This window comes from Xenopus laevis, chromosome 1S (assembly GCF_017654675.1).
Source record: "Xenopus laevis strain J_2021 chromosome 1S, Xenopus_laevis_v10.1, whole genome shotgun sequence".
Taxonomy (NCBI): Eukaryota; Metazoa; Chordata; class Amphibia; order Anura; family Pipidae; genus Xenopus; species Xenopus laevis.
In genome coordinates this window covers 92,135,770-92,207,858 of record NC_054372.1, presented here as the reverse complement: position 1 = coordinate 92,207,858, position 72,089 = coordinate 92,135,770, and the positions used below count along the sequence as shown (strand labels likewise).

The following is a 72,089-nucleotide window of genomic DNA, read 5'->3' as shown; positions in this document are numbered from 1 at the left end:
CATGAATTTTCCCTGTGAGTAGGATTACTGACACTATAACTTTATCACTGTTTTTTTAGGGATACAAAGGCAAAATTACTAATGAAGTGGTACATGTCTACATTACGGATAAAATAAAATAGGTATCCCTACTACATTGTGTCATATGGATTATAGTTCCTATAAGGAAGGGGGGGGGCAAGTTTCTTAGTATCTTCCCTTAGAGAGAGAAGCAGAGAGTGTGCTTCAGAGCCTAGGGAGTTGAAACATCAGTGAAGTCCAAGCAGGGGACTATAAGAGAGGTATAAGAAATCTGAGCACTTGATTCTTATTCTAACCATGACCATTTTAATAAATAGCCAAAATGTGCATTTGTTCAAGGCCTTCCATCACATTTTTCATCTGGTATAACTTTTGACATAAGTATCATGCAGAGATGGCAGATCCCTTATTTTTAGTGCTCTACAGCATTGTTATTCTTCCAGGTAAGAGATATATCTGTATTTAAATTCACACAGACATAATGGAAAGTGAATCTGCTATGATTTCTAAAAAGGTGACAACATCACACCACTGGGGAAAGAGATGCAATTAATTAGATTTTTTGCACAACTGACTGCAGGCAAATTTGCTGTGATTATTATGTCTTATTTAACTATTCCAATTGCAATAGATGAAGAATTAAGCATGTTAAAATTCCATACATAAAGTGCTTATACGTACTGTACTGCCACTGGTCTATACTAGAACCATGCCTCATTTTTCAACTAATTGGGGTCAAGAAAGTATAGCCCTATTTTGGTTACATTCTCTTAAAGGGACAGTAACACCAAAAAAATTGTTTTAAAGGAATGGCAATATTATGTACTGGTGCCCTGCACTGGTAAAACTGGATAAGTTCACATTGTAAACTACAGAGCTTCTGTTATCTGCTGTTTATCCTGTGCCTTTTCTCCTTTTTCAGCTTTGAATGGCTGACCCCATGGCTACACAGCAGCTTGTTTATAGAAACTATAATAGAGTTTCTGAAGCAAACACACCAGTTTTATCAGTGCAGTGCAATCAGTACTTTCCAGTATTTTCAGTATTTTCTAACTTGAATACACTTTGGTGTTACTGTTCCTTTAACTAGTGATTAACCTTTTGCAATCCAGGGCCCTGAATTCTCTTTGCATATGAAAGATACTGGAAGAATTGCGATTTACAGCGCAGTGCCTCCACCTGAGCACCGTGAAGCACATCTCACTAGGAAAAATAAATCACACAGTTTTCATTAACAATAAAACTGTACATAAAAATGAATGTAGTAACTGTAAATACAAATCACACAATTGCATGAGTCTTTTATTGACTGGACATTTTTAATTAAAATAGCCTAAATTAAACAAAGAGCTTAGTTATTTGTGTATAGGAAAACCTTTTATAACACATTCCTCTTGTTGTGCTGTGCTCCATCTGACATTAATTTGAAATGTTACAGTGTTATTAAATGTTTCTTAATCTGCATGGAATATGTCACCCTGTGTGCTAATGTAAATAGATTCGATTTTCCAAATATCTATTTTTTATAATAAATTCTGTAAATTCTTCATGCCTCTGTTACAGTGGTGTAACTATAAAGGAAGTAGACCCCCATGGTTGCGGGGGGGGGGGGGCATAAAATAGGGGCACAGACTGAGGGATCAGCTTCTTTTGCTTCAGCTTCGGAAAGTTCACCTATCCACTGCCTTTTGGCTGAGGGGCAGGGAGGCGCCCACATTTCTTGCAGAGCGCTGGGCCCCTCTGAAGGTTTTTGGCCGGGGGGGGGGGGGCAAGTGCCAAGTTGTTACAGCATTGTTTCTGTATTAACTATAATTCACAATAATGGTAGGCCTACATGGCTGATATTAACCATATGACATTTGGGTTAGACATCTGGAAACTACTATCTCACAGTTCTGAAGCTAATAGTATTTACTTTGGATTATTTGCCTTCCTCTTTGGCCTCCACTTGTGCCTCCTCTCACAACATCCACTTTCTACCTATCTTTGTATTCAGCTCTTTCTCTTTTATAATCCAGTCCATTATTCAAACCACTGCCTGGTGGCTAGAGTGATTTGCACCCTAGCAGCCAGACAGCTGCTAAAATTCCAAACTGAAAAAGCTAGATAATTTAAGAAACAAAAACATGTAGACCAGTTGTAATTTTTTTCAAAATATTATTGTGTACATCCTATTAAAAGTTAATTTAAATGTGCACTGCCCTTTTAAAGCATCCAGATATGTAAAGGGGACACTGCCCTCATTGAAGCCATAGTATTTATAGTAATAACAAATGAGACTGTTATATTAATCTTTATAAGATATTTAAAAGTCTTTGTAGTTATGATTATGACAGTTATGTTAGGGTATAGTACAGTCTTCAAAAGAACAAAGTATGTTTTTCTAATACTATTACATGCCCTGAAATGCTTTTGCAATGATTTATGTGTTGGTACTTTGTTTGGAAATGTGAATGTAGTTTTCCTCTCAAGATTTTTTTTATAGGTCAATTATAGTAAATTACCCTGAATAAAGAAAAAAAGTGTGCTATGTAATAATCCATCACATCAGCTAATATCCATATCTTAATATCTAGGGCTTATCATGACCAGGCTCAGTTACATGTCCATGGCTATCAGGTACCCTATTTCTCTAATCCTCCAATTCAAGTTCTTTCTAACATTAGACCCATTCTCATTCTTGATGGGATCATCTACAACATTCTCATTTTTACTATATTTAGCCCAGTTAGTCTACTAATGGCTCAGGTCATATTGCTAACATGTATACATTAGTCAATGAAGATCTGTGAAACTGTAACTCCCCACTAGGGCCAAGATCCTTTGACCTATACAACTGAATTATAACAATCCAGTCACAACATCTAGATAACCTGACCTCCTCCCCAAAGGTATTTTTTCCTTAACTCAGTATTGCTTATCAGTGAAAATGATTACTTGCCTTGGTTACAAGCTAAGTTACAAATATTCTCATTTATGTCCCCTTCAGGGAACAAATGAGGCAAATGCCTGTCATGAATGTCAGGCACGTCAGCTCATATAAGTAGCTGGTTCTATTTTATTTTTTTACCATACAGATACCAGACATAATGAAGTCTCTTCCTCCTTTAGGGGTAGATTTATGTTTTTTTGGCAAAAATTCACCAAAATGACAATTCGCAACAACATCACCTACTTACTAAAGGAGAATAAGACAATTCCCTAGCAAGAAAGCGCAGTGTAAGGGAAGTTTACATGTCGTTTCACCAGGTGAATTTTCACTCCGGCGAACGATCATTAATCTGCAAATAGGAGAGGAAGCTACTGCCACTGTTGCAAATTGAAAAGGCTGCTAGACTGGGGCAAGTAATGATAATGCTGGATTTTAATTTCCCAGATATTGACTGGAGCAACAGTACTGCCAGGACAGTTAATGGGAACAAGTTTATAACAATTTTTTGTTACAGGTTTTTGAGCAGCTAACCAGATAAAATTCGGTACAGGATCCAGTGAAATACCTAGAACAAATACTGTAGCAAATATGCAAGTAGTTGAACCCCAGGTAATAGTGATTACATTGTATGTCATTTAATGTTTGTGTGTATATAGATACATAGATATATATATACACACAATACTCCAAAAGAATCCGCACTCTCAGGATTTATAGATGAATAAAATTAGTCTTTATTTACAGAACTTCAGTCTGACATTTCAGCCCTATATCTAAGGCCTTTCTCAAAGTACTGAAAATGATTATATCATCTACATCAACTCTCCATGAAAATATGTATGTATGTAGATTATATAATCCCTGTATTAATAGAAACACCACAAAATAACCCTCCAAGACCCTAGGAGCAATACGGTTCGTGAGGCATAATATAAGATGAAAAAAAAGGGGATTACTAACACTAGTGACCTTAGCAACCATGGAGTTAATGCTCTGGTTAGTTACGTTGAGGGTGTGAAGTCATAATCTTACAAGGGGTTAAACAACTGGACCAGAAATGAGGGAGGAGTAATATATATTTGCAACACATAGGTTTAGCTCTTTATTTTTATTTTTAATTATTTTGACTGGTAGCCACAGATATCAATTAAAGATTGTGTATTTCTGCTCATAAGTTAAACACAATAGCTACATTTTGAGAATTGTTTTTAACTTTTAATGTTTTTTATGGATAATAATGTTGGTAAATTATTTGGGTAACATATTTGAGAAAATAGCATTGTATCACATAGCAGGAATGTTTTTTAACTTTATGGGGGGTTAATGGTGTTTAGCATAATTATATGTCGGTATGACACTGCTGTTTCCTGCCAGAAATGCAGATTTAAGGCATACTTGTTATATTTCAGTACTTTGAGAAAGGCCTTGGATAGGGCCAAAACATCAGACTGAAGTTCTGTAAATAAAGACCAATTTTATTCATCTATGAGTGCGGATTCTTTTGGAGGTATTGTGGAAATTTTGTCGTTTCTGCACCCAGTATTATTTCTTATCAGCAGTAGGCAGCCCAATGAGTCTTGGGGGTTATTAATTAAAACCTGTTTTTTAATGGTCAGAGTTTTAAAGAAGACCCATTTTTTCGAAGGAAAAAAACCTCGAATTTATTAAAGCCCAATGCTGCTAAAAGTCAGAATAAAAATATTCCATCTTAAACCTGTCAAGGTTCTGAAGAAGTCAATGGCAGATGTCACGTTTACAATTGGAAGATTTCATGACCTGCGCTGGGTTTCCAACAATAATTCTTCTAATTTGTGGTTTTTGGCCAATAATCCTAAAAAAATCTAGTCTTTTCCAGATATTTCGAGTATATGTATTGATAAATATGGTTAAAATGTGCAAGGGAGTTTGGTCAAAGTGGTTGTAACAAAATAGTGAGAACTTTTCGTATTTTAGTAAATAACCCCATTGATGTGTAATTAACCCATACCTTCAATTATGAACACTAGCAGGTAAATCAAAATGTGAAATTAGTGCTCACCAATTTGAAGTCTTTATCAAATAGTGAACTCTAACGTTCACCCATTGATACACTTTTAAAAATTCCATAGGAATGAAAAGTATAGTTTTTCTGTGGTGAGCACTAATTTCACACTTTTATAAATCTGTCCCCATATGTCAGTATCTATAATTCTGTGCACACATGCACAGTTAGCCCTGTACATGTGCATTTCAGTCTTAAGAACTCCATAACAAACAGTTCTCAGTGCACAGAGCTGTCAACCCCCCCACCCCCATTTTTGGGAGTAACCCGGTTTTGGCTCCATCCCCTGGTCTCTTGTCATTATTAAGTATAGCCTAGATTTACAATGACAGCACAGAATCTGTGGCTTCAGGAGAGGTTGTGCACATGTAAATGATGTCACAGCCGCCGTCCCCCTCTCTAATGCAAATTAGAGAGTATTCAGAAGGTTTTTTTTGTCTTCTGATCAACTAGCAGTTAGGCAGGTTATATATAGACTTAAAATGTTGAACTCGATTAATGTGTGTAATTTTCACCTAACTTATTATGTTACTATGAGTCTTAGATATGATTGCCTACACTCTACCAGCCCAGACTCCAGAGGGTGGAGGTATAAAGTTGCATTTCTACTGTTAACCATTCATACCATTGCACACAATAAAAAAGGAGTTGCTCAACATAAGACAGCTCCTTAACGCCAAAACTCAACAGCTTATTGCTAAGAGAAAGTAGGCACTGATGTGGAACTAAAACTGCTGTCAATAGCCATGCTTCTTTAATGTAACAGGAAACAGGCAATAAGTATAACAGCTCTTTGTAACTCAAAATATGGCATGATAAAACACAATTCTGCACCTTATTAATAGAACATTTTGAGTATTGAGCAGGATTTTTCATTATTTTATTTTGTTGGTCTTTAGCCTAGCCAAGCGTTCTACCTGCCAAGTATTTCCCAGAGCAACACCTCAGCAAAGGATTACTAACACATTTGTTTCACTCTTTAACCCGTACCCATCCCTAGTCTCTCACCTCATACTAAATGAATATTAGTATAGGATAAACAGCTGGTTAAGGTTTGCATACCAATCTTTCCATTTATAAACCTATAACAAAAAAAAAATCCTGTATAACATCATCTTCCTCTTATTAATAGTTTGTGACCCAGTACAGATTTACTTTTTGAAGTATTCTGCTTCAAACTGTCTTATACTGTATATTTACACCAGCAGCATTCTTCTCCCTTTTGAGAATTGTGAGAGTACACATAATTTCATTTTGCACATTTAGAAAATTACATTTGAACTACAATGCTCATTTCCTTTCTTGTTCAGTTTGTACAAATAAATCCTGAATTTTCTTTTTCAAGCATTCATTTTTGTTTTTATGAAAGCCATTTATGCAACTTTTAATCCAGCAGTGGACCTTGGAAAACGATTCACACTGTGATTGGCGGTAAGCCCACTTGCAAATATATAAGGGCATAGTGGAAGATTTATCAAGTAAGCCTTGAACAACATCAGCGGGCAACAGTGCAGTATATGGTGTTTTTCAGATCCAGAATCTTACAATCTGAGTAGTGTCTGAGGCAATTAGACATCCAACTAATAATAACATGGGGCCAATCTAATAAATTAAGACTTTCTTTCTATCACTGTCTAATATACTTTTGTATATTTTCACCAAATGCAAAAACAAAGCTGTCTTTTGCACTTTGTCATGCATGTGTATTACCTCGGTAAAAATTAAGGCATTTAGAGGTATACTGTAACTGCAGAGGAAGCAGATCCTGCACTTGAAAGGGGGCCCAGGAGCATAGAGGGCACAGTGATATCCTAATTAATTATCAATTTTACTATATCTTGGTGGAAAATATCAACTTACCAGTATGTTGGGGCCCTAAATTGAATTTAATAAAAGTATAATAAAATATTCCTATTCCCAATCTAGTATATAATGGAAGGTAGAGAAAAAGTACTGTCCCAGAATAATTTATACAGTACAGGCACAGGGTTGTATAAATAGCATATGGGGGTTGGGGATGAAGCAAAAGGTAGAACTGCTTTTTATAAAGGATGTCATTTAGGTTAGAGTTATGAATGGGTCTCTGCAAAACATATATGAAATGAGCCTGAAAACACAGTTGAAGCTGGTAGGTGCTATGGGAAAAAGTGGGGGTGGGTGACACTTGTAATTTGCAAGAATAACACCATCCCTAACATGGTGACTCTTGTTTTTTATCTGTCTTTAAAATATCTCCACATTTCAAGTGTTGGGAGTGAAAGGTAAGTAAGAGTACAAAAAAACAACATTCCATTAGTGTGTTATAATTATCCTTTATTAATAGAGAACCAACACATGACCTAGTGTGTTACAGAGATTGTTTACTGTGCTATTGGAGCTTACAATCTAAGATCCCTATCGCATTTCCATGCTAGGATCATTAACATGAGGGTCTAGTAACCTACCATAAATACTAGAGTGTGCAAGGAAATACTGTACATGCAGGGCCCAGAGAACATGCAAATACCATGTAGATTAGATGTTACCCTAGTTGGAAGTTATTTATATTAATGTAATCATCCTTTACTTATACAGCACCAACATATTCCATAGTGTTTTACAGAGATTATACATCATTCAAATAAGCCCCTACACCAATGAAGCTTTCACTCTAAGGCCCCCATCACATTCACATACAAACTATGGACAATTTTATCAGGAGCCAATAAACCTGCAGTGGTGTAACTACAGAGGAAACAGGGGGATCAGGACCTTGGGGTCTGCTTCTTCTATAGCATTAACCCCCCCCCCCCCAGCACTCTCTTCTTATGCCACTGAACCTGCTTGTATGTTTTTGAAGTGTGGAAGAAACCCTATGAACGGGATTGTACAGATCTTTCTCTGAATGATACAAAGGGTCTCTCATATAGACAACTTTTCAAACATCTAGAATTTGTCTTATGTTACCTTTTCAACTGGAGTAAAGCTGTCAGACTGTTTCAGAATTTCAGAAAAGCAGTCAAGTAATCAGACCATTTATTTTAATGCACACAAGCCTTCAGACTATCCTTTCCAGTGCATTCCACCACTAGTGCCATCAAGTTGACCACCACATGAGTCAGTCCACTTAATTTAGTGCAATTTCACTTTTGAAATTTACCGTAACACTGAGCCAAATATGCCAAATTGCACATATTTCACCACTTGATGTACCAACTTCTGTTACCCATAGCAACAGCAAAACACATTTCCCGTGCATTCCACCAGTAGTGCCATGAAGTTGACTGCCACCTGACTCAGTTCACTTAGTTTGGTACAATTTCACTGTTGAAATGTACCATAACACTGCTTCAAATATTGCAAGTCACACTAATTTCTCCTCTTCATGTGTCCAACTTCTCTTACAAATAGCAACAGCAAAACACATTTCTTGAGAATTTCACTTCTAGTGCTGTGAAGTTCATCACCGCCTGACTCAGTCCACTTAGTTTGGTGCAAATTCACAATTTACCGTAACACTGCACCAAATATGAAAAATTGCACATATTTCTCATTCATGTGCCAAATTCTGTTACCCATAGCAACAGCAAAATGCATTTCCCATATATTCCATTACTAATGTTATTAACCCCCCCAAAAAAAATTAGTGATTTAAACTTATTCATTTAGTAGTCCTGTATTAGCAGAAAAATGGTGTATGTGAAAAATGTCGAGATGTAAGGGGGACCATTGCGTATGTGAAAAATGTTGAGACATAAGGGGGGACCATTGCGTATGTGAAAAATGTAGAAAAATGTCAAGACATAAGAGGGGACCATTATGTATGTCGCATATGACGTTTGGACATTCAGCAACGCAATAGTCCCTCCCCCTTACACCTCGTCATTCAGAGACGCAATAGTTCCCCATTACGTCTCAACATTCAGCGATGCAATGGTCCCCCCTTACACCTCGTCATTAACAGACACAATAGTCCACCCTTACAACACGATATTAAGAGATGCAATGGCCCCCCTTACAACTAGACATTCAGCAACTCAATGGGCCCCCCTTGCATCTCGATATTTTTACATTAGAAGTAAGGGGGACCATTGCGTATGTGAATGTCAAAAAATGTCGAGACGTAAGGGGGACCATTGACTATGTGAAAAATGTCGATACTAAGGGGGATCATTGCATATATGAAAAATGTCAAGGGGGACCATTACGTATGTGAAAAATGTTGAAATATTTTGAGACGTAAGAGGGGACCATTGTGTATGTTAATAATGTCAAAAAATGTCGAGACGTAAGGTGGGATCACTGCATATGTGAAAAATGTTAAGATGTAAGGTAGGAACATTGCATATGTGCAAAATGCTGAAAAATTTCAAGACGTAAGGGGGGACCATTTGTAAGGATATGTCTGCCCCTTTTCAAGATGGTGCCTCCAGTTTCGTGACCAGCACCACGTCATACGCAGGCGCCCGTTTTCGTCGCGGTTACGTCCGTCGCGGGCGCTCAGTTTCGACGCGGTCGCGGTCGCTCTGCGGGCGTCACGCCGGCGTCCTGACGCTGGCGCTTTTTCGCGCCCTTTTCGACGCCGGCGCTATAGGTTAAAAGGTCACCTTGAACTTTGTTGCATTGCGAAGTGATCATCGCTCCTGTGTTGATTCCTAAGCTATTTTCTTCAAACTTGATTCCTGTGATTCGACTCGGCCTGTTTTGACTTCTGCTGTTTGCTGCCTGCATTGACCTTGGACTCGTCTTGACCATTCTTCTGATCATCCCTGCCTGCTTTGACGTTTTGGATTTTCGGCACTCCTGCCCACTCCGCTACTGAGGTACAGTCCTGTTCCCATTTCCAGTGACTGTTACTTTCGGAGGGAGGCGTAGGTGAGGTCAGTTTTCATCAAAAACCTCTTCCATTCGGTGAGTTCTGATAGTATCACTTCGCCAAAAAGATGGAAGAGTCCGAAACTGATTCCGCCATGGATCGCCTTACTCAGCAATTGGCAGCCCTCACCCAGGTGGTTCAAGATCTCCAAGGGGGTTATCAGCAAATCCAAACCCAACTCCAGAATTTGCCTGGTCCCTCTGTTTCACCTGCTGTTGCAGCTGCTCCTCCTGAGTTTTTTGGAGCCGCGGCGGCTGTTCCTGTCATAGTTGCACCTCCTCCTGCTTCTTCGCCTGTCAAGATTAAATTGGCTACACCTGAACGATTCTCTGGAAATCGTAAGAAATTTCGGTCCTTTGTAAACAGCTGCAAATTGGAGTTCCTGTTGAACCCACATATCTATTCCGCTGAACAATCCAAGGTGGGATTCCTCATCTCCTTCCTCTCTGATGAACCTCAGACCTGGGCACACCGCCTGCTTGAGCAACATAGTCCGTTGTTGGGGAACTTCAACGACTTCGCATCAGCCATGGCCCAGCTCTATGATGATCCTAAGAGAGAGGTAACTGCAGAGGCCGGTTTGAGAGGTCTAACCCAAGGGAAAAGACCAGTGGAAGACTATATTACAGACTTTCGTAATTATGCTGCTGATACCCGTTGGGGTCCCATTGCCCTCAAACACCAGTTCCGCATTGGTCTCTCAGAGGCCATAAAAGATGAACTATCTCGTGTGGAGCCACCTGATGAATTGGAGCCCTTCATTAGACTTGTTATCCAGATTGATCGACGTATCAAGGAGAGACGTCTGGAGAGGGCTGGAGCCTTTTCCCCCAGTTGGCTTGTTCCTAAGGCCTTACCTCCCGTCAAGTCCGTACCCACATCTTTTGCAACTTCCACGGACCCAGAGCCAATGCAGATCAGTCTCATTCGTCCTCCCCTATCCACTGAGGAGAGACTCCGAAGACGGCGCCTAAACCTGTGCATGTATTGTGGAGCTGCGGGTCATCTCCTGCTTACCTGCCCACTCAAGCCTGCCAGTAAGATGGTTAAACCTGTTCTTATAAAGACTGGTGCTAATAATGGTCAATCTCTTATCTCCATTAATGTTGTTTTACAGTGGTCAAAGGGAAGTCTCCAGATTCCAGCTCTAATTGATTCCGGAGCGTGCGGATGTTTCATTGACCAAGACCTGGTTGTTCGGCATCGCATTCCTTTGTTACCTAAGACTAACCCATTGGTGGTGAGATTGGCTGATGGCTCGAACATTTCTTCTGGTCCTGTGTTGCATGAAACTGTTCTCCTGTCAATAAAAATTCAACAGCATACTGAGTCCCTGTCCTTTGATGTTGTTTCTTCCCCATTATATCCTGTGATTCTAGGATACCCGTGGCTTCGAGTTCACAACCCAATTATTGATTGGCACACTAAGCAAGTCAAGTTTTCTTCCAATTTCTGTTCTCAGCATCTTCCGTGTAAAACTTCCTTACATATGGTATCTCAGGATGCTAGATCGTCACTGGTTCCTGAACCTTATCATGAATTCCTTGACGTGTTTGATGCAAAGGCAGCGGATATTCTTCCGCCCCATCGGATCTACGACTGCCCAATTGACTTATTACCTGGAGCAGCTATTCCTTTCGGTAGAATCTACCCCCTATCTGAGCCTGAGCTCAAAGTTCTTAAAGATTACATTGATGAGAACTTAAAGAAGGGATTCATTCGTTCTTCCACGTCGCCTGCTGGGGCTGGCATATTCTTTGTGGAAAAGAAGGATCGTTCTTTGCGACCTTGTATTGATTACAGGGACTTGAATAAAGTTACAATCAAAAATCGATATCCTCTGCCCCTAATTCCAGAACTCTTTCAAAGGCTTCGTTCAGCATGTATTTTTACCAAATTAGACCTTCGGGGAGCCTACAATTTGGTACGTATTCGACAAGGTGATGAATGGAAGACAGCCTTCCGGACACGCTATGGGCATTTTGAATATCTCGTTATGCCTTTCGGTCTGTGCAACGCCCCTGCAACTTTTCAGCACTTTGTCAATGACATTTTCAGAGACTTTCTTGATTTATTTGTTATTGTTTATCTAGATGACATTCTCATTTTTTCTTCATCTTTGGAAGAACATAGAACTCATGTTAAAAAGGTTTTTTCACGGTTACGAACTCACAGACTTTATGCCAAACTAGAAAAGTGCGAGTTCAAGAAGACCACTATTGAGTTCCTCGGTTTTATAATCTCCGCTAATGGGACAGCAATGGATACCCGTAAGATCTCTGCTGTGTTGAACTGGCCTACTCCTTCCAGCCGAAAAGAGGTGCAAAGATTTGTTGGGTTTGCCAATTTTTATCGCAAATTTATTAAAGATTTTTTCTAAAATTATTGCTCCCATCACCTCTCTTACCAGTACCCTTAAGAAATTTCATTGGTCAAAGGAAGCACAGTCATCTTTTGAAGAGTTGAAGAGTCATTTTACTTCTGCACCCATCTTAGTACATCCGGACCCAGCTTTGCCCTTTATTCTCGAGGTTGATGCCTCCGAGTCAGCTATAGGTGCTGTTCTTTCTCAAAGAGCCAACATTCAGGAGCAACTCCACCCCATTGCTTTCTTTTCTAAGAAACTGTCTAGATCTGAACAAAACTATGATGTCGGGGATCGAGAATTACTCGCCATCAAAGCTGCTTTTCAGGAATGGAGACATCTATTAGAGGGAGCTAATCATCCTACACTGGTTTTTTCTGATCATAAGAATCTGGAGTACCTGCGTTCTGCCAAAAGACTCCGTCCACGACAAGCGAGATGGGCCCTTTTTTTTTCTAGGTTCAACTTCCATGTTACTTTCAGACCTGGGTCCAAGAACGGGAAAGCTGATGCCCTATCTCGTTTATATTCGATGGATGAACAAGATACTTCAGTCGAAAATATATTGTCTCCAGCTAATTTTTTTCTTCTCCAAGCGGAGTTAATAACCAAGATTCGGGAAACCGCCAACTCGAAAGACTGCTGCCCTAAAGATGCTGTTGTCCAAGATGGTCTTGTCTTAGTCAACAATAAGGTGTTCGTTCCCAAAGATCTCCGTCTGGAGACTCTTCAGTTTGTTCACGATCATCCTTTATCCGGTCATCTTGGTGTTAGGAAGACACAGCAGTTGGCTCAAAGGAAATTTTATTGGCCTGGGATGTCTAAGGACTGTAAACTTTATGTCCTGTCCTGTGAAGTATGTGCTCGATTTAAAGAACCACGTTCCCGACCCATGGGACTACTACATCCACTCCCTGTTCCTAAGAGACCTTGGGATAGTATTTCTATGGACTTCATTGTGGAATTGCCTGTATCTGAAGGGTTCAATACCATCTTTGTTGTAGTAGACAGGTTGACAAAAATGGCACATTTTATACCTTTAAGAGGTCTTCCGTCTGCAGCTACTACAGCTAGCGTCTTTGTGAAGGAAATTTTTCGTCTACATGGGTTACCAAATGAAATAATTTCTGACCGAGGGTCACAATTTACTTCCAAATTCTGGAAATCTCTTTGCCAAGGTCTTCATATCCAGCTTTCTTTATCTTCTGCTTTTCATCCCCAAACCAATGGGCAGACTGAAAGAACCAATCAAACCTTAGAACAGTATATTCGGTGTTTTACTTCTTTCTCACAGGATGATTGGGCTTCATTATTACCGTTAGCAGAATTCTCATATAACAATGCAGTTCATGATTCAACTAAACAGTCTCCATACTTTGCAAACTTTGGGTTTCATCCTACGTCCCTTCCAGGTATTACTGAAGTTCCGGTTCCAGCTTCTCAAGAGAGACTTTTGTTTCTGAAACACAATTTTGAAATCCTTCAACAAAATATTCAAGATGCGCAACGGTCTTTTAAAACATTTTCGGACAGAAGGCGCTTGAAGAATTCTAATTTTCAGGTCGGTGATTTGGTGTGGCTCTCTACACGTAACTTGAAATTATCTTGTCCGTCTAAAAAATTAGGACAGAAGTTCCTGGGTCCTTTTTCTGTTATTAAACAAATTAACCCAGTTGCTTTTAAATTACAATTACCTGCCAAATACAAGATCCATCCTGTATTCCATGTTTCTTTACTGAAGAAATTTATTAAGAATGTGTTTCCTAATCGGGTGAGACAACCACCGAAACCTTCAATTGTCCAAGGGGTTCAAGAATTTGTGGTTCAAAAGATTTTGGACTCTAGGATCTATAGAGGCCAACTTCAGTATCTGATCCAATGGAAAGGATATCCACCTGAAGATAACTCCTGGGAACCAATTAACAATGTCCATGCTCCTCGGTTGATCAAGACTTTTCACCTTAGATTTCCAAGTAAACCTAATCTTCAGGTCGTCCAGAGGCCGCCCGTCGAGGGGGGGCAATGTAAGGATATGTCTGCCCCTTTTCAAGATGGTGCCTCCAGTTTCGTGACCAGCACCACGTCATACGCAGGCGCCCGTTTTCGTCGCGGTTACGTCCGTCGCGGGCGCCTCGCGGGCGCTCAGTTTCGACGCGGTCACGAGAGTCGCGGGCGTCACGCCGGCGTCCTGACGCTGGCACTTTTTCGCGCCCTTTTCGACGCCGGCGCTATAGGTTAAAAGGTCACCTTGAACTTTGTTGCATTGCGAAGTGATCATCGCTCCTGTGTTGATTCCTAAGCTATTTTCTTCAAACTTGATTCCTGTGATTCGACTCGGCCTGTTTTGACTTCTGCTGTTTGCTGCCTGCATTGACCTTGGACTCGTCTTGACCATTCTTCTGATCATCCCTGCCTGCTTTGACGTTTTGGATTTTCGGCACTCCTGCCCACTCCGCTACTGAGGTACAGTCCTGTTCCCATTTCCAGTGACTGTTACTTTCGGAGGGAGGCGTAGGTGAGGTCAGTTTTCATCAAAAACCTCTTCCATTCGGTGAGTTCTGATACCATTGCGTATGTGAAAAATATCTAAAGATGTTGACAAGCAAGGGATAGACCATTGCATATGTGAAAAATGTTGACATGTAAGGGGCGACTATTGTGTATGTGAAAAATGTTGAGAAGTAAGGGGGGACCATTGCGTATTTAAAAAATGTCGAAAAATGTTGAGACGTAAGGGTGGACCATTGTGTTTGAGAAAAATGTCGAGATGTAAGGGGGACCTTTATGTATGTTGTGCATGACATCTCGACATTCAACATATGTGAAAAATGTGGAGATCTAAGGGCAGAACATTGTGTATGTGCAAAATGCTGAAAAATTTCGAGACGTAAGGGGGACCATTGCGTATGTTAAAAATGTTGAGACGTCAGGGGGGACCATTGCGTATGTGAAAAATTAGGAAAGATGTTGAGACGTATGGGGGACCATTGCATATGTGAAAAATGTGGAGATGTAAGGGGGGACCATTGCGTGTTTGAAAAATATCTAAAAATGTCGAGAAGTAAGGGATGGACCATTGCATATGTGAAAAATGTAGACATGTAAGCGGCAACTATTGCGTAAGTGAAAAATGTGAAAAAAAGACGAGACATAAGGGTGGACCATTGTGTTTGAGAAAAATTTTGAGATGTAAGGGGGGACCATTGCATATGTGAAAAATAACGAAAAATGTCAAGATGAAAGAGGGGTATGTCGCGTATGACGTCTCGACATTCAGCAAAGCAATAATCCCTCCCCCTTACGACCTGACATTCAGAGACACAATGGTCCCCCCATGTCTCGATATTTAGTGACGCAATAGTTGCCCCTTACGACTCATCATTAACAGACGCAATAGTCCCCCCTTACAATGCAATATTAAGGGGCATATTTATCAAGGGTCGAATTTTGAATTGAAAAAACTTCGAAATTAGAATTCAAAAAGACCAACCGAAATTAAGTCTACTTTTTTTTGAGCCTAGTAGGTCAGTTTTCGGTCAGATATGTCCGTATTTGGTCGAATTAGAATTGTTCGAATTGAAGGAATATCGAATTCGATTCAAAACTTCGAATTTTCAAAGTCCACCAATTGACTCCAAATAGGTTCTAGGAGGTCCCCCATAGGTTAAAACAGCAATTCAAATTATTGAATTTTTTTCAAATTCGAGTCAAGTTTGGACTATTCCCTAGTCGAAGTACAAATAAAATAGCTCAAATTCGAATTTTTTTCATTCGAAAATTCACCTCGACCATTGATAAATCTGCCCCTAAGAGATGCAATGGCCCCCCTTACGACTACTAGACATTCAGCAACTAAATGGGCCCCCTTACATCTTGACATTCAGCAAAGCGATGTTCCCTTCGGTCTTGACATTCAACGCAATTGATTTTGGCTAAACAAAAACTCTGTAGGCCGAAAGTTAGATACATACAAGAAGTCCATAAAGATTACATAGACAGAATTGCTAACATTACTTTTTATGTCTTATAACTAATAAAATTCATGTGTTTTGCTGTTGCTATGGTTACCAGAAGTTGGCACATGAAGAGGTGAAATATGTGCAATTTGGCATTTTGAGCTCAGTGTTATGGTAAATTTCAACAGTAAAATTGCACTAAACTAAATGGACTAACTCAGCTGGGGTCACCTTCGTGGCACTAGTGGCGGAATGCACGGGAAATGTTTTGCCGTTGCTATGGGTAACAGAATTTGGCACATGAAGAGCTGAAATATGTGCAATTTGGCACATTTTAATAATTAATAATAATAACAGTGAAATAATTGCAGTGGACTGACTCATGGGGGTAAACTTCATGGCACTAGTGATGGAATGCACGGGAAAGGATAGTCTGATGACTGATATGTTATGACTTTGTAACCTAAGAGGAAATATTTCTTATTTGCATGCTTTTTTTGTCCTCCCCTGTTGAATATAATTATGATAAAAACGGTAACATTTTAGATATATTCAGCAAAAACAGAATAGAATTAGCCGAAGGTCAAACATCTTCCCCACCAAATGCTGATGCAGGTATTGCGTAAGACTATTTGACATTGGATACTCTTGTACTGGCTGCAACGTCCTCTGTCTGTGCCGGAAGCAGCGTGCTCCTAGTGTAGGGAGTGAAGCCGAGAGGCTAAAGCTATTGCTGTAAAATGACAGCGTGCATTTGTTTCTGTCGCTGCTGCCAATGGCTGGGACAAAGCCGCTCATGGCATATCGGTTCTGCAAGGGAGGCCAGGATACGGATGCTTTCCCAGGGATCGACAATGGGAATGCTGCTCTCTGCCAAAAGTTCTTGCACTGCTATTGCATCAACCAGAACAGGTCTGGACTGAAAATTAAAATAGGCCCTGGCATTTCAGGTGCACACAGGCCCAAACAACCCCCACCAGCCCACTTAATGCTGACTTTCTATGGCAGCCCCTCTGGCATTTGCCAGAACCCACAGATTGCCAGTCTGGGCCTAAACCAGAACTATTCTAAACCGTTACCTGCGTTCCTCTTCCTCCTTCGCCGCTTTCCCATACTATTCAGGTGATACTTCCATGACTTCGGAAACAGGGGAAGCGAGGTCTTTCCTGGGGGTGATAGAGCTGAGGGTGGGGGGAGTGGAGAAGAGGGTGGGGGCAGCGGAGGGGAAGAAGGGGGTAGCGACTGCATGGATATCGCTGGTTATGCGCAGCCCATAGTAACAGCCCTCACCCCTCTCATGGTGCCAGAGGTTTTCCCCAATGTACCCGTCATTGCAGTGTCCAGAAATCCAGTGTTCCCGAGGTTCGTGAAGATCATAGAGGTAATGTATGCAGGACCGCCATCAGAAATCGCAGGGCCCCATACGACAAAATTTCCTGGGCCCCCTGGGCTGCACCCACCACAAGCCCCACCTACAGGTCTGCCCCCCACCACACAGTAAAAAAACAAAAAAAATATTGGTGGCTAGGGTTCCTACATGTTAATAAAAAATAAAAAGATATTGGTGGTCAGGGCCCCCCATAAAAAAGATTTGTGGCCAGGCCCCCCCCATTAAAATATATTGGTGGCTAGGACCCCACATGAGAAAAAAAAATTGGTGGCCAGGGCCCCCCCCCCCACATTATGAGAAAATTGGTGGCCAGGGCCCCTTAAATGTCCATGCCTTCAGGAAGTCAGCAGCTCTCAGAAAGATGGGGGGCCAGCTAATCAAGTAAGTGTGGCGTGGTAGGGCCCCCCTTACCCTTGGGGCCCCCTACAACTGTCCCCCCTGATGGCTGACCTGAATGTATGGCAAAGTTATTTCAGTCACAATAATTTGGGGGATGTCTCTACCTTTTGCCTGCAAGAGGATGTTGGGAATTGTGTCTCTTCCAAGTGTTAAATAAGCAGTTTTATGCTCTGATGACAGATTTTTGACCCTTTAGAGCACCTCATTTTCACTGCACCAGGCTGTTGGTCTCTTGCTGATAGTCTCTTGCTATCTAATATGAGTAGGAACGATGCCCAATCCCCATCTCTACAGAATTGTAATGGAATGGCCATTAAATCACAGAGTTTTTACTGAAATCAAGATAACTGCAGTGAAGCTTGGCCTTTAATATGGTAAGAAACATCTGTCAAACAAATGCCAGTGTGAGCAAGACCTAACATTGTTACCAGACCTATTCTTTAAAAAAATAGATGACCTAATTTAGGGGGGCACGGATGTCGGTAAAGTCAATAACAATCCATGAGAATGATCAGATGCCCTTAACATTAAGTCTTATACATACAAAAGAAAATGGCATTATTTTCAAATAATGGGAAGCCAATATTTATAGGAATGTGTAAATATGAATATACATTCATATGAAAAAGTTTGGGATCCCCTATCAGCCTGCATAATGATTTACTCCACTTTCAGCAAAAAGATAACAGTGTGGCTCTTTCATTTCCCAGGAACATCTGAGCACTGGGGTGTTTTCTGAGCAAAGATTTTTAAATCTAATGTGAAAAACTGGCTGTGCAATTAGGGTACCCTTCTAAGCACCTTTTTTAAGGTAGCAAGAACAGCTTCTATGCTCCTTGGCAAAGGTTCTGTACGTGTCTGGAACTGTTAGGTGGATGCTCTTTGTTGTGATGATGCAAAGCATCATACTACTCCATAATTACTTATAAATGTCCAGATACATTGCAATCACTGTGATGGCAATGATTTGGTTTATATTGCTCTCATGCATATTAAACTGTTCAGTAGGCACTTGTGTATTTGCACAACACTCCCAATAACACTGTTATTATCTTATTTTTATTAGCCTTTTATGTAGTCTTTAATAACAACTAACTACAATGACTTCGGTTTGTAATTAGACCTAACACCCAAGTTTGTATCATGTGCTTCTTTCAGAATTTTATTATACAGGGGGTAATTGTAAGTAAGTATTTTCCCTGGACCCTTAAGCAAAATTTTTAAAAAAAATGCCTAGGGGTGAACTATGCAACACAAGCCGTCTGCCGATCCTGAACAGGCCCCGCTGTTGTTGCAGGGTTTGTCCCCCCCCCAATACAATGGGCCTGTTATTTAATATAACAGGGGCATATGGTATATATTATAACTGGACTGTTAGACAGCAAACGTTTGGCAAAACTGTTGATTAAAATCTCTGTCTTAGTTTATTATTCCTTTTGTCTCTTCTGTCATGTGGTGGATTGGAAAAGTACTTAAAGTAATCCAGTGAATAACGGTTTATTGTCAGTGCTTTCATAACACAAGCTTTGCATGTTTTGTATGTATTCTTGCAGTGAAGTATCTGGTGTTTCTTGTTAACATAAAATTTCCTTCAGGTCTAGTATCCATATATATCAATTAGATGTTTGCTTTGAATATTCTTACTGTATTAGCGCTAAACCCAGTAAATACTGCCTGCTGATTGTTGCTAAGGGTCTTTAGCCCTAGAGAAATGTTTCACATTAATACATTCCACTAGAGCAGTGCTGTCCAACTTCTATAGTACTGAGGGCCGGAATTTTTCCAATCTACCTGGTGGAGGGCCGTTAACGGAAGCCAGTGTTAGCCACTCCCTGTTTTTAGACCACACCCACTTTAAACCACACCCATGTTACCGCAAGACCATGTCCACATTAATAGCACACCAAAAAAGCAAATGGTTGGTGCTCACTGAAGGGATCAGGGCCAGAACTAGGGGTAGGCAGAGTAGGCGGCTGTCATGGCGCCATCATTGAGGGGCGCAATTTTTTTCAAGCGTTTATTTAATAATTTGTTTCAGTAATCATGGTCACCCTGTTGGATGGAATCCATCCCCTTCTCCCTCTTGCCGGCAAGTAATAGCTCCTTCTGTGCGGTGCAGCGTGATGTGCGTACATGCGTCAATGACGTCACTGATGTGATGAATGACAGAGAGAGGCAGAGAGCTGACGGGCTGCTTGGTGTGGCTCTCGCTGCTCTCAGCCTTGCACAGTTGCACTGAACTGAAGACTTTCTTTCTATTACTGTAACGTGTGGAGCTTCCTGCTGGCACAGCCAGTCACAGATTTGGGGCCCGTATGTTTGCTGTTGCTGCTGGGCTGGGCGCTGGCACAGGTACATAAATACTTGGGGACAATATGATGTGATCAGACTTATTTTTGGCTGCTGCTGACACAGGTAAAGATTGGGGGCAATATGATGGTTGCAGGAGGGCTGTATGATGGATGGCTGCTGGTACAGGTACAGGGGGCAGTAATATAAATGAAAAAGTGTTGTACATTTTCTTGCTCTCTTTATTTAAAAACCATCATGGTAAGGAGGGAAATGGTAATGCAGGACAGGGGGCACTGATTGAAGCTCTTGCCTAGGGTGCTGAACTACCTTGTGCCTGCCCTGGCAATGATGCCACTCATATGTGAAAAAAGTCATATTAAGACATACCCAATAATTTTCAAATGCTGGTGGGCTGGTACAGGTACAGGGGGCAGTAATATAAATGAAAAAGTGTTGTACATTTTCTTGCTCTCTTTATTTAAAAACCATCATGGTAAGGAGGGAAATGGTAATGCAGGACAGGGGGCACTGATTGAAGCTCTTGCCTAGGGTGCTGAACTACCTTGTGCCTGCCCTGGCAATGATGCCACTCATATGTGAAAAAAGTCATATTAAGACATACCCAATAATTTTCAAATGCTAACAGACCCCCAGAACAAATACCAAAGTGTGACACACACAGGGAGTTTAGGGAAGGCAGAATAGAGCAGGAGACAGGAATCAGGACCAGTCTAATATGTACTATATACAGTGACACAGTGCTGGTACTTCATTAGCATTTTGAATAAAGTGTGAACAGGTGAACAATGTGGGCAGTTTCAGTCTGGGTCTCAGGTGTGAACAGTACAGGCTTTAGGGGAGTGAACAATAGAGGTGTCACAATTGTGAACAATACAGGGGGATCACAGGTGTGAACAATACAGGGGATTAGTCTGAATTTGTGGTTTAGACAATGCAGGGGCCAGTTAATCTCTGTAGTGATACCTTTTAAAGTTTACATATGGTAAAAAGACACAGCAGGCAGACTTTGATGTGGAGGGCCACAAGAGGGGGGTTTGTCCGCCAGTTGGACAGCCCTGAGATAGAGGATCGGATTCATTCTTGTAACATCATGAAAATGACAGATGAATGAATGAAAATTTTAATTTTTGTTTTGTAATATTGCATTATTACATACTGTATACCAGTTATCTAATAAGTAGAAACTAATCTAAATAGTCTCTAACATATATATTGTAGAAGCTGGGGGGGATATATTGTAGATGACCAGTATATATCCCCATTCTTTAGGTTTTAAAATTACCTCTTTAAAAGACACCATGGGGTTAACCAGCCAGAGGTGGGCTGGACATCCAAGGGGTGTTTAATGGAGGTGAGCAGCAGGTGAGAGTGTGTGGAAACTCACTGCTGTGGTAAACAGAAAAGTTTGGTTTTCTTGTGTGGCTACTCACTGTGGAGTTGGAGAAAGTTCTTTTCTAAAAGACTAGGGAGTTCACTCCCGGCAGACTGGACACTGCAAGTTTTCTTGGCAAGTACACGGCTCTTTTGTTGGGACTTATTTGTTGCTGAACTGAAGCTATTTTGATTTTTATGCCACTGCTTGTCTGTGAGAGATTTATGTGAACTGAAGAAAATAAACTAAATGTTTCCTTTAACGTGGAGTGGCCTGCATGTTTGGTGAAAAAACCCCGCTGTGATCCCCCAAACATCACAACTGGTGCTCGGATGCGGGCAGGCACTACCGAAGGGTAAAGACATTTTTTTTTCTTCTCTCTCTGAAAACTGACATTTAAAGAGCCAGTAACCCATTTTTGCTAAGGTGGAGGAACTGTTGCAGCAACTGGCTCGAGCTACAGTTCAGCTACAGCAGAGCATGGTCGTGCAGCAGCAGGCTACAGATGCTCAGCAAAAGAGCCTGGAGGCCCAGCTATCGGCCATGGTATCTCAACAGCACTCCACAGATGCTCAGTTGCTTGTTTTGCGAGAGTCTGTAACTTTACAAGCCACCGCCTTACACGAGGCTACAATTGCCCAAGCCAAGGCATTGGCTGAGGCTGTACAGCAGTGTGCTCCAGGACGGGAGTCCGTTGCCGTGGCTCAGGGGAACCAGGTAACCACCCGGGCAAGTTATTTTCTCCAAAAGTTGAGTCCCACGGATGATGTGGAGGCCTTTCTTGCCACGTTTGAGAGGACTGCAGAGCGAGAAAGGTGGCCCCGAGATAAATGGGCTGGCCTAATAGCTCCATTTCTGTCTGGCGATCCACAGAAGGAGTATTATGATCTTAACCCAGATGACGCCATGAATTATGATCGGCTTAAGGCAGAGATCCTGGCCCGCCTAGGGGTAACCACTGCAGTCAGAGCCCAAAGGGTACACAGGTGGAAATATCAAACCAACCTACCACCTAGGTCACAGATGCATGACCTTATCCATTTGGCCACCAAGTGGCTGCAACCCGAGGATCTGAATGGACCCCAGATTGTGGAGCGAGTTGTGACAGACCGGTACCTTCGGTCCCTCCCCGTTGACCTACAGCGTTGGGTGAGTCATGGGGACCCCAAAACAGCGGATCAGCTGGTCGAGATGGTTGAGAGGTACACGGCTACCGAGGAACTACTTGCTCCCAACCGTCAGCGACCATTCGCCATTTCACGTCCGGAGAAATCTACACCGGCCAGGAAAAGTTCCCCGCAGAGTCCTAGGCTTAGTGTGAAAGAAAGTGGAGAAGTGCCATCACCGGCACCGGCACCCACCGATACCTCTTCACCCTGGAAAGGGGGGAACGGGCAGTGTTGGAAGTGCCAAGCCTGGGGGCACACTAGAGCACAGTGCCCATGGAAAGACGAGACCATGGAGTGTGGGGCTATCACCCAGCTTTCCTGTTATGCACAGAAAGTTTACACTGCATCGGCAGTGTAAACTTGTTTGAGGGGCAATTTGAGTGTGATGTTTACATCAATCAGATTCCTGTCAAGGCTCTCCTAGATTCGGGGAGTATGGTAACCCTGGTACTAGACAGTGTTATTGGAGAATTCAAACCAGTAGCCAAATCACTCCGGGTAATTTGTATCCATGGGGATATCCGGTCCTACCCGCTAGTCCCAGTGACCATCACTATTGCCGGTGAATCCATTGTGCATGAAGTTGGGGTGGTGAGTAAACTGTTGCACCCCGCTATTTTGGGACGTGACTTTCCAAAGTTCTGGGATTTGTGGGGAAGGAAACCACTGACTTGAGGGTGGGATTGGGTCCCCAAAACCCAAGGGATGTGATAATTGATATACCCAGTGATATTGAAAATTATGTGATGTATGATTTTCAAAATGATAATGTGTCACTGCCCCAAACTCAGGAGAAAAGTAATAAGGCAATAGAGGATCCCAGTCAGAAGACCGAACTGTCCTCTGAGGGGGGGATTTCTCTCCATTACAGGTAATGCTAGGGAGGATGATGAGAATGATTCATCAAATCCCGTATCTCCTGATCTGGATGTGTCAAGGGGAGCCTTTAGCACGGCCCAGATGCAGGATCCCACCTTAGTTAATGCTAGAGAACAGGTGGTGGTGATAAATGGTGTTCCCCAAGAACCAGGTGCAGATAACCGATGGCCACACTTTGCTGTAAATAGTGATCTGCTTTATAGAGTCACCAAGGTCCGTGAGGAGGTTGTTGAACAATTGTTAGTTCCCCGGCCATACAGACGAATGGTACTTGACCTAGCGCATAATGATGCCTGGGTGGACACTTGGGGGCAGAGAAGACCGAAGCAAGAATCACAGACCGGTTTTTCTGGCCAGGTTTAAAGTCTGAAGTAAAAACCTACTGTGCGTCCTGTCCCACCTGCCAGTTAACAGCCCCGGCTTCTCATTTTCGTAGCCCCTTGGTGCCCTTACCCATTATCGAAGTACCATTTGAACGTATAGCCATGGACTTAGTGGGTCCCCTGGTAAAATCTGCCCGAGGGCATCAGTATATCTTGGTAATCCTTGATTACGCCACCCGGAAGCTATTCCCTTAAGGAATGCCACATCTAAAGCCATTGCCCGTGAGCTGTTCCTAATGTTTTCAAGGACAGGCTTCCCAAAGGAGATACTCACTGACCAGGGTACCCCATTCATGTCAAAGGTTATGGCCGGTGTGTGTAACTTGTTCCAGATAAAGCAGTTACATACATCTGTCTACCATCCTCAGACAGATGGCTTGGTTGAACGTTTTAATAAGACCTTAAAAACAATGCTTAGGCGGGTGGTGCAAAAAGATGGTAAGGATTGGGATTGTTTATTACCTGCTCTTTTATTCGCAATTCGAGAGGTGCCTCAGGCGTCCACAGGTTTCTCCCCCTTTGAGTTGGTGTATGGGCGCAGGCCCCGGGGACTGCTTGATATTGTAAAGGAGGCTTGGGAGAGTGAAGCTACTCCCCACAAAAGTGTTTTGGAATATGTCTCTCAAATGAGGGAAAGAATTGCAGTAGTGATGCCACTGGTTAAGGAACACATGCAAAGTGCCCAAGAGGCTCAGCGCTGGGTATACAACCGGTCCGCTAAAGTGAGGCAATTCCAGGTGGGAGATAGAGTAGCAGTGTTGATTCCCACTGTAGAGAGCAAATTCTTGGCCAGGTGGCAGGGCCCATTTGAAATTGTAGAAAAAGTGGGTGAGGTGAACTATAAGGTTCACCAACCTGGTAAGAGAAAGCCCTACCAAATCTATCACATAAATTTGTTAAAGCCTTGGAGGGATAGAGAACCAGTTTCGGCACTGGCTAGTGGGAAACTTGAGTCTCAGGTTGGTGCTGACAGTGTCCGTGTGGCAACAGCATTGTCAAAAGCTCAGACCCAGCAAGTCAGGGAGTTTCTGCAGAGAAACAAAGATATTTTTTCTGATTTGCCTGGGATCACTAATGTCATAGAGCATGACGTAATTACAGAGCCGGGAGTAAAGGTGTGTCTCAAGCCTTACCGTATTCCAGAGGCTCGCCGGAAGGCTGTCTCAGAGGAGGTAAAAAAATGTTGGAATTAGGAGTTATTGAAGAGTCACAGAGTGAATGGTCGAGTCCTATTGTGTTGGTACCCAAGCCCAACGGTACTCTGCGATTCTGCAATGATTTCCGAAAACTCAACGAAATTTCCAAATTTGATGCCTATCCCATGCCCCGGGTAGACGAACTTATAGAGAGGTTGGGTCCTGCCCGGTATATCACCACTTTGGACCTCACGAAAGGGTATTGGCAAATACCCCTAACTCAGGCAGCAAGGGAGAAAACTGCATTTTCCACTCCAGATGGCCATTTTCAATATAGGAGAATGCCCTTTGGTTTACAAACAGCCCCCGCTACGTTCCAAAGGGCAATGGACAAGCTTTTGAGGTCCCATCACAGGTACACCTCCGTTTACCTGGATGACATTGTTATCTTTAGTAGGGACTGGGAGTCCCATTTGCCTAAAGTCCAGGCAGTTCTTGACTCCTTGAGAGAGGGAGGATTCACAGTGAACCCAGAAAAGTGTGCCCTAGGTATGGAAGAGGCAAGGTACCTTGGGTACATCGTTGGAAGAGGGCTAGTAAAACCCCAGTTAAATAAGATAGATGCAGTCCAGAACTGGCCCCGCCCTAAAACAAAAAAACAGGTACGAGCCTTCCTGGGAATAGTTGGGTACTACCGTAGGTTTGTCCCCGATTTTGCCACTATAGCTGCTCCATTAACAGACCTGACCAAAGATCATAAGTCAATTATGATTGAGTGGAACACTGATGCTGAAAAGGCCTTTCTGGAGCTCAAGTCCGCACTTCACCCCATCTTGGTGGCTCCAGATTTCTCCAAGGAATTTATTGTCCAGACCGATGCTTCAGATGTAGGTTTGGGAGCTGTATTATCACAGGTCATTAATGGGGAAGAGCATCCCGTGGTGTTCCTCAGTAGAAAGTTGACTACAGCAGAGAAAAACTATGCAATAGTTGAGCGAGAATGCCTGGCCATCAAGTGGGCCTTGGACTTGCTCCGTTATTACCTTTTAAGTAGAAGGTTCAGGCTGGTTTCTGATCATGCCCCACTCACATGGATGAAGCAGAAAAAAGGGGCAAATGCCAGAGTAACACGGTGGTTCCTTGCACTCCAGGAGTTCAAGTTTAGGGTAGAGCACAGACCAGGAAAACAGCACCTGAATGCTGATGCTCTTTCCCGAGTCCATTGTTTGGGCTCTTCTGGTGCCTCCACCTCCCCTGGGTTGAGGCAGAGGGGGGGATATGTAGAAGCTGGGGGGGATATATTGTAGATGACCGGTATATATCCCCATTCTTTAGGTTTTAAAATTACCTCTTTAAAAGACACCATGGGGTTAACCAGCCAGAGGTGGGCTGGACATCCAAGGGGTGTTTAATGGAGGTGAGCAGCAGGTGATAGTGTGTGGAAACTCACTGCTGTGTTAAACAGAAAGGTTTGGTTTTCTTGTATGGCTACTCACTGTGGAGTTGGAGAAAGTTCTTTTCTAAAAGACTAGGGAGTTCACTCCCGGCAGACTGGACACTGCAAGTTTTCTTGGCAAGTACACGGCTCTTTTGTTGGGACTTATTTGTTGCTGAACTGAAGCTGTTTTGATTTTTATGCCACTGCTTGTCTGTGAGAGATTTATGTGAACTGAAGAAAATAAACTAAATGTTTCCTTTAACGTGGAGTGGCCTGCATGTTTGGTGAAAAAACCCCGCTGTGATCCCCCAAACATCACAATATGTATGTGCTGTTTCCTCCACTAAAATGAAATTCAAGACAAACTGACACAACTTAAATACCTATATAGGATTTATCTTACCCCAGAAAGGTTACACAGAATGAACCTTGACTTATCTTAAACCTGTCCCAAGTGCTCTAACCCAGTAGCAGACTATTTCCATATAGTCTGGACTGTGATACATACCTTTTGCAAGCAAGTGCTGCCAACCATCCAAACAAAAACAGTTCTAATAATACCAGGGAATCCAAACATAACTCATGAATATGGGTAGAGGGAGTGTCCACTAGGAGATGTACCCTCTTATCAATCCTCCTCATATATGCTTAAAAGGTTATAGCTCTTCACTGAAAGGCTAATTCTGATCCAGCAATCCCATTCTGGTTAGATCCTTCTGGTACAAGTTAAAAAAGAATGGCCAAATAACAAAGAAACTACCTTGGTAAGTTATATAAAATATGAGGTGACTGGCTAGATCCTAAAGAACACATATAAGGGTCCGAAGTCGCCCGAAGTTTCCTCATGAGGTTTACATAAGTAGGTAGTTGTAGATCGGTTTAGATGGGTAGGTAGTTAGGTTTAGATATGTAGGTAAATATGTTTGGATAGTTAGGTAGATAGCTTTAAATATGTAGGTTTAGAAAGGATTAGATGGTTAAGTAGATAGGTTTACTTAGAATAAGATTGGTAAGTGGGTTTAGAAGAGATTAGATGGATAGGGATATAGGTTTAGATTAGTTTAAATAGGTTTAAAAAGATATGTAGATAGGTGTAAATAGGATAGGCTGAGTATAGATAGGTTAAAATAGGTATAGATAGGTAGGCTAGGTATAGATAGGTAGGTTAAGATCGGTATAGATAGGTAGGCTAAGTATAGATAGGTAGGATAAGATAGGTAGGCTAGGTATAGGTATGTTAAGATAGGTATAGATAGGTAGGATAAGATAGGTATAGATAGGTAGGCTAAGTATAGATAGGTAGGCTAAGTATAGATAGGTAGGTAGGCTAGGTATAGATAGGTTAAGATAGGTAGGATAAGATAGTTATAGATAGGTAGGTTAAGATAGGTATAGATTGGTAGGCTAGGTATATATAGGTAGGTTAAGATAGGTATAGATAGGTAGGTTAAAATAGTTATAGATAGGTAGGCTAGGTATAGATAGGTAGGTTAAGATAGGTATAGATAGGTAGGCTAGGTATAGATAGGTAGGCTAGGTATATATAGGTAGAAAAAGATAGGTAGGCTACATATAGATAGGTTAAGATAGGTATAGGTAGGATAAGATAGGTACAGATAGGTAGGCTAGGTATAGATAGGTAGGTTAAGATAGGTAGGATAAGATAGTTATAGATAGGTAGGTTAAGATAGGTATAGATAGGTAGGCTAGGTATATATAGGTAGGTTAAGATAGGTATAGATAGGTAGGTTAAAATAGTTATAGATAGGTAGGCTAGGTATAGATAGGTAGGTTAAGATAGGTATAGATAGGTAGGCTAGGTATAGATAGGTAGGCTAGGTATATATAGGTAGAATAAGATAGGTAGGCTACATATAGATAGGTTAAGATAGGTATAGGTAGGATAAGATAGGTACAGATAGGTAGGCTAGGTATAGATAGGTAGGTTAAGATAGGTAGGATAAGATAGTTATAGATAGGTAGGTTAAGATAGGTATAGATAGGTAGGCTAGGTATATATAGGTAGGTTAAGATAGGTATAGATAGGTAGGTTAAAATAGGTATAGATAAGTAGGCTAGGTATAGATAGGTAGGTTAAGATAGGTATAGATAGGTAGGCTAGGTATAGATAGGTAGGTTAAGATAGGTATAGATAGGTAGGAAAATAGGTATAGATAGGTAGATTAGATAGGTAGGTTAAGATGGTATAGTAGGCTAGGTAATAAGGTAGGTAAGATAGGTAAGATAGGTAGGCTAGGTATAGATAGGTAGGTTAAGATAGGTAGGATAAGATAGTTATAGATAGGTAGGTTAAGATAGGTATAGATAGGTAGGCTAGGTATATATAGGTAGGTTAAGATAGGTATAGATAGGTAGGTTAAAATAGTTATAGATAGGTAGGCTAGGTATAGATAGGTAGGTTAAGATAGGTATAGATAGGTAGGCTAGGTATAGATAGGTAGGCTAGGTATATAATAGGTAGAATAAGATAGGTAGGCTAATATAGATAGGTTAAGATAGGTATATAGGTAGGATATAGATAGGTAAGATAGGTAGGCTAGGTATAATAGGTAGGTTAAGATAGGTAGGATAAGATAGTTATAGATAGGTAGGTTAAGATAGGTATAGATAGGTAGGCTAGGTATATATAGGTAGGTTAAGATAGGTATAGATAGGTAGGTTAAAATAGGTATAGATAGGTAGGCTAGGTATAGATAGGTAGGTTAAGATAGGTATAGATAGGTAGGCTAGGTATAGATAGGTAGGCTAGGTATAGATAGGTAGGTTAAGATAGGTATAGATAGGTAGTGAAGTAAGATAGGTATAGGTAGGTAGAGTTAGATAGTGTAGGTTAAGATGGGGTATAGATAGGTAGGTAGGTAGTTATATAGGTAGGTTAAGATAGGTATAGATAGGTAGGCTAGGTATAAGGGTTAAGGTTAAGATAGGTATAGTAGATAGGTAGGTGGTAAGATAGGTATAGCTAGGTAGGCTAGGTATAGAATAGGTAGGTTAAGATTAGGTATAGATAGGGTAAGATAGTATAGATGGTAGGTTAAGATAGGTATAGAAGGTAAGATAGGATAGTTATGATAGGTAGGTTAAGATAGGTATAGATAGGTAGGCTAGGTATAGGTATAGATAGGTAGTAGGTTAAGATAGGTATAGTAGTAGGTATATAGAAAGGTAGGTTAAGATAGGTATAGATAGGTAAGATGATATAGATCGGTAGGTTAAGATAGGTATAGATAGGTAGGATAAGATAGTTATAGATAGGTAGGTAGGTTAAAATAGGTATAGATAGGTAGGCTAGGTATAGATAGGTATATATAGGTAGAATAGATAGTTAGGCTACATATAGATAGGTTAAGATAGGTATAGGTAGGATAAGATAGGTACAGATAGGTAGCTAGGTATAGATAGGTAGGTAAGATAGGTAGGATAAGATAGTTATAGATAGGTAGGTTAAGATAGTATAATAGGTAGCTAGGTATATATAGTAGGTTAAGATAGGTATAGATAGGTAGGTTAAAATAGGTATAGATAAGTAGCTAGGTATAGATAGGTAGGTTAAGATAGGTATAGATAGGTAGGCTAGGTATAGATAGGTTAGTAGGTATAGATAGGTAGGAAAAGATAGTATAATAGGTAGTTAAGATAGTATAGGTAGGATAAGATAGGTAGTAGGTAGGCTAGGTATAATAGGTAGGTTAAGATAGGTAGATAGGTAGGTTATAGATAGGTAGGTTAAGATAGGTATAGATAGTAGGTAGGTATATATAGGTAGGTTAGATAGGTATAGATAGGTAGGTTAATAGGTATAGATAAGTAGGTAGTATAGATAGGTAGGTTAAGATAGGTATAGATAGGTAGGTAGGTTAGATAGTAGTTAGATAGGTATAGATAGGTAGGTAAGATAGGTATAGATAGGTATAGATAGGTAGTTAAGATAGGGTAAGTAGTAGTAGTATATAGGTAGGTTAAGATAGGTATAGATAGGTAGGCTAGGTATAGATAGGTAGGTTAAGATAGGTAGATAGATAGTAGATAGTAGGTTAGATAGGTTAGATATAGTAGGTATAGATAGGTAGGTAGTAGGTATATATAGGTAGGTTAAGATAGGTATAGATAGGTAGGTTAAAATAGGTATAGATAGGTAGGCTAGGTATAGATAGGTATATATAGGTAGAATAAGATAGTTAGGCTACATATAGATAGGTTAAGATAGGTATAGGTAGGATAAGATAGGTACAGATAGGTAGGCTAGGTATAGATAGGTAGGTTAAGATAGGTAGGATAAGATAGTTATAGATAGGTAGGTTAAGATAGGTATAGATAGGTAGGCTAGGTATATATAGGTAGGTTAAGATAGGTATAGATAGGTAGGTTAAAATAGGTATAGATAAGTAGGCTAGGTATAGATAGGTAGGTTAAGATAGGTATAGATAGGTAGGCTAGGTATAGATAGGTAGGTTAAGATAGGTATAGATAGGTAGGAAAAGATAGGTATAGATAGGTAGGATTAGATAGGTAGGTTAAGATGGGTATAGGTAGGCTAGGTATATATAGGTAGGTTAAGATAGGTATAGATAGGTAGGCTAGGTATAGATAGGTAGGTTAAGATAGGTATAGATATGTTAAGATAGGTATAGATAGGTAGGTTAAGATAGGTATAGCTAGGTAGGCTAGGTATAGAAAGGTAGGTTAAGATAGGTGTAAGATAGGTATAGATCGGTAGGTTAAGATAGGTATAGATAGGTAGGATAAGGTAGGTTAAGATAGGTATAGGTAGGATAGGATAGGTTAAGTTAGGTAGGATAAGATTGGTACAGATATGTAGATTAAGATAGTTATTGATAGGTAGGCTAGGTATAGATAGGTAGGTTAAGATAAGTATAGATAGGTAGGCTAGGTATAGATAGGTATATATAGGTAGGCTAGGTATAGATAGGTAGGCTAGGTATAGGTAGGATAAGATAGGTATAGATAGGTAGGTTTAGATAGGGATAGTTAGGTAGGCTAGGTATAGATAAGTAGGGTAAGATAGGTAGGATAAGATAGGTAGAGATAGGTAGGATAAGATAAGTATAGATAGGTAGGTTAACATAGGTATAGATACGTAGGTTAAGATAGGAATAGATAGGTTGGCTAGGTATAGATAGGTAGGCTAGGTATAGATAGGTAGGATAAGATAGGTATAGATATGTAGATTAAGATAGGTATTGATAGGTAGGCTAGGTATAGATAGGTAGGTTAAGATAGGTATAGATAGGTAGGTTAAGATAGGTATAGATAGGTATGATAAGATAGGTATAGATTGGTAGGATTAGATAGGTATAGATAGGTCAGTTACGATAGGTATACGTATCTTAACCTACCTATCTTTATCTATCTTATCCTACCTATCTATACCTATCTTAACCTACCTGTCTATACCTATCCTAACCTACCTATCTATACCTTGCCTAACTATCTATTCCTATCTTAACCTACCTAACTATACCTATCGTAACCTACCTATCTATACCTAGCCTACCTATCTCTACCTATGTTAACCTACCTATCTACACCCAGCCTACCTATCTATACCTATCTTAACCTATTTATCTATACCTATTTTTACATATCTATCTATACCTAGCCTACCTATCTATACCTATCTTAACCTACCTATCTATACCTAGCCTACCTATCTATACCAATCTTAACCTACCTTTCTATACCTAGCCTATTTATCTATACCTTTCTTAACCTACCTATTTATACCTATCTTAATCTACCTACACCTACCAGCATCCCCCCTACATTTCCTAACATATAGCACATAAACTATACACTGGGCTCATGTGTAGGGCATTATAACAACTCTGTTTTCTTTTATTAAAGGCGTAGGAAAGCTACCAAAGCAGTTTATCACCAATAGGTTTACCACAATAGTGCAAGCTTTAACAGTATATTTATTCTACAGATTGATTTGCCATACCTGAGTAAACAGCTCTAGAAGTTCTCTGTTTGTTTAGGGTAGCAGCTACCATATTGGCTTGCTGTGACATCACTTCTGGCCTAAATCTCACCTGGCTCACTCATAGATCTGGGCTCAGATTACAACATGGAGGGAGAGAGGAGCAAACTGAGCATGCTCAAGCCCTAGCCCTGGAGGTTTAAGCTGATGGCATGAAGTCTGATACAGAATCCCATGTATACACAATAGAAGGAAAGAAAAGCAGTGTTTCTTTTGACAGAGGGCTCTGAGGAGCATTCTTTGAGGGTTTACTGGTGTATTTATAGAGACCTTTCTGATAAAGCTTACTTAATTTTAGCCTTTCCTTCTCCTTTAAGCTTCCCTGGGTTTGTGTAATGTAATGTATTTGCTGCAACATATACATCCATTCAACTTTAACTTCACACCATATGCAAATTAGCCAATGATATCGCCACTTCTCTCTGCTTGCTGAATTAACGGTAGTGCAACTTTGCCCGTGTTCGGCGCCCTGGACGCAACTTCGCATGTTAACGAATTAGCGTTGTCTGAGCGAATTTTTGCCTGTCGAAGTTTTGCGCTGCCTACAAAGCCTTCACTGGCAGATTTTCGCCGCTTAGTAAATGTGCCCCTAAACGTTAACTCAAAGGTAAACAAACCCTTTAAGGGGCACATCAGTTAGGAGGATCTTGCATTCTTGTAGCAAGCTCAGGTTAAACTGAAATTACTGTAGATAATAAGGTAAGTAAATGCATTGGTGGATAAAGTCGCAGCGTCTGCAACTGACAGTCATGTCACGTCGGATCAACCTGTCGGATCGCGCCAAAAACGTCCGTGTAGTCCTACCCTGAAGCAACCTAAGCCCTTGTATAGGTACAGGAGCAGGGGTATTAGAAGGGTTTGGTCACATCATGGTGTTTGTAGAATCTCATGTGAGGGGTCCTATAGATAATACTTGGATGTAGCACCGCATCCTCCTTTGGCATCTGACAGGCCGTTACAGAGAGCCAAGGCATTGCTGCTGCAACAGACTAAGGACTTGCAGGTTCTTTCCTCATCCGCTAAACCGTTCGCTGCGAATTCTTTTTAAAACTGTCACATTGTAGCTATTCATACTTTTCGCCATTAGATGGCGCTGAACGGGAGAGTTGATCCGCAGCCTGCAGAGTCACGGCAGATGTTAGACATGCGTTTCGCAGCAGGTGGCGCTGTTGTCGGTTCACTCCTTGTTCGGCTGATTCCTGGTCGCCTTCTATTGTCACAATTAGACAAGCCTCGGGACATCGCGACATGGGGACCCGTGATGATGAGTACGATTATTTATTTAAAGGTAAGAGTCGTGTTGAACATTAAGGGAGATGAAAGGGAATCCAGCCCACATACAGCCAGTCTGGAAATTCACCTAAGCAAGGAGCGCCTGGGAGACATTGTGCAGCAATGCAGAGCCATCTATACACACAGAGACTGGGGGAAAGGTGTGTCCGGCAGATATTCTCATTGAAATATATATACTCTACTTTATATATACTCTACTGGGAATAAATGACCATAAGCATACATAGCTTTGTATTATTCAGGAATCATTGGATGAGATGTGATCTACAGACCCTGTGGATTTGAATGGACACGTTCCTGGGCTGGGGATCATTGTGTGTATGTATCACATTTGTGTGTATGTGCTTGGGGTGTGTATTTGCATATTGATGTGTATTTGTGATCAGTGATTCATTGTGTATTGCTGCACTGTGTAATGTGTGCTGTCAGTAGCCCTGTTGTGGTGGGGGCCTGGGGCCATACAATGTTATCTTTGTGTCGCATCCCTTCTGTACAAACAGGATTCCCTTTTATATCCTGATCCAGCCAAACTCAGGAAGGAAATGTCACATTTCTCTTTGAGCTCAGTTCTCCGTGTAATAGCTTAACCCTTGTTCAGCTAAGCACCACTGCATCCCATGCAATATATACACTGCAACCTTGAATTTACATCCGCAGCATATTCACTTGAATGTATATGAATGCATGATATAATCTCCAAAGGATATGAATGATTTCTGATCCTGGATGGTGGATGTCCTTCCTATAATGCAGCTTCTTTTCCATTGCAGTTGATATTACTGGTACTTTAGTATGCCAGCTGTCCCTCCTTGAGCCACCCATAAGGGGCCTGCATTCTCAAGCAAATCTATATCTCATGACAAGGCAGCAGAAGGCATATGTTGTTCACTATTTGTGCTTAGACTATTCTAGCCTATGCTAATGCATTTCAACCATCATGGAACTACAAATCCTAGTCTAATGATAGGAGTTGTAGTTCAGACTGAATGGTGGGTTGTGTCATCCTTCAGGGCAGTGGTCCCCAACCTTTTTTGCACCACGGGCACGGAGGGGAAAGGTTTAGATGTGCGGGTGCATTTCAGGCTTACCAAAAAACTGTCCAAACAGTATTTTGGTCCTTATCGCAATCTGTAGAAAGCTTCCAGGGCGTTGCACAGCTGTTGTCATGGCAATGACGCATCAGGGAGCTGGGATTGCAGGTAATAAGTGCCTTTTTCATTGTTTTTGCAGCTATTATAGCCTACAGCTGGGACCCAGGGGGCCCAGTTCGGCACAGCCACAGTCCATCACTGGTCCACGGACCGGTGGTTGGGGACCCCTGCTTCAGGGTATCTAACCATTCGAGTTTATTGTTATTGCTTTGCTACAGATGAAGCATAGCTGCTAGGGATGGGTGAGTTTTTTCGCCTTGTTTCACCACGGAAATGACACCCACTGACTTGTATGGCGTTGCACGTTAAAAAAAAAATGACAAAAAAATGATTTTTTTGATGCCCATAGATTTTAATGGGTGTCGGCAACATTTCGCCGTCTGTGAATTTTTGGCGAAACAAAATGGGTAAAAATCGCCCAAGCCTAATATTAGCTGCCAATGCACCAGAACTATGTGCTTCTGCATAACCAACAGCACCGGAGTTCTGATGCGATAGTAAACTTGCATTACTGCATATACGTTTGCATAGGTATCATTAGATGAGCATTAGGCCCTTGTGTAAAGAAACAGCCGGAGCACAGCTACAAGCAAATGAATCTTAAAGATTAATTTGCAATTAAAAACTGCCACACATATCCATACACCCAATAAAAATAGCCCATCAGCTGCACTAAAATAGAGTAAGCAGTGTTCAGTGACATGGAACAATTGCAGGTGCTAAGTTGAACACTTGTGTACATTTAGCATATATTGCAGTTATGTCCAGTATAACTTCATTTTGTGCATCATACAGTCGAATGCAGTCTTTCCTATAGATACATACACATACATACACTAATAGACGTGAGGTTGTTGATATTTGTAGAAGTAGGAAACCACTGTGTGATTTTGTCATCTTGTGGCAATTGTGCAATGACATTATAGCGCTATGAAGGCTTCTTGGTAACAAGAAAAAGGCCATTCAGATCATTGCTTTTGGTAGCTCCTGGGGTAAGTTCCCCTTATGGCGAAAGTGAACTTGAGAAAGTGAATGTGCATTCTAGCAGAGTTGTTAACCACCCTCATGTTATTTGCAAAAGTAACAGCTGTTATACCATGAGCTAAAATCCCAATTTCCCCTTTATAGGTGCTGTTCCATATATAGTCAAGTGTCTACTGCACAATCTGTAGATACCCCAATACCTGACTCATGTCATTCCACCAGAGTTTATAACATGTCATGGGCCCATGGGAAATGAACAGGTTCTGAGTCCTGCATTTGGTCACATTCAAATCCACATAGTAAAATCTAATGAATACACAAGTGCTTGGAACAGAGGCCTCAATCCAAACGAAGCGACCACTCCAAGCTCACCTCCCTAAAGATTTTTCTTCACCTCTCGTTGGGTGCTCAGCCCGCAGCGTCCCCACTGCTAAACTACATAAAAACCAAAGGAAGGACGGCACACCAATGTTGCATAAAGCTGGTTTATTGCATAGCTCTGCAGCAATTTCACATTTTTATATGTTTCTGGTTTTAGGGCTTATGTATGGTGAACCTACTACAGACAATAAGGGTCAGATTTATCAAAGGTCGAAGTTCGAAGTTGAAAAAACTTTGAACTTTGAATTCAAAAAGACCAATCAAATGGAGGTCGAAGTTTTTTGGGGTCGAAGTGGGCCGAATCGTACGATTCGAAGTAGCTCTACTACGTTTTACTTCGACCTTCGAATTTCAAAGTTTTTTTCAACTTCGAATCGAAGTTGGACTATTCGATGGTCGAAGTACCCAAAAATTATTTAGAAATACCTTCACTTCGACCTTTGATAAATCTTGCCCTAAGTCAGAGTATTACCTAAAATCCCTTTAAGAAACTGTATGTGCTCAAGTTCTATTTAGGCAAATCTCTTCGGTAAGTCCTAACGAGTTGTAGCTCTCACAGAGGCAACATAAATTCTTTTCTTAATTAAACCACAATGGGCGGGGTGCTAGAAGACATAAAAATGATTATAATCCTTGCTCAGAAGCATTTTCCTCAGACAGTATCAATACCGTGTATTTATGGCTCCTAGAGAACTCCCACTAATTTTTTAAGCAAATTATTGCTGAGGAAGTTACTGTATACAGCAGCTTTTTCTTATCTGTGTAAAAATAGGCCTACTTTAATCATGAAAAAGCTTTGGTTTTTGTTTTATTTCTTGAGCAAAACAGGGCAAACAAGGGGATTAAAAGTGTTCCATATTTAGTCAATGGCTGGTAGAAAATTAGATTACCATTGCACAGATAATACATAATGGGCAAATGCTAACAAAACAGTCACAACAAAGAGGGGAAAGGATTGTGCACAGGTAATCTGTTTATCTTTCTTGCAAAAACAAACATGGGGTAGCTTCAGTTTCCCTGTTTCTTGAACATGTTTAATAAAGGGGTTATCACCAGACTAAAGCTAAACCCCCTTCTTCTAATAATACTACATATTTTCCCTTTACAGAAGTAGGTATTAATATGTATAGAATTTAGATCATCTATCAGTAGACATTTGGCTAAAACCATATCAATTTGTAATGTAATAATGTATTGACAGAACTTTGCCCCCTCCCGACCGTGAAACTGCTGGGGCGCACATGCACCAAAGACGCACACATGCAAGAACGCCGCAGAGGTGCAGGTCTTCATGGGGCAGCCGGGGGAGCAGCGGGTCCCACGAGCACCGGGGCCAACTGGGTTTTTTACCAGTGTCCCCCCAGGCCCAATCTGACCCTGCATCTACACCATATTGGCACTCACAATGTTGGGAAGTGCATTTTACTCATTGTGATTAATTTGTGTGATCCATCCTGCCATTTGAGAGAAGGATTTTGCTTAGTATTAGCTGGTCCCTCCAGGGGTTACCCTTACCTGTGTGTGTCAGGCCCTCCCCTCCCAATTTCTACCCCACTTCCCTACACAGTCAGCAGCACTTTACCTTCTTGGACAAAAACACAACTCAGCTGTGTGGCTCTTTTATTTTTATTTCCCTGGCCCTGTACATAGTAGTAATGTGCCAATGTTTATATATGGCTCACACCACTGTTCAGAGGGACAATTGTGACTTTTTCAAAACAGTTTTTTTTAAAGCTTTTTGTGGCACAGAGCTTAGACTAAAACAAGTGGTTGATGCATGACTTACTGTGCCTAATTATGTACTTTTGCATATCTGTGTCCATGTGGATGTAATGTGTCTTACTTCTGTGCCTTAATTCTGCAATTAAACAAGCACACACTATTGGAGCTATCTGATATAGTAAAAACGAAGTTTATTCCATATTAATAAAAGCTACACGTCCTAACACGTTTCATATCCACGGATGCATAATCTATATATTACGTGCCTATGATTACGTATCGGTGCATATGAAAAGCGTTAGGATGTGTAACTTTTATTAATATGGAATAAACTTCGTTTTTACTACATTGGCTGGCTCCAGGAGTGCATGCTCGTTTCTTTGGTTGTATCCTCACCTCAAGCTACGGGTTCGGGGCATGGCACCCGAGCCAACTGCTGTACTTGGTGAGTGGGATAGAAGCTGATATTATTTTCATTTCATCACATACATTGCATAGATTGAGTCCGAAGGTGACGGACCTGGGGTTTTACACCCAGGTCATCTTTTCCATCAGGTGAGCTGCTGTTCACCTTTACTTTGCAGCCTATTGCATTGCTCGGAGATATATGGTTCCATGCTAATTATTATTTGTAATTATCATCAGTCATTTATAGTGCAAGGATTAGAGCTGGTTGTATACATTTATTATTAATTCTGCAATTACCATAGAAAAAAATAATATGCTTAGGTTTCACTGCTATAAAAAAAATTATTTAGGACCCAATCAGTGTGTTTCTAACAAGAGGCTTTCCACCACCCAAATAGAGATTATAGGCCCTCCTGGATTACCCACTTGGATGGATTTTTGGGCAGCCCACTTTTGAATCCTCAATTAGAATGTTTAAATGACCCCTAATATCAGTATGTAGGTTATTTACTATCTACTTTAGTTACTTCTCATATCAGTGAATCCTCCTGCACCTTACAGAAATGGATGTTATTAGACAGCTCTAGGTTTCTTGTATGTATATCACTGTGTCCTTGATGATAACTGCACCCCTTGTGTCTGCTGGTTTTATGGTGAGAGAACTTTGAGAGAACAGATGACTTTTTCCTGTTTGTTAAGGTTGGAAAGGTCAAACTACAATTTCTGTTGTGACCCTGATGTACATTTGTTTTGATGTTTTAGCAGCTTTTGATGAGTTGGTTTCATAGCCTTTCAGAATTTCTGATGCATAGTTGATCTGCAGATCAGCTGTGGGCTTGCTCAATTGGATTTTTCAGATTGAAGTCTTTAGGAATCAAGATTTCCTAAAAAAGGTGTCACTATTAAGGTGTGACACTTTCTTTAACTGTTTTATCAATTCCACGTGAGCAGTGTAGATTGTGTATCTTCTGTAACATGACTGCTACAGATCTGGTTCGGCAGTTGAAGGAACTCATAATTCCTAATGTGTATGTATGTATGGTACCTTTAGAGCCCAGGTGCAGTACCCTCTTGTAATTCTATTGCATCACAGTCCGTGTCCAGGACTTTAGTTAAATCACACAATATCCATTTAAGGACATTTATCCTATCTGATAAGCTGGATAACCCAGAGGTTGGCTCGTTAATGTATGACCACCTTTAGTTTATATTATACAAAGTTAACTTAAACCCTTGTTCTTCTGTAAAACAATATTGTCCCTAAAATTCTCTCACAGGGGCATGGTAAGTTTCTGGTAGTTCTGAATGATTCATTTTGGAAGAGGAGCTTGGGGACAATTTAATGGTGGTACATTAAAAAAAAAGCCTTCATTTACTGAATGGATATTAGGCCTACATGTGCACCACCCATCTTGCAAACTACTTTTCCCCCCTTTTACTCCCTGCAGTTGTTCTGATCGGAGACTCTGGAGTGGGTAAGAGTAACCTGCTGTCTCGTTTTACTCGTAATGAATTTAACTTGGAGAGTAAAAGTACCATTGGAGTGGAATTTGCCACCAGGAGCATCCAGGTTGATGGCAAGACTATAAAGGCTCAGATCTGGGACACAGCTGGACAGGAGAGATACAGAGCCATCACATCTGCGTAAGTTCTATGATTTTCACTATAGGGTGTTTAACTGTGGTGATGTGCTCCTGTTTTTTACAGGAATGTGTCTTTATGATATAGATCAGTGCTGTCCAACTTCTATGGTACAGAATTTTTCTGGTCTACATGGTGGAGGGCCGATAATGGAAGCCAGTGTTAGCCACTCCCTGATTTTAGACCACACCCACTTTAAACTACACCCATGTTACCACAAGACAATGTCCACATTAATAGCACGCCAAAAAACCAAATGGTTGGTGCTCACTGCAGGAATGTCATTCATATGTTAAAAAAGTTAAGTCATATTAAGACATATCTGTATAAAGAAGCAGGCACTCCTGGGCTTTTTTCACAGATCGCTCGACTCCCGACCGTAAGTGAAATCAATATACTTTATTTAAACATAAGATAAATTATAAACAGCAGGCAGACAGAGTATGGCACACACAGGGAGCATAGAGCAGGCAAAGTAGGGAACACACATGGAACATAGGGCAGGCAGAATATGGCACACAGAGGGTGCATAGAGCAGGCAAAGTATGGTACACACAGGGAGCATAGGGTAGGCAGAGTATGGCACACACAGGGTCCATAGAGCAGGCAAAGTATGGTACACACTGGGAGCATACGGCAGGCAGAGTGTGGCCCACACAGGACCACTTTAAGATGTTCTACATGCAGTGACACAGTGCTGGTGCCCCATTAGCAAGGTGTGAACAGTGTAGGCAGTTTGTCTGAGTCTCAGGTGTGAACAGTGCAGGGCTTTAGGATGTGAACAATAGAGGTGTCACAAGTGTGAATAATGCAGGGGGGATTAAATGTGTGAACAATACAGGGGATTACAGTCTGAATTAGAGGTTTAAACAATGCAGGGACCAGTTTATCTCTGTAGTGATACCTTTTAAATTTTACATATGGTAAGCAAACACAGCAGGCAGACTTTCATGTGGAGGGGCACACAATGGGGGGGGGGCATCCCTGATATAGACGAATGAAACTCCCTTTTCACTGTATGTATTTACATACATTCAGTAAATTAGCAGATAGAGGGCTTCTGGTGAGTCTCCTAGAATATCTGGCCATAGATGAGCATAAAAGAAGCTTATAGAAGTGGATTGTCTACATTCGTGGTATAACTGTTGGTGGCTTGAGGTAAATGAGAAACACTTACTGAGATAATTTGTAGTTAATCATTTAATTTCTCATTAAGTTATTACAGGGGTGCAGTGGGAGCACTGTTAGTTTATGACATTGCAAAACATCTGACCTATGAAAACGTGGAGCGCTGGCTCAAAGAGCTGAGGGACCATGCGGACAACAACATTGTCATAATGCTGGTGGGGAACAAAAGTGACCTGCGTCATCTTCGAGCTGTTCCCACAGATGAGGCGCGTGCATTTGCAGGTGCGTTTTTTAACTTCACTTCTTGTAGTTGGCTGCAAAAGCTTTCTGGAAATGTGATATTTAATTATGATTACATTTATAGACTGCATAATCCCAGTTATATCTAACAAGTCACCAGGTTGCACCTAAATAAAGCAGGCAAAATGCACAACTACTAAAACCTTTTCTGTTTAGAGTTATTCTCTCATATAAGATATTTACATGTGTTGGTTTAATAACAAAAGTACTATTAGCAGACACTAAAATGGTGTCTTACAATAACCATCCCTAGATTCCCAAGAGATCAGGGTCTAGTAACTACTCTTGCAGTGTTACATTTGGCAGTTTCTGAAGTTGGGGCAGATGCATTAATTAATCACATTAATTAGCAGACCAGGAAGAAACGCTGCATTATGGGATGTTTTCATTATTCTTTTTTTAACCTTGCACTTTTTAAGTACATGTGCACTCACGGTATAAAATTGTGGTTGCTGAATATCAGTATGACCATAGGAGAATAGGCCTGAGCCTCCAAGCCTGGCAATGTAGAAAAGACAACACAGTTTTTTAATAATTTGCTTATAAAATTACATCTTTCTTTTGGACTAGGAGCTTGTTGTCTCTTTTGTAACAAACAAAATCATATACAGGAAAACAGTTCTTGGCACACAATGGTCATAGTATGGATCTGCAATGTGGCCTTGGTACATTCCAAACCCATGATAACTAGATAGAGATAGATAACTAGATAGAGTTTATCAACGTTTCCTATTTTCCTGCAATTTAGCACCCTACGCATTTCTTTCTGACAGAAAAGAATAACTTGTCATTTATCGAAACTTCCGCTTTGGATTCAACCAATGTGGAGGAGTCCTTCAAGAACATCCTGACAGGTAAGGTCAGAAATATTTTTGTTTGTAGTAAATCACAGTAAATATACTGTGTATTTTGAAAGTTATTGAAGGATGAGATGTGTAATCAAATTTCTATTTTACTAATTGGGACTTATTTAACCAAGACAATTTGAGGTGATAGGCAATTACAGCTACATACCACTCACTAGGTTTGGGGCAACCATTAAAAGCAATTTGTTCCTTATCTGGCTGCAATATGATCATAGGGATCTGACCTAAATTAAAGGGGTTGTGTACATATAAGTTAAAGAGTTACTGTCATCAGAAAATAACCTTATTATCTATCATAACATTGTCTTTGAATGCTATTTATAATTTTGCCATAAAAGTATTTGCCTGATGCTTTTACATTACCTTTCTTACTTCCCTGTTCCTCTATGAGGGGGCTGTCATATTTGTGCAGCAGGAGTCTGTTAGAATTAGTAACTCTAACTGACAGGTTAAGAAGGGACAGTCAGGTTGGAAAAACAGTCAGGTTTAAGAACTTCAAGTGACAATTACTTACAAAAGCAGAACTATTATAGAAAAACCATCAACATGACCTATAGGTAACTTTTCATGTAGATTAATATTTCGAAAACAACATTTTTAGTGTCAGTATCACTTTAAGTTCATTTTTTAAAATAGTTTTGTAAAAAAAAAATTTGAGAGCAACAAAACATGCAAAAAGTTCCTGGGGTGCCAATTGTGGGCTGCAATTTGCTATTTGGTAGCCCCTATATGGACTGGCAGCCTACAGGATGCTCTGTTATGCAGTTCAACTGTTTTTTATACAACCAATACTTGCCTCCAAGCCAGAAATTCAAACATAAGCACCCTCCCACTGGGAGCAACATCCAAGGGGTTGGCGAGCAACATGTTGCTTACGAGCCACTAGTTGGGGACCACTGCCTTAGAATATGAATGTCTACATCATACTAAAAGTTTATTTTAAGCTGAACCACCCCTAGTTACACATATTACCACTTTTATACACACATTAATTGCTAAATAGGTTGATCTGTTTGCAGTATAATAATATACTACAGAAAGTCCTCATTTAAAATTTTTTAGTATATTATAGATGTCTTGTGTCCTCCTCCTCCTTGTAAACACATCAGATGACAAGAACTGCTGAGGAGCGGGAATTATTATGCAGGAAAACTGACCAGGCAGATTTTTCAGTCTGATAAGCACATGGCTGGTATATGAGCCAGAAAACTGTACAAGAAAACCCAAGGCCTATAAAAAGGCTTGAATGTTTAAGTAACTGTGTACTGCTGGCACAGCAATTTACTTAAAGAATCAGTTTTGGATTCTGACACATTTTTGAGTTATTGCTTAGTAAAACTGATCGGTGATTACACAATTTTTCCAATGATAACATGGCTGTAAAGTTACAGGCCACACATGAAGGGGTGCTAATGGCCTACCCATAAAATGCCCAAAATGACACTAGTACAACTTGCACATCATATACTGTACAAACAGATTCAAGCTTTGAGCCTTTGTAACCGTGTAACATGCTCCTAGAGGCAAAAGCAAGATTTTGTGACATGCAGTTAAATAAAAATTCTGGAGGGAGAACACTGCACCTGGGGGGGGGGCAAATGACTTTTACCATTTAGTAAATTTGCACCAGTTTTCTTCTGTGGGTTTAGCTACAAAACATTTTTGGGGAATTTAATATGTTTTGTTAGCGCAAAAGAAGTTTGCAAAAACGTATATTAGCAACCATGTTTGTGCAATTTTTGACTGATTAAAGACCTCAAAGACTTAATCTTAAAGTTAGCACCAAATTGCTTTTTTGAACGTTAGCAGTGTATGTAACAACATTTCACAATTGCAAACCATTTTTTGCAACCAAATATTTAACTAAACTCCAGAGCAGGTGTTAAAGGTTCGCAGTGTGCAATTAACATTCACAATGCAATAAAAGCCTAACGAATAATATTTAATTGTGACAGGTGAAATTTTTATTCGCAAAGTTTTGCTCTTTGCTAATTTTGTTACATTTCCCCCTTTGTGCCTAATGTTTCTTTCTCTCATATATCTAATTTATCTCATGCAGAGATCTATCGCATAGTCTCACAGAAACAGATGGCGGACAGGGCAGCCCATGAAGATTCTCCTGGGAATAATGTTGTGGATATCAGTGTCACACCCACCATGGATGGGCAGAGATCCTTTAAACTTCAGTGCTGTCAGAACCTGTGATGAGTTGTGAATAACTTGGTATTGTGTAGAAGATATTATGAACTGATGCAGCACTGGTGGAGGAAGCAGAGCAAACAGGGCAAAACAAGTCATATCCAGGAGCTCTGTGGTGCTCATCTTTAATCAGTGCCAATTGCAATGTTATGGCTGCTACATCCTGATGTACTGGACCTCAGGATGTAGACTTTATATCACGGTTGAAGGCATAATATTGAAAAGAGGATATGTATACATATATATAAAAACATTTTGTATTGGTGCAAACCAAGCACCATTTTTTGAGTTTGTAACTACAATGGCAGCAGACAAACCAATAAAAATACAAAGGTAGATTTCTTGTTTGAAATCCATGTTCATTTTTGTGAGTGGTGCAACTGCTATGGCTTAATTAATGAAAACAGCTATAAAGGACTATACTAGACCTTTTCATCTTAGCATGAGGCGTAGTAGCATCGGTATGCCCTTTTAAGCTCAGACACAGTATCATGCAAACCCTTGCCAGAGAATAAAGGAAGCATTTTTTTAAATTTAATTTATTTGATTAAAATTAAGTCTCTAGGTGAAAACATTCCTGTAAATTAGAGCTTTCTGGATAATGGAGGAGAGAGGAGCACCTTTGATGGAATGCATTTCTGATGTTCATCAGAAATGTAGTATTTTGCCACTTATTCCAAGTGGTAAAATACTACAGATTTAATATATGAGAATGCAATAGACATCCCAGCAGTAATATTTATAAAGCAATCTGCTTTTATAAAAACTGCAATGACTGTTTTAAGGGCTTAGCCTTATGATTTGGTGAAACTGAATACAGAAACCATCTCTGTTTTTAAAGGGGTTCAAAAATTGCTCCATTATTTATGTTTTTCATTTCAAAATAAGTATTTTGTAGCAGAATATTTCCCCTCGTGTTTTCACTACAAGCAGTTTGCAGTAGTGATGTGCATGCCCGGTTCCTGCACAAAAGAGACACTTTTAGTTAAAAAGTTTTTACAAAGTATGCATAAGCTGAAGCGCCCCGTCAAGGCAGGGTCCAAGCATCAGTCCTAACTAAGTAAGTAAAAAAAGAACATTATCTTTGGGAGGGGGGGGGGGAGAAAGACAATACCTGCTTTTCTCTTTCTTAAGCATGATCTCTTCCAAAGACACCATTAGGTGGGGGTTGGGAGTGCTAGGGTTAAATTGTGTAGTATATATAAGAAGCCACACCTCGTGCACCCAATAAGAAGGGATGAGCTGCATTTTAGTGTTGTTTCTATATATATATTTATCAATTCCGATTCGAAAGAGATCTGCACTCAGGTCAATTTTTAAAAAAGGCCTGTGAGTGCGGATCTCTTTGGAATTGGAGTATGTATATACATATATATTTGTCACACACACATAACATGATATATGGGCAGAATGAGCAGCTTTTGAAGATCTGAGATAATCTATTTTATTTGACTAGGAAGACGTCATTTACAGATTTGCAATGGCTAAATAATTCAACTGATGCTAGAAAATACCAGATTATATCTAGGTTCTTGGGTTTGATTCCAGCTAAGGCACTACCGGCAACAATTTTGTATGTTATCCGTGTCTGCATGTTTATTGGTTCTTGATAAAACCAATCTTAGTCTGTGTGAATGTGATAGGACATACAGTATAGTGTAAACTCCACCTGGGCAAGAACTGATGTAAATGATAAATAATCTCTGTAAGTGCTCGGTATTCGTCGGCTGTATATAAATTATAATTAGAAAACAGCTGTATAAGATTAGACATAGTTTTGTAACTTACCCACACATTAGTGTCAAAATCATGGTAAAGGAAGACATCCAGTAACCAAGGTTCCCTTTGCTTCTTCCAGCTGATCCTTGTAAGTCGCAAGGCTAGACATATATAGTTTCTGCTAAAAACTCCTCCAGTAATACCTCTGGCACTGAACAAATGCCCCAGTCACAAAAGAGGGAAGCATCACTCTGGGATGCGATGCAAATTGCATGATTGGGAAATAAAAATATATAATGTGCCAAATCAAAATGAAGGGAGCACCCTCCATTAATGAAAAGCATATTGTCGGGAAAAGCATTTTTACTTGCGGTGAATGATTCATGCTTTCCACTGCAGGGGAACGCACAGAGAAATGCAGCCCAGGCTTCATTAAACGCAAGAGAAATGCACATTATAGCAGTATTTCACATTGGAAAAGTTACTTATGTATTGAAATATGTGTTGAAAATATACAGAAAGTGGTTTTTTTTTAAGTTGGTTTTTGTTACAATAAACAGCAACCTGCTTATGAGTGTTGGAGTTTTATGAGCAGTGGAGCCATCTTAAAGGCCTGCTATTTTATTTGGAATCCAAATGAAAACTTAAATAGGTCTTATCCATAGGTGATCATTTCTCTAACTAATCTGACAACCCTACAAAATGGTTGCACAAAAGATTTGTTATACGTTTCTTGATATCCCCTTGTAGATGCAGATTTAAATACAAGCAGATTTCCATAAATAATATGAATGCCAACACAAGTATATGGGTGCAAAACAAGAGCTGGGTTGCTTTTTTTTTAGTGCTTTATTTTTTCCATAACTGTTTATAAAGTACAGTACAGGTTATATGTGGGCTAAATCTTGTAGTGCATTCAATGCTAGAAATATGCCTAGACCTCTGAGCTCATCTTGCATCTTTAATGGGTAGGAATAATATTTAACTTCATCTACTCCAGAAAAGTTTGCTCTGACAAGGAGTTAGCAGAAGCTTGTGGGTAACACAGACACAAAGGGGAAAAAGTATACAAAATACCATCCCTAAATGAGTGGAAATAGTCATATGAAAAATTTGCAGACAATATAATCCATAAAAAAAAATTCACATATGATTTGAAACTGCTATCAAAATTCTGAATTGCTTGCTTTTTATTTAAACTTTGAAGCAGCAAAGTTCATTCTAGTGGCTTTACCTAGCAGACAGAATTAAATAAAAAAACAAAAATAAAATAAAATACAACAGAACAAAAATGGTTCTAAAACTGTTAACAGGGAAACAAAACAGGTTCCCCAGTTTCTAATTATATGGTGGGGGTAAACTTGCTTTCCCAGCTCCCAGCTCCAATGGATTTCATGGTGGTCCATTTATGAGATCTCATACAGTAGTCTCATCTGATGCAAACTTTAAAAGTTTGGAGGATAGAAAGGAATGATGAATTGTAGTAGCTGTTTTGGAGTCTGGAATCAGCAACAGTACTTTCTGATTGGTCCGTCTCCACTCAGAGTATAACTGACAGTGGTAGCGGAATGACACCTGTGAGAGAAAAACACTGAGCTTAAGCTTTTAGTTTCAAAAATTCTATTTTTTTTCAGTCAACGTGAGGGTCCAAACGTGGCAGGAAATTAAGAGGAGCTGTGGTTACTCTCTACACCAACAAATTTTGTGCATCACCAGATAAAGTTTTCAAATCTATAAACTTACTGATATTCATAATACATGGACATCAGTTGTGATTGTCTAGCCACCATGCAAATACCAAATATGATATTTTGTTTTGTATAATTTTCTACATGTATGGCCAGCATTATGCGATTAGTAAGACAGCCTTTGCTAGTCAGTTCTTTAATACTGGAATGGCATGGTTCTTTGAATTCACTGCTGTCTGACAAAGTATCAGTAGGAGTTACACTGTCTGATTTAATCACACAAGTTATCACATCCCTGCTTTATTTTATGGAGTCAGAGGAATTTTCATTTAAATCAATAACCACATAACCAGCTGGAATTTGTATTTTTTTTTTGGTTAAAGGGGGTTATTTACCAGAATTCGAAAATTTCTCACTACCACTTCGAACAAACTCCTGTGCACTTTAGTGTAGTTATCAATAAATTTACTTGAAAAACATCTGGTGCGGTAAAAGACGAATAATCGTGAAAAAGTCTGAATCCTACAATTTTTTAGGATTGGACGCCTGAAAACTCCCATTTTTTAGGACTATCGCCCAAAAACAACAAATTATTCGGATCATTGTACGAAACCCATCGCAGATCATGATATCTTCCAATTGTAAAAGGGACATATGCCACTGACCTCGGCAGGTATAAGATGGAGTACTTTTTTATTTGTACTTTTAATAGCCTCTCAAAATAAATTGAGTTATTTTTCTACATAAAAAAAAACAAACATGTTTTTCCCCTTTAAAAACACCAACCAAAAAAACCGAACTCGGACTTTAATAAATAAATCCACTAAAAGTAAAATCTAAATGTATTATAGCTGGAAAAATACATCAAAATACTGTAGCATTCTGTCTTAAACTTTCTTAATGGAATATGCAGCTGCTTATGCATCTTGATCTATACACATTTTAAATTTGTTCACTGAAAAGGTTTATAATACTGCTGTGGAAAATACCTGAGGTGGCGTTATAAGGTATTTCTCAGTCTGATAAGAATACCACACACAGTCAGGTCCATAAATATTTGGACAGAGAAAACATTTTGGTTCTGTACATTACCACAATGAATTGTAAATGAAACAACTCAGATTCACTTGTACTGCAGACTTTCAGCTTTAATTCAATGGGGTGAACAAAAAGATTGCATAAAAATGTGAGGAACTAAAGTCTTTTTTTAACACAATCACTTCATTTCAGGGGCTCAAAAGTAATTGAACAAATTAAAAAAACTGCAAATAAAATGTTCATTTCTAATACTTGGTTAAAAACCTCTTGCTGGCAATGACAGCATGAAGTCTTGAACTCATGGACATCACCAGATTCTGGGTTTCCTCCATTTTAATGCTCTGCCAGGCCTTTACTGCAGTGGCTTTCAGTTGCTTTTTGTTTGTGGGCCATTCTTCAACAAGTGAAATGCATGCTCAATTAGGTTCAGATCAGGTGACTGACTTGGCCGTTCAAGAATATTCCACTTCTTTGCTTTAATAAACTTCTGGGTTGCTTTGGCTGTATGTTTTGGGTCATTATGAAACGCCTCCCAATCAATTTGACTGCATTTAGCTGGATTTGAGCAGACAGTATGTCTCTGAATACCTCAGAATTTATTCGGCTGCTTCTGTCCTGTGTCACATCAAGGATAAACACTAGTGTCCCAGTGCCACTGGCAGCCATGCATGCCCAAGCTATCACACTGCCTCCGCAATATTTTATAGATGATGTGGAATGCTTTGGATCATGAGCTGTTCCACGCCTTCTCCATACTTTTTTCTTGCCATCATTCTCGTAGCGTTTGATCTTGGATTCATCTGTCCAAAGAATGTTTTCCAGAACTGTGCTGTTTTTTTTTAGCAAAGTCCAATCTAGCCTTTCTAATCTTGATGCTTATATATGGCTTGCACCTTGCAGTGCACCCTCTATTTACTTTCATGCAGTCTTCTCTTTATGGTAGACTTGGATATTGATACGCCTACCTCCTGGAGAGTGTTGTTCACTTGTTTGGCTGTTGTTAAAGGGGTTCTCTTCACCATGGAAATGATTCTGCAATCATCCACCACTGTTGTCTTCTGTGGACCTCCAGGTCTTTGTGATTTGCTGAGTTCACCAGTGCATTCTTTCATTCTCAGGATGTACCAAACTATAGATTTTACCACTCCTAATATTGTAGCAATTTCTCGGATGGGTTTTTTCTGTTTTTGCAGCTTAAGGATGACTTGTTTCACCTGCATAGAGCTCCTTTGACCGCATGTTGTCCACAGCAAAATCTTCCACATACAAGCACCCCCCACTAATCAACTCCAGGGCTTTTATCCACTTCATTGATAATGATATAGCGAAGGAATTGCCCACGCCTGCCCATGAAATAGCCTTTGAGTCAATTGTCCAATTACTTTTGAGCCCCTGAAATTAAGTGATTGTGTTAAAAAAGGCTTTAGTTCCTCACATTATTATGCAATCTTTTTGTTCAAACCACTGAATTAAAGCTAAAAAGTCTGCAGTTCAACTGCATTTGAGTTGTTTCATTTAAAATTCATTGTGGTAATGTACAGAACCAAAATTAGAAAAAAGTTGTCTCTGTCCAAATATTTATGGACCTAACTGTACATGTTGCAATATGCACTTTTTGGCAATTGCCACTTTTTTTGCTTGAGTTCACATTTCATGTAATTTGAGACAAGAAAAAGATGTATTTTGAACAAACTTTTTTTTTCCAACCAGGGCAAAATTGCTATAAAAGAAAAAAATTAAATTGTTTAATATTCCCCTTGGTAATATACTTACCAATGTCCAAAGAACATAGATAGTAAAAAGTGCTATAGTGAGAGCAATGAGGCCGACAGCTTCCAGTCGACTGTTAAACTGCAAGTGATCTTGTGCTCCACGAAGACACAACCAGCCAGAAATGGCAGCTAATGGAGTGATGAATAGGAAACACACCATGTCACAGAAAAGGGTCCTCTTTTCATGCCGGGGTCCTGGGTCCTTAAGCCACTACCAAAAACACACAATACAACATCAAAGAATCATATATATAATAATTCCATTAGAACAATTACCTGACCACCTGTTTCTGTGGAAATAATTGTATTTTTAGACTAATAAATGTTGCACATAGCATATAGGAGGGGTTGAGATATGCTAAATGATGGTACTTTACTTCTGTCACAGGCCTTGGTCTTCTTTCGACAGCAAATTCTGTGTGACACAGTTCACAATAGCTTGTATTAGAAGAGGACAGCCATTTTTCCAGGCAAGTTTTATGTACTGTCCCCAAGGTTCCCGTGCAATCACAGGGGGACAACAGTCTCTCTCCATTTCCACCTTCATGGCATATTCGACAGATAGGACCATCACTAAAGAAAAAAAAAAAAAAGATACAGCTGTAAACTCTGGTGTTATTCCTTCAGCTTTCGAATATGCATTGATTACAATGTAAAGAATTGGTGGTGGCTTGATCTTTAATTTCCTTTTAAGTCAACACTTCAGTCTAAACCCTTCCCTTTTATTCAGAACACCCAATATCAACAGCTAATAGGAATACTTGCCAAATTAGCTTTCTTACCTCTAATTTACAAAAGAAGAGCAATATGCAAAAATAACAAATCAACATGGCTTAACCCAAAATTCGCCATTATTTTGCAGGATTTCTGCAAAATTGTGCTTGCTGCAAACCCACCCACCAATAAAAATGCAACAATTTGCTCTGGGTACTAAACGGAGAGCATTTGCAAGGGTGGTATAGTGGCAAGACATGGGTGGCTCTCAGTTGTGTGCTGCTTAGTAGGTACAAAAGTGAGTGCCTATAGCAATATGCAAAGAAAGCCTTGTACTTAAAAGATAGATCTTTGTGCTAACAAATGTTTGCTGACTCAGGTATGCCAGCGTTCTTTTGCAGAGACAAAATTATGTATTTTGAAGAATGTGTGTAGTTGTTACAAAATAACGTCTGATGTACTTGTGCAAAGCATGGTGAAGATTTCCGAAGCGAAAATTCCCATGTAAATATATCTGCCCCTTTGACTGTTAAGATGGTGCTGGATGAACATGCCTGATTGATCTCCTTCTTCACAGTCTTCACAATCAAAGTGAGAAGGAAAGCTCAGAAAAAAATGGGGGTGGAGTGCCACGCTGAAAAGCAATTATTATGCACTGATTATTTCACACAATTATTTAAGTTACTACACAAGATATATGCATCAACATGACATACATTTTTATGACATATAGTAGAACGTGTATTTTCCAGTTTTACCAATTGTAACAAAGCAGTGCTTGCTAAGCTATTCTGATTAGATGGCCCTTTGCATACTGTAGGCAAATGTTTGTGGAACAGTCATACACCCACCCATTACACAAAGAGGTCAGTATTGCATAGAAACATAAAATGTGACCAAAATAAAGTTACAAGGTGCTGATGTAGGAAAGCATGCTCAATACTGCAAGTCCAAGCATATTCTTATCAGGTTTATGACCTCTAGTACAGTTTACAATGTATCTATCATGAAGGAACAGAACACTTTTACAGGAGCAGGTAAACTTATCTGATATAGTTCTGTGCCCCCTCCCACTGGGTGACAAAGCAAAAATGTATCTATTGTTTATAAACAATCTTTTACAATATTTGTGCTTTAAATATTTTATGTAAATATATTATTAAATATGTATAAGGGGAAAGACCTATGTTCCCTATATGAACCACCTGCTTCTTGGCGATGTTAATTTTTTTTTTTGTTTCAATATTTCTTTATTGCAGAAATTCAATAATTACATCTCAGTACATTGATATAAAATGTTCACGTAAACAGCCGTTGAAGACAACAGATCATAGTTAAACATAATACATACAGGGGTTGCATGGGAAAGGAAAGGAAAAGAGAAACAGATCAGGACAGGGAGAAGAGACGAGAAAAAGAAAAGGAAAAAAAAAAAAGAAAGAAAGGGGAGGGGGGGAAAGGAGATTTCTTCCATACACTGCACCAAGCATTAGTTAATTTTTTTTTTACAGTTTTGGAAAATAAATAGATCTTGTCATATTAACAATATTTGTATTTGGGTTTAATTAAAAAAAAAGGAGTGTTCTCAAAGCTCCTTTCTGGAAAAGTAGCAATGCACAGTTCCTTAGGGATCTTCTCTCTGACTTTAGCTCCCCATAGACGTGACAATTCTTCTTGCAGAACGACCGAATTTAGGGAAGTCCGACCAATACTTCGAAATTATCGTGCGGTTAGTGGGATTCGAACGATCGTACATATTGCCATTTTTCGGCCAACATCTGTCAGGAAATTGATCGGCCAGGTTAAAAAATCTTTGTCGGTCCCAGTGCAATCTATCTATGTTTGCAGCACCAAGCAGGCAGCTCCCCTTTGTTTTCCTGGCAAATTGGTCTTTTTAGTTGATGGTCAGATCATACGATCGTTCCGAGAAAATCGTGGTCTCACGATGAGGATCGGATATTTTAAAAATCTCAACATCTATGACCAGCTTAAGCCTGGGGTTCACCAACACTAGCACAGAGGAGGAAGTGCACGTATTACTCTGTACTGCACGTGGCCCTTTAATTTGCATTTCCCTGATCTGATTGGCTGATGCGATTCAATGACTAGCAAAGAAGGCAAAAGAAGGGGCACATGCAATAGCAAGAGCTGTCTGCGCCTCGCTGCCATACAATTACACAAAGTTACTAAGTGCCATAGGTGGAAGGCACTCTGGCCTTACAACAGGAAATAGAATTATTATTATTAACTAAGCACCACATTTTGACAAAAAAAAAAATTGTAATGTTTCACTAATAGTAACACCATCAACTACAGGAATCTTTTAGTATCCCTTTAAATCTCCTTTGGATATGTGGATATTTTAACTTTGAATACCTATACCATTTTTATAATGTTATTACATTTCCTTATAGTATTATTCTTTGCAAGCCTTGGGAATTGATACAATAAAATAATAAACAATTAGCACACTATTCTGCATACCTTTGTGTACCCAGAGCCTTGATCACTGTAGACAGCAGCTGTCCATCTTTGGCAGTTACTTGGGTGACATACTGTGGCCTCCCTAAATCTGACTCCTCCAAAGACTTCAGGAAGGTGGCGCTGTCAGTACAATCACACAAGGAACCTGGAAGGTGGCAACAGTCGCCTGTAGTCATGGCAACCCTCAGTGCCTTCCTCCTTTAAGGAATGCATACAACAGCCATGGTGGGTCTGTAATAAAAAAGTGATTAAAAAATAGTAACACAAGCTTTTCTGGAAACTTTCATTGACTTTATCCAATAATGTTGTATTGTGTACCATTGGGTCACTTATATCATTTGCACCAAGGATAGCTCTCAAGTGAAAAATGCATTACACAGCCATATATACTGTTTGCTTTTCATACATGAATCTGCCCAGTTGTAGTAACTCATAGAAACCAAGAAAGCAGAAAGCATTACGAATCACCAGTTTAAAAGCCAGAGCCAGAACTAGGGGTAGGTAGAATGTGCCTAGGGTGCAATGGCAGAGGTGCGCCAGGCACATACCTCTTCTGCATGGCCAATCATGCACACACATGTGCACGAGGCTTGGGGCAGAGAGCTAGTCGGTTGGTTGCTATGGGTTACTGCACCTTGGATTTTGTGCCTATACACAATTCAATGGGCTGTCAAGTTAGAAGCCAATATCTCCATGGGTATATGCACCAAAATGTAGATTCTTCATTCATACAAATTCACCGCCTGCACCATAAATGTCATATTTAAATAGCCAAGAAAAAGACTGTTAAAAGGTTATATGAGATTTTTTGAGAAGATTTTTTAATGAAATGATAATTTACAAGTATGCAAGCATGTATAGCAAATCTGTGGGAATGAATTGTAATGTTTGCATCATCTTATAGCAGTTATGATGCTGGGTATTCAGAAACCTCCTGTAAAAACTTTGGACAATTTGGTAAATTACTACAGGTAAACAATCAGCAACCAATGAAAAAGTCGGGGCAATACGTTTCATGGCTCCTTATTGCCTATGTTTTTCTGTTAAGTTGCTACTGTAATTGTGGATTAAAGCCTTCCTTTAATCAGTGGTGAAACTAAGTTCCTAGCACAAGATATGCTGTAGTCAATACAGTGGGTGCTGATATACATTTTTGAGGATAATTAAGCATTAAACTAGGGAACCATAGTAAAGACTAAAGGGCAGATTTATCAAAGTGTGTAATTAGAATTTACCAAAGGGATTTTTAAAAGCATATTTATCAAATGGTGAACTCCATTGATAAATACAATTATAACAATTCCATAGGAATGAATAGAAAGTGGTGTGGTTAGTTCTAATCTCACACTTTGATAAATCTGCCCCATGTGTTCCTGGGGACAGGCTGGGACTGGCAATGTGCAAATTCTGGCAACTAACAGAGCGGCTGCTGTAGGAAATTACTAGTTATTGGGATGGTAAGAATTGTTGGGCCTCGGTGTACATTTGAATGGCTAACACACAGTCAAACACACAAGTTACCAGTGCAGGGCAACTGCACATTATATTTTCATAACATTTGGACACTTTCATTTTTTGGTGTTACTGTTCCTTTAACCTTCTACGTGGCACTGTATCAAAAGCTTTAGCAAAGTCCATTACATCCACTGGCATCCCATAGTGGATGTTCCTGCTCACTTTCTCGTAAAATGCAATTAAATTAGTCTGGCAAGATCTGTTATTCATAAAACCATGCTAGCACAAACTCATAAGGGCAAATTCACTAAAGGGTGAATTTTTGCCAGCGTAGGCTCCGCCACTTTGCAAAGCATGAAAGGACCAGTAACATCAAACTTTTTTTTACAAAAATTCTTTAGTACACAATGAAAAAAATACACCAAGTCAAATTATACTTTAAAATCAAAAAGTCTTTATTAAGAAATAACTTACAGAAACTCTGCTTCATGTCCTCTACAGAAAAGGGGACAGGGCGACCATCCATCGATCGGCGCTCGATTTCTCCTCCCTGGCTCTCTGCTGCTCGATCCTTTAGCTCCCACATTCCGTGCTTCAGTGGCGACAAGTCAGAGTGTCGCTGCATGATTGCATGTAAAAAGTGTATCAAAGCGTGCATTAATATAGGCCGCGTTTTCACTGGCTCCAGGCCATGTAGAGAACTACTTATGCCATGGTATGAAGAGACAGGCAGGGGCACAGGTGAGCGAACATTTACAGGCAACATGCATCTCATGTCCGGGATGAGCGGGAGGCAAAAGGAACAGTAGGCAAGACATACCATGTAATGCTATGGCTTAGGCCACAGGGGGTTTGAGCAGCTGGGACTCGGGGAGTTCAGCCTCGAGCTCCCGGAACTAGTTCGATTAGAAGAAGACGCAGGTGCCCCTGAAAGCACAAAAGTGAGGAAAGCTGTGCCCACATGGAGTTACTCTGCCTTCCTGACAGGTTAGTGCAGCTGAATCGTGCGCACTGTTTCTTCAGCTGGAGGCCTGCTGTTTCTTATGCCTCCCGCTCATCCCGGACATGAGATGAACGTTGCCTGTAAGTGTTTGCACACCCGTGCCCCTGTCTGTCTCATCATACCATGGCATAAGTAGTTCTATACACGACCTGGAGCCAGTGAAAACGCGGCCTATATTAATGCACGCCTTGATACACTTTTTACATGCAGTCAAGCAGCGACACTCTGACTTGTCGCCACTGAAGCACCGAATATGGGAGCTAAAGGATCCAGCAGCAGAGAGCCAGGGAGGAGAAATCGAGCGCTGCTTCATGGATGGTCGCCCTGTCGCCTTTCCTTAGAGGACAGGAAGCAGAGTTTCTGTAAGTAATTTCTTAATAAAGACTTTTTGATTTTAAAGTATAATTTGACTTGGTGTATTTTTTTCGTACGAATTTTTTTGAAATTTTTTTTTGATGTTACTGGTCCTTTAATTCGTTACCACTACCTTAATTCACTAAAATGCGAAGTTGCGTCTCTGTAGATGAACACTGGCAGTTTCACTAGAGTTAATTCGTTAGCGCAAGCATTTTATAGCTAGCGTTCAAACTTTGCTAGTACACTTACTCATGTCAATTTGAACAGGGCGGTACATATAGGTCATATATACGTCTTTATTAGAGATGTTGTGCAAATGCTTCAAGTGGCCACTTATTATTACAAACGTCCAAGGAAGCATAATAAAGACAAAAGAGATCTCTAATGCCCTAGACATGAGCTTGGTGATGTCCCTGTGGATGGGATTTCTTTCAAATGTGTCAAGTATCTTATCCCTTTACTACCCCTTCCAAAAGCTCCCACTGATGTCAGACTAACAGACCAATAGTTTTAAGGATTAGAATGGGACCACACCATATCAACAATGTGCCAATTTCCTGGCATCAAACCAGACCTCAACTCAACCAATAAGAAAAAATAAGTAAAACGTTGTTGTTTTTTTTTATGCAGAAGAAACACACCCAGCGTTTTAAGCAGGTACAATGAATAGCTCTGCCATGTGCACCCTACGAGTGAGAGGGAAGAACCGGGAAGTGTATTGGAAGGAATGCAACAAAAGGCAGTTTTAATGACACAAATGTTAGGCCACAGGCTCAGCAAGATAACTCCATCTTCAATGCGGTCATACAATAAAAGATAGACAGCAGAGGGATAGCATGTACAATTATTTTGCGTACACGTAATGATGTCAGGAGGTGTTACAGCGCATATTTACATTACCTGACTCTCCGCTGCCAGACTTTACTCCTCTGGCCCATCCGCTTCACACCGGGGCCGCCATGTCCACCACCTCCTTTCCTGTCTGCTGCGCTGGAAGCGTAACTATGTAACGCTCAAGTGTCGGAGCAGCGGATTAAAGTAATAGAGAATGTCACCTACTGCTGCTCCGCTACCTCTGTATTGCTACGTAACCTCTGGCGTAATAGAACAAGGCTATACACGCTACGTAGAAAGCGTGAATGCACAGATGTTACGTTCGAAGCGTAAAATAACGGAGCATCCACAGCTGCCTATGCACAGCTGGGCATGCGGAACGTCAAAATTACAAGCCAATGAGACTGAAGAAGGATGACATGTGACCGCGACTCTTGCTCCATTACTGAAAGCTCAAGTTGTAAAAATAACAAGTTGGGGTGTAAAGCTGTATGTTTAGAAACGCAGCGACGATAGAAGTGGCTACATACCCGATACTCCTACTTTTTCATAGATTATCTTTATACTGAACTGTGCGTTACGTTACTTCTGGTATGCTGCAATTTTAGCTATTGACTAAGCAAGCCCTACACCCATAACCCATAACGCCGGTGGATTTATGAAGAAAATCTGTTGCTGGGGGGACTTCTTATTTTTCATATAGACATTATTTCTATGCCTATATTATTATTATATGGGCACCTATATATAAACACAGCACTGCACCCATGCTCAACAATTGAGTAACAATTGCCATTGGCGCTGGGTGTTCTCCATCTCTCCTCTTCTTTCTCTTCTCCTTCTGGCTTTGGTTCTGCTGGAGGTAGGGGGCAGCTAGTACATTGCCAGTCCCAATATGGCTAACTGCTGATGTCACAGGTGTGGCAGCCTCAGTACAGGAAGTGTGTACTAAAGGGCAGTTATAAAAGTCAGTTAAAAATGAGCCAGTGTTGAAAAATCCTGCTTTTGCGTATAAGGAGGTAAAGCCTGGGGAGAGAGGGTGCCATTCCTGAAATATTGGAAACTGGAGAGAGGAGAGAGCAGCAAGGAGAGTCAAATACAGAGAAATAAAAGGAAAAGCAAAGACAGATAAGTAAAGAGGGTGAGACATAACTACAACAGTTTATTATAACACCCAATTTCTGTGCAATCTTTGACACAGCGGCAGAGGAAAATGACTGTTAGAATACAAACATAATCTAAACAAGATATAATTTGTTCACATAATTCCTTTCTAGAGCTATTCAAAAAAGGGATTTTATGAGTACCAAAGGAATAAAGTGAATTGAGGAATGAACTCATATGCCTGGCACCTATTTATAAATACAGCCTTACTATATAATGTTCTTTATAGTGCTTGTGGTGCCTTCTCTATATTATGTTCTTGGGAGATCAGTGCCTACTGCTCCTTTTATGTCTTTTGAGTACCTCACAGTCTCTGCATGTAATGTACTTTAGGTGCCAGAATCTTTTCCCCGCTTTTTTGTGCTTGTAGGGCAGCATTCACAGCTCTCAGTTAAAATTGTACATGTGGTGTTAATACCCCCTGCCTGCAGTGCCAGACTTTAAGCAAATTTTGCCCCCAGTGCTATGGTTTGATTTTCATGAAAATTCAGTGAAAGTCCACTACCTGTATTCTCGCTGTTGTGAACCGATTGTTGGGCCCAAGGCCTCTGCATGTATGGCTAACTTTAGCTGAAGCACTTTGAGTTTTTTATGACAGTGCTGAGTTGTTAAAGACGACTGCTTAGAGATACTTATTCAAGGTATTATAGAAAACTGCTACATATTACAAAAAGCAGTCTCTGCATCTAAAGTAAACGAGAAAGAGGAACTTTAGCACTTATACATGCTACATGGTGGCCAATAAGGACAACCATGTTTGGGGGTTTTAACCTTGAAAGCAGCAAGTAAGTTGCAGGTAAAACGTAGTCGCTGTGTATAATGAAGCAATAGAATTCTTAATGAAGCAGATGAAAATTGAGATTAGGACTGGCCAGATTAGGGATGACTTTGACGTAGATGGCCATCTTAAATGTATTGCAATATATGGACAAACAATCCCTGTTTTGTTTTCAATGTCTTAAATATATTGATAATGAGTGCAGAGGACCTCTTGTATTTGTCTGTATGAATTTTTGTGGTCACAGCCTCATTGCTCTCCTGCTTAGTGGTTTTAAAATTAGTGGTGAGCACAACTTTTCCTTGTTAATTATATATATGTAAAAATGTAATTTTTTATATTCAACATAAATATGTGACTTGAATAAAATAATTTAAAACAAACACATAAGTGTTTCCCAAAAGCCCTCAAGCCCCTAACCCCCAGACCTGAAAATGCTGAATGTCTCATTCTATCTAGTGAGACTGCTAGGAGCGGTCCCAGCTGGTTCATGGTCACACAGATGCATCCAAAAAATATGCAACACCAACCCCTGAAATATTTGGTAGTCTAACCTGTACATAAATATAAATACCAGGTCAGTGACAATAAAAATGATTTTGGGTCAGGTAATACAGACTCAGGAAAACTCCATCCTTCACACATATAGCCAAATGGCTTTGTCAGTAGTTCTCTGGATGCAAAAAGCCTCTTCAAGTGATCCAGTGGCAAGGAGTAAGGAGATAATTGGCTCTTGTCAGCAATTAATTAGCCCGATCTTTGATCCACACAAGTTAATCACCACTAATTTATATACAAAATGTAATGTTCAGGAAAATTATATATGTGAGAGGCTCTGGATTGAATCAATAAGGAATATACAAAACACACAAAAGAATTGGGGGCATTTATACATAGAATTACCCCTTTGCCATCCTGCTATCTGTTCTGGGGGGTATTTATACATAGAATTGCCCCTTTGCCATCCAGCTATCTGTTCTGGGGGGTATTTATACATAGAATTGCCCCTTTGCCATACTGCTATCTGTTCTGGGGGTATTTATACATGGAATTTCCCCTTTGCCACCCTGCAATGGGTTCTGGGTGGCATTTATACATAGAATTGCCCCTTTGCCATCCTGCTATCTGTTCTGGGCGGTATTTATACATAGAATTGCCCCTTTGCCATCCAGCTATCTATTCTGTGGGTTATTTATACATGGAATTGCCCCTGAGCCATCCTGCTATCTGTTCTGGGGGACATTTATACATGGAATTGCCACTTTGCCATCCTGCTATCTGTTCTGGGGGGCATTAAAATGACTTCCCCCTTTGCCATCCTGCTATCTCTTCTGGGGGTTATTTATACATGGAATTGCCCCTGTGCCATCCTGCTATCTGTTCTGGGGAGCATTTAAACATTGTTCTGGGGGGTATTTATACATAGAATTGCCCCTTTGCGATGCTATAATGGGTTCTGGGTGGCATTTATACATAGAATTGCCCCTTTGCCATCCTGCTATCTGTTTTGGGTGTGTATACATGGAATTGCCCCTGTGCCATCCTGCTATCTGTTCTGGGGTATGTATACATAGAATTGCCCCTTTGCCATTCAGCTATCTGTTCTGGGGAGTATTTATACATAGAATTGCCCCTTTGCCATCCTGCTATCTGTACTGGAGGGTATTTATACGTGGAATTGCTCCTTTGCCATCCTGCTATCTGTACTGGGGGGGCATTAAAACATTGAATTGCCCCTGTGCCATCCTGCTATCTGTTTTGGGGGGCATTTATACATGGAATTGCCCCTGTGCCATCCTGCTATCTGTTCTGGGGGGTATTTATACATAGAATTTTCCCTTTGCCACGCTACAATGGGTTCTGGATGGCATTTATATATGGAATTGCCCCTTTGCCATCCTGCTATCTGTCCTGGGGGTATTTATACATGGAATTGCCCCTGTGCCATCCTGCTATCTGTTCTGGGGGCATTTATACATAGAATTACCCCTTTGCCACCCTGCTATCTGTTCTGGGGGTATTTATATATAGAATTGCCCCTGTGCCATCCTGCTATCTTTTCTGGGGGGATATATATATACATAGAATTGCCCCTTTGCCATACTGCTATCTGTTCTGGGGGTATTTATACATGGAATTTCCCCTTTGCCACCCTGCAATGGGTTCTGGGTGGCATTTATACATAGAATTGCCCCTTTGCCATCCTGCTATCTGTTCTGGGGGGTATTTATACATAGAATTGCCCCTTTGCCATCCAGCTATCTGTTCTGGGGGTTAGTTATACATGGAATTGCCCCTGAGCCATCCTGCTATCTGTTCTGGGGGGCATTTATACATGGAATTGCCCCTTTGCCATCCTGCTATCTGTTCTGGGGGGCATTAAAACGACTTCCCCCTTTGCCATCCTGCTATCTGTTCTGGGGGGCATTTAAACATTGAATTGCCCCTGTGCCATCCTGCTATCTGTTCTGGGGGGTATTTATACATGGAATTGCCCCTGTGCCATCCTGCTATCTGTTCTGGGGAGCATTTAAACATTGAATTGCCCCTTTGCCATCCAGCTATCTGTTCTGTTGGTATTTATACATAGAATTGCCCCTTTGCCATGCTACAATGGGTTCTGGGTTTCATGTATACATAGAATTGCCCCTTTGCCATCCTGCTATCTGTTTTGGGGGTATTTATACATGGCATTGCCCCTGTGCCATCCTGCTATCTGTTCTGGGGAGCATTTAAACATTGAATTGCCCCTTTGCCATCCAGCTATCTGTTCTGTTGGTATTTATACATAGAATTGCCCCTTTGCCATGCTACAATCGGTTCTGGGTTTCATTTATACATAGAATTGCCCCTTTGCCATCCTGCTATCTGTTTTGGGGGTATTTATACATGGCATTGCCCCTGTGCCATCCTGCTATCTGTTCTGGGGTATGTATACATAGAATTGCCCCTTTGCCATCCTGCTATCTGTACTGGAGGGTATTTATACGTGGAATTGCTCCTTTGCCATCCTGCTATCTGTACTGGGGGGCATTAAAACATTGAATTGCCCCTGTGCCATCCTGCTATCTGTTTTGGGGGGCATTATACATGGAATTGCCCCTGTGCCATCCTGCTATCTGTTCTGGGGGTATTTATTCATATAATTTTCCCTTTGCCACGCTACAAAGGGTTCTGGATGGCATTTATATATGGAATTGCCCCTTTGCAATCCTGCTATCTGTCCTGGGGGGATTTATACATGGAATTGCCCCTGTGCCATCCTGCTATCTGTTCTGGGGGCATTTATACATAGAATTACCCCCTTGCCATCCTGCTATCTGTTCTGGGGGTATTTATATATGGAATTGCCCCTGTGCCATCCTGCTATCTTTTCTGGGGGGATATTTATACATAGAATTGCCCCTTTGCCATACTGCTATCTTTTTTGGGGGGTATTTATACATAGAATTGCCCTTTTGCCATACTGCTATCTGTTCTGGGGGTATTTATACATGGAATTGCCCCTGTGCCACCCTGCAATGGGTTCTGGGTGGCATTTATACATAGAATTGCCCCTTTGCCATCCTGCTATCGGTTCTGTGGGGGGCATTTATACATGGAATTTCCCCTTTGCCATCCTGCTATCTGTTTTGGGGGGCATTAAAACATTGACTTCCCCCTGTGCCATCTTGCTATCTGTTCTGGGGGGTATTTATACATAGAATTGCCCCTTTGCCATCCTGCTATCTGTTCTGTGGATATTTATACATGGAATTGCCCCTTTGCCATCCTGCTATCTGTTCTGGGGGTATTTATACATGGAATTACCCCTATTGCCATGCTGCTATCAGTTCTGGGGGGCATTTAAACATTGAATTGCCCCTGTGCCATCCTGCTATCGGTTCTGGGGGTATTTATACATGGAATTGCCACTTTGCCATCCAGCTATGAGTTCTCGGGTTATTTATACATAGAATTGCCACTTTGCCATCCAGCTATCTGTTCTGGGGGGGTATTTATACATGGAATTGCCAATTTGTTATCCTGATATGGGTTCTGGGGGTATTTATACATAGAATTGCCCCTTTGTCATCCAGCTATCTGTCCTGGGGGGTATTTATACATGGAATTTCCATTTGCCATCCTGCAATGGGTTCTGGGAGACATTTATACATGGAAATGCCCCTGAGCCATCCTACTATGAATTCTGGGGGTATTTATAAATGAAGTTGCCATTCTGCTATGAGTTCTAGGGGTATTTATACATGGAACTGTGCCATCCTGCTTTCTGGGTGTGGGGTATACAGAAAATACAGGATTATAGATCTTAGTACAAAGTTAATCCAGAAAACTGCCCAATTGCATCTTGGAGTTGGAAAGAAATTTTTTGAAACAAATTGGAGAAGCTTTAGAAGGGTTTGTTCTCCTTCCTAGAAGTTAGACAGGTTTTACTTAGACCAAAAGGCTAGACGTGTATTTTTTCAAACTAAATTACTGGTGTGCCAGTGCCCTCTGCTTCTTACTATATAATGTTCCTTATAGTGCTTGTGGTGCCTTTTCTATATTATGTTCTTGGGAGATCAGTACCTACTGCTCCTTTGTATGTGTTTTGAGTACCTCACAGTCTCTGCATGTAATGTACAAATTTTTTTTCGGGGCCCCCAAGCCCCACCCTTGCCCCCCAAGCCCCACCCCAGATCCCGCCCACTCCCCTGGCCACACCCCTGATAAGCCCCAGCCAAATTTGTCAAAACCCCACCTACTCTCTGGCAAGCCCCACCTGGAACCTACAAATAGTGTGTTTCCATCTCGCTCTGCCACAGTCTCTTGTCTGCAGTTCCCTCTCTGCCTGTCTGTTTCAGCGGGTACCAGCTGCACATACTGGGACTGTGTGGGAAACAAACAAATATAAATTCCCAACCCAGGATTGATTCCCTTTTTCTTTTCCATTTGCCACCATTTCCAGGCCCTACCCACTGCGCCCAAGCTCTTCCTTCCCTCGCTTCCCAGAATGTACTGTGGACTGTTCCCACCCGGGTAGGACTGAGGGGCTTAGGGCCCCCTGGGAATGCTGTCCAGGGCCCCCCTTGCTGCAGTGCCTGCCCCACGCGCTCCCTTGCTGCTGGCCCTTGTCAGCGTGCATGGATGTGGGCCCGCTCCCTTGCTGCTGCGCCGGCGCGCATGCGCAGACGGTGCCTGCGCCAGCGCGCATGCGCAGACAGCGAAGCGCGCCAGATAGTTTGGTTTTTTAAAAAAATCTCAGGACGGAAGGGGCTAGACTGCCGGCTTTGGTAAAGGGGACGGCGGGTGGTGAAGCCAATGGGTGGTAGGCGGCGCGGAGGCATAGGTAATAGATGTAGATGGATGTAGAGCGGGAAGGAGCGGGGTATATCACTGAGGGAGGTAGTGCGCGCCATTGGGGACAGCCAGACAGGAACGCTCTGGGGCCCGAGATTATCACTCTCCTTAAAGGGGGGCCCGGCTCTTTTGAAAAGTGCAGCATGCCGGGCCCCCCTTCAGGCCCGGGCCCGGTACACTTGTACCCCCTGTGACCCCCTGATGGCGGCCCTGACTTTAGGTGCCAGAATCTTTTCCCCCTTTTCCCCATAATTTGCTTGTAGGGCAGCATTCACAGCTCTCAGTTAAAATTGTACATATGGTGTTAATACCCCCTGCCTGCAGTGCCAGATCACTGCTATGGTTTGATTTTCATGAAAATTAAGTGAAAGCACAAGGGAAAGTGGGTGGAGTCCAAAGAGAGTGGCCAAAAGGGGGTGTGGTCAAAATGTTGCAGCGGTGCGCTGAGTGCCCAACCGCCTCTGTCCTTCTTTTTAGCCCCCCCTGCCAAAACCATCTTCTGCTGCCTGTGGCCTGGCATATTAATGAGTATTGGATGCCAATTAATATAACATTGAAGGATTTGAAGGCAGAAACCTAAGATCTCAATACACAGGCCTATATTAGCTGCCAACAGACTATTGGGCAGTGTATGGGGCCCTCTGACAGGCTTCCCCAATCGATATCTGGCCAAAAATTGCCAGGTTTAAATATCCCATCAAATCACGGACTGCATCAGTTTATTGATGCAGTCCTTGTTCCACTACCTGTATTCTCGCTGTTGTGAACTGATTGTTGGGCCAAGGCCTCTGCATGTATGGCTACCTTTAGCTGAAGCACTTTTAGTTTTTATCAAAAAGCCTGTGACAGTGCTGAGTTGTTAAAGACGGCTGCTTAAAGATACTTATTCAAGGTATTATAGAAAACTGCTACATATTACAAAAAGTCTCTGCATCTAAAGTAAATGAGAAAGAGGAACTGTAGCACTTATACATGCTACATGGTGGCCAATAAGGGCAACCATGTTTGGGGGTTTTAACCTTGAAAGCAGCAAGTAAGTTGCAGGTAAAACGTAGTCGCTGTGTATAATGAAGCAATAGAATTCTTGCAGCAGATGAAAGTCGAGTTTAGGACTGGCCCGACTAGGGATGACTTTGACGTAGTTGGCCAGCTTAAATGTATTGCAATATATGGACAAACAATCCCTGTTTTGTTTTCAATGTCTTAAATATATTGATAATGAGTGCAGAGGACCTCTTGTATTTGTCTGTATGAATTTTTGTGGTCACAGCCTCATTGCCCCCCTGCTTAGTGGTTTTAAAATTAGTGGTGAGCACAACTTTTCCTTGTTAATTATATATATGTAAAAATGTAATTTTTTTATATTCAAACATAAATATGTGGCTTGAATAAAATAATGTAAAACAACCACATAGGTGTTTCCCAAAAGCCCTCAAGCCCCTAACCCTCAGACCTGAAAATGCTGAATGTCTCATTCTATCTAGTGAGACTGCTGGGAGCGGTCCCAGCTGGTTCATGGTCACACAGATGCATCCAAAAAATATGCAACACCAACCCCTGAAATATTTGATAGTCTAACCTGTACATAAATATAAATACCAGGTCAGTGACAATAAAAATGATTTTTGGTCAGGTAATACAGACTCAGGGAAACGCCATCCTTCACACATATAGCCAAATGGCTTTGTCAGTAGTTCTCTGGATGCAAAAAAGCCTCTTCAAGTGATCCAGTGGCAAGGAGATAAATGGCTCTTGTCAGCAATTAATTAGCCCGATCTTTGATCCAAACATAGGTTAATCCGCACTAATTTATATACAAAATGTAATGTTCAGGAAAATTTTATATGTGAGAGGCTCTGAATTGAATCAATAAGGAATATACAAAACACACAAAAGAATTAGCCCATTGGAAGTGTCATTTTGAATGAGTCATTTATAGTGATCACTTCAGTGGAAGTCAACGCAGCTAATCTTCAAGCTCTACAGACTGTACCACCAAAACCAGTTCCAAAAGCAGAGAACTTTCATCTGTCTATGATCACTACAATGAACAAACACAAAATGAACAAACAAGAATCAAGAGAAATTAATGACAACCAATCAGAACCTATAGAATAAACCTTCATTAATTTGAAAATTGTACATTGTGAAAAGATTAATGTGTAGGTGTCACAAAGTAATTTGTTTCATGACCCCTTATATATTTACACTTCTGAAAGCTTCTGTTTTTCTTCTTTAATTTAACCAATCCCAAGTTAACACTTTGGGGCATATTTATCAAGAATCCAATTTGTGAGTTGCATGAGGGATAAAATCGAATTTTGAATGTTTGGGTATTTATGAAACAATCCACATGTCAAAAATGCAAATAAAAAAACTCGAATGATCGAGTTCATGTCCTGAAAAAAATTAAATCGATCAAATTGATCGGGTTTATGTACCAAAACATCTAATTGATCAAGTTTTCAGATAAAACCCTCAAAAGCAACCAAAAACTTGAGCTTTGCCTAGGACAACACCCATTGACTTCTACATAGCCTCGCCAGCTTTTAGATGGTGAATTTTTACATTAGAATTTTTGAAGTTTTTTTTGCTTAATAAATACCAGACATTCAAGTTTTCGAAACTGTAACTCAAATGTGTGAGTTTGGGTGCAAAAAAAAATCTGTATTATGGAAAAAAAATCAAATTAGATTTTTGATAAGGGAATTTCCTGGGGGAAACTAACTGTTTACCTAAGTGATACCTGTGCTGATACCTAACCAGTACCAGTAATAACTAACATAACTGGGTCGATATCAGTGATAATTAACTTATAGTTAACCAATACCTGTGCTGATACCTTTGCCAATACATGTGAAGATACCTAACCAATATGTTAGTGATGCTTGTGGAAATATTTGTGTCGATATGGAACTGATATCTAAGCAATACCTGTGCAGATACTGACTGATACATAACTAATACCTAATCAATTTGTAACTGATATATAACCAATGCAATGCCTAACCAAATCCTAAACAATATCTAATTGATACCTGTAGTGATACTTAACCAATATCTAAATGATACCTAACAAATTTGTAACCATTATCTGTACCAATACATATCCAACATCTAATGATATCTGTAACATCCTGCCTGGATTTGAACCAAAAACTCACTACTTACTATGCAGTTTTCTTTACCTCTCACCTATTTGAGCAGCTAGATTTCTGTTATATTTCCTTAGTTTTCCAGGCAGGAATGATGGCTTTAGGTGATCTCTGTTTACCCACACCTGTTCTAAATCCTCAATTATCCAGCCTATAAATCCCTACCTCTCAGTTCCTTCCACTCCTGTTATACTGTAGGTCTCTATATAGCTTAGTTCCTGAGTGTGCTGTCTGTTCTGCTTATCTGTTTCTGACCCGCTGCCTGTATCCTGGATTTGTCTGAACCCTGCCTGGACTGACACCTTTGCCTGTTTGACTTCTCTTCTGGAACCTGATTTTGTGCTTTGCTGTTGTTCTGGTTTATACCCAGCCTGCCTGACTCTAATTCTTGTAAGTTGCCTCAGTTCTCATCCTACAGTCTTGTTCCCTTGCTCGACCTTTGCCCTTGTCCTCTCACTTTAAGACCTGGCAGCACACGAAAAGTGGAGGGCTCCACCTGAAGCCAAAGGTGGCTGTTATAGGCAGAAGGGTGAGCTGCGACTGGGACTTGGCAATTGTTCTGGGTTGTGGGTTACCGATCATGTCAGATATATAACCGATACCTGTGCCAGCATCTAACCAATGCTTGTGCCGGTAACTACCCGATATCTAACCAATACCTGTGCCTTTACCTGACTGATATGTAACTGATACTTGTGCCAATACCTAACAGATTTGTAACCATTATCTAGCTCAGGCCCGGACTGGCCATTTGTGAATACGGGCAAATGCCCGTTGGGCCGCTGCCCATGCCGTGTAAATGGGCCGCATTGACAGTGTGCGACAGTGACAGTGTGCGACGATCTCTTGTGCGCAGGGCCCTTGCGCTTGGATGAAGAGAGAAATGTCATTTTGCAGGACCCGCACTAACATTTCCTACCAGTAGAGGGCGCGCAGCAGAAGTGAGCCGGAAACTGAAGAGCTGCACGGGGAAAACTTTGCAGTGCTTTTCAAACGCTCCAATGAAGGGATGAAGGGAAGGATGGAATTTTCTGCTGCTGTTCTGCATTTCCCCCCTTGCCCCCCCCTCCAACTGTACAGAGAAAGGGCAGGTAAGAACAACTACTACCTGCTACTTAAAGTGATACTAACATGAATAAAAAAAAAAAAAATATATATATATATATATATATATATATATATATATATATATATATATATCTATGTATAATACTGTTCATCTAAAGTTATAGGTCATGTACATTTTGAAATCTGCATTGTGTGTGAGTTAGCTGTCTATTAATCTTATAAATGTTGCCTTATATGTTAGAAAAAAGTGTTTTTAGTTTATTTTTGGGAAAGAATTCTTCATTTGCGCCTGTGTAGTAACAAATTACAAGCAGTCTCGTGTCCTACAGATATATGTGTAGCAATAGCGATATGGAGCACACAGTGGTTAGGAGGAATTAAAACATTCTTTATTAGATATCCTTTAAAATCATCAGTACATTATGTGGATATGACTTCTCCCCCACACTTGACGCGTTTCGTGGCGTTTCGCCACTTCCTCAGATGCTTAGGTCTATGCTTATGCCTGTGCTTCTGAGGAAGTGGCAAGACGCCATGAAACGCGTCAACTCTGTTATGTCATAATACTGATAATATCACTGCACAGTTTAATTATTCACAGCAGTCTTGCCCTGCTTTATGGCAGCTGAGATTCTAACTATCTATGTGCAGTTTTCTATGCAGGACATGGCAGGCTTCGGGCATCTGTTCACAGGTTTTTATCTAATATTCCCCTGTATAATTGTGTCCAAGGAATGGATTAAAAAAACTTGCTCCCAATAAAGACTAATTATATCTTAGTTTGGCTCAAACTACTGTTTTATTATTACAGAGAAAATTAAATCTTTTAAACATTTGGATTGTTTGCATATAATGGAGTCTATGGGAGACGTCCTTTCCTAATTTGGAGCTTTCTGAAAAATGGGTTTCCAGATAACCAATCCAATACCTGAAGTGGGCTGCTTTGATTTTTTTTGCCAGGGCTGCTTTTTTCTCCCAGTCCGGCCCTGATCTAGCTGATACCTGTGGCAATGCCTTTACTGATACATAAATGATATGTAACTGTAACATGTGCCAATATGTGGCTGATCCCTGTGCTGATACATAACTGAGATGTAACAGACTTCTTAATCGTACCTGTGCCAGTACCTGACCAATATGTAACTGATAAGTACAGATACCTGACTGATATATACCAATACTTAACTGATATGTACCTAACTGTTATGAGATTGATGCCTAACTGATATATGCTGATAGCTGACTGATTTGTAACCAATATGTGAATGATACCTAATAGATATGTACCAATAGCATACAGTTATGTGACCAATACCTAACCAATATGTGACAAGAGACCGATACCTAACCAATATGTGCCGACATCTGACCAGTATATAATTGGTATGTAATCAATCCCTATCTGATATGTAATGAATATGCACTGATACTGGACCTATATGTAACCAATATGTGAATGATACCTAAGCTATATGTATTGATTCCTAACTGTTATTAACCGATATGTACCAACATGTGGATACCTAACCAATATGTGATTGATATGTGACTGATACCTAATCTTTATCTAAACATATGTGCTGATACCTGACCGATATGTGACAACATGTAACCAACACCTAGCTGATATTTGCCAACTGGTATGTAGCCAATATGTACCAATACTAAACTATATGTGACTATTACCTAACTGATATGCACTTATACTTGATCTGATATGTGCCGATACCTAACCAACATGTGGTGATACCTGACCGATGTTAATTGATATGTGACCAATACCTAACTATGTGTGAATACCTAACTGTTAAGTTATGATATGTACTGAAACTAACCAATATGTGCTGATACATAACTGATAAGTAAGGATACTCAAATGATTTCTGTTGATACCTGACTGATATGTACCGATACCTAACTAATATGTAACAATATGTGACTGATACCTAACTGATATGTATCCAAAGTGTACCAATACATAACTGATAGGTAACCAATATGTACTGATACCTGACTGATGTGTGATCAATACCTAACCGTTATATGACTGATACATAACTGTTATGTAACCAATGTGTACTGATACCAAACCAATACGTGCCTATACCTAGCCAATATGATACAGATACCTGATATGTAAATGATATGTACGAATACTTAACTGACATGTGACACATACCTATCCCATATGTAACCAGAGTGTACCAATACTTGATTGATACATGACTGATACCTAACCAAAACCAATTTGTACCAATACCTAGCTATGTGACCAGTACCAAAGATATATGTAACGTGATAAACTGCTTGGCTAGCAGTGGGATTAGTTATTCTGCTGTGTTAGTTTAGGTGAAGCAGTCAGACAACCACAGGAACGTTTAGTACATTTATTGGAGCATGGCAAGTAAGACTAGCCTGCTCCATTCTGGCTTTCAGCTTAGACAGGAAGAGGGGAAACAAGAATAAGAATCATGAGACAATGGCAAAACAGCAGGAAATCCCTTAACCAAAATATCCACACAAGCAGGTTACTGCAACTGATATGTAACAATACCTGAAAGATATATGATGCCTAACCTGTACCAAATGAATATGTTACTGATATGTGACCAATACCTAATAGTTATGTGACCTATACCCAGGGCAGCCATCAGGGTGGGACAGGGGGGAGAGTTGTAGGGGTCCCGAGGGTAAGGGGGGGCCCTGCCATGCCACACTTTCTTGATTAGCTGGGCCCCCCATCTTTCTGAGAGCTGCTGACGTCGGGAAGGCATGG

The 72,089-nt window shown here is 40.5% G+C and overlaps 2 protein-coding genes across 3 annotated transcripts; one reads left to right on the top strand and one right to left on the bottom strand.

The window, feature by feature from the left end:
* The first annotated feature begins 33,843 nt into the window (after nt 1–33,843).
* Nucleotides 33,844–45,080, top strand: rab11b.2.S (RAB11B, member RAS oncogene family, gene 2 S homeolog). Its single transcript, XM_018243625.2, has 5 exons — nt 33,844–33,959; nt 40,059–40,254; nt 41,468–41,661; nt 42,453–42,533; nt 44,605–45,080. Exons 1-5 carry the CDS (start codon nt 33,920–33,922, stop codon nt 44,748–44,750), a joined length of 657 nt encoding a protein of 218 aa, XP_018099114.1. The 5' UTR covers nt 33,844–33,919; the 3' UTR covers nt 44,751–45,080.
* A 2,191-nt stretch (nt 45,081–47,271) lies between these two features.
* Nucleotides 47,272–58,160, bottom strand: marchf2.S (membrane associated ring-CH-type finger 2 S homeolog). 2 transcript variants are annotated; one of them, NM_001095261.1, is given in 5 exon segments: nt 47,298–48,038; nt 50,963–51,172; nt 51,339–51,534; nt 54,160–54,390; nt 57,875–58,040. In NM_001095261.1, coding segments are annotated over 4 exon segments (741 nt in total). In that variant the 5' UTR covers nt 54,336–54,390; nt 57,875–58,040; the 3' UTR covers nt 47,298–47,879.
* Nucleotides 58,161–72,089: the final 13,929 nt, after the last annotated feature.

Coding starts and splice junctions, on each gene's coding strand:
- rab11b.2.S (XM_018243625.2), top strand. CDS start 33,920: ATGGGGACCCGTGATGATGAGTACGATTATTTATTTAAAG. Junction 33,960..40,058: donor GTACGATTATTTATTTAAAG/GTAAGAGTCGTG, acceptor TACTCCCTGCAG/TTGTTCTGATCGGAGACTCT. Junction 41,662..42,452: donor TGAGGCGCGTGCATTTGCAG/GTGCGTTTTTTA, acceptor TCTTTCTGACAG/AAAAGAATAACTTGTCATTT.
- marchf2.S (XM_041576267.1), bottom strand. CDS start 57,912: ATGGGCCAGAGGAGTAAAGTCTGGCAGCGGAGAGTCAG. Junction 51,173..51,338: donor GACCAAGGCCTGTGACAGAA/GTAAAGTACCAT, acceptor TGTTTTTGGTAG/TGGCTTAAGGACCCAGGACC. Junction 48,039..50,962: donor TCTATGTTCTTTGGACATTG/GTAAGTATATTA, acceptor TTTCTCTCACAG/GTGTCATTCCGCTACCACTG.